The 72,089-nt window shown below is 42.2% G+C and overlaps 1 protein-coding gene across 1 annotated transcript; it reads right to left on the bottom strand.

Moving 5' to 3' along the window:
- Positions 1-24,400: 24,400 nt before the first annotated feature.
- tbx22 (T-box transcription factor 22) lies at positions 24,401-49,130 on the bottom strand. Its single transcript, XM_031791326.1, has 9 exons — positions 48,835-49,130; positions 48,203-48,419; positions 46,599-46,700; positions 44,117-44,291; positions 40,358-40,522; positions 32,202-32,266; positions 32,041-32,114; positions 24,949-24,951; positions 24,401-24,765 (listed from the first exon to the last, which is right to left on the bottom strand). The coding sequence occupies exons 1-9, from the start codon at positions 48,989-48,991 to the stop codon at positions 24,401-24,403; spliced, it is 1,323 nt and encodes a 440-aa protein (XP_031647186.1). The 5' UTR covers positions 48,992-49,130.
- Between the last annotated feature and the right edge of the window lie 22,959 nt (positions 49,131-72,089).

Below are 72,089 nucleotides of genomic sequence, written 5' to 3'. Positions count from 1 at the left end.
GGGCTATTTCCAACCACTCTCTATACAGTATAGGAGAACAGTGGATGGGCTATTTCCAACCACTCTCTATACAGTATAGGAGAACAGTGGATGGGCTATTTCCAACCACTCTCTATACAGTATAGGAGAACAGTGGATGGGCTATTTCCAACCACTCTCTATACAGTATAGGAGAACAGTGGATGGGCTATTTCCAACCACTCTCTATACAGTATAGGAGAACAGTGGATGGGCTATTTCCAACCACTCTCTATACAGTATAGGAGAACAGTGGATGGGCTATTTCCAACCACTCTCTATACAGTATAGGAGAACAGTGGATGGGCTATTTCCAACCACTCTCTATACAGTATAGGAGAACAGTGGATGGGCTATTTCCAACCACTCTCTATACAGTATAGGAGAACAGTGGATGGGCTATTTCCAACCACTCTCTATACAGTATAGGAGAACAGTGGATGGGCTATTTCCAACCACTCTCTATACAGTATAGGAGAACAGTGGATGGGCTATTTCCAACCACTCTCTATACAGTATAGGAGAACAGTGGATGGGCTATTTCCAACCACTCTCTATACAGTATAGGAGAACAGTGGATGGGCTATTTCCAACCACTCTCTATACAGTATAGGAGAACAGTGGATGGGCTATTTCCAACCACTCTCTATACAGTATAGGAGAACAGTGGATGGGCTATTTCCAACCACTCTCTATACAGTATAGGAGAACAGTGGATGGGCTATTTCCAACCACTCTCTATACAGTATAGGAGAACAGTGGATGGGCTATTTCCAACCACTCTCTATACAGTATAGGAGAACAGTGGATGGGCTATTTCCAACCACTCTCTATACAGTATAGGAGAACAGTGGATGGGCTATTTCCAACCACTCTCTATACAGTATAGGAGAACAGTGGATGGGCTATTTCCAACCACTCTCTATACAGTATAGGAGAACAGTGGATGGGCTATTTCCAACCACTCTCTATACAGTATAGGAGAACAGTGGATGGGCTATTTCCAACCACTCTCTATACAGTATAGGAGAACAGTGGATGGGCTATTTCCAACGGGCCACTCTCTATACAGTATAGGAGAACAGTGGATGGGCTATTTCCAACCACTCTCTATACAGTATAGGAGAACAGTGGATGGGCTATTTCCAACCACTCTCTATACAGTATAGGAGAACAGTGGATGGGCTATTTCCAACCACTCTCTATACAGTATAGGAGAACAGTGGATGGGCTATTTCCAACCACTCTCTATACAGTATAGGAGAACAGTGGATGGGCTATTTCCAACCACTCTCTATACAGTATAGGAGAACAGTGGATGGGCTATTTCCAACCACTCTCTATACAGTATAGGAGAACAGTGGATGGGCTATTTCCAACCACTCTCTATACAGTATAGGAGAACAGTGGATGGGCTATTTCCAACCACTCTCTATACAGTATAGGAGAACAGTGGATGGGCTATTTCCAACCACTCTCTATACAGTATAGGAGAACAGTGGATGGGCTATTTCCAACCACTCTCTATACAGTATAGGAGAACAGTGGATGGGCTATTTCCAACCACTCTCTATACAGTATAGGAGAACAGTGGATGGGCTATTTCCAACCACTCTCTATACAGTATAGGAGAACAGTGGATGGGCTATTTCCAACCACTCTCTATACAGTATAGGAGAACAGTGGATGGGCTATTTCCAACCACTCTCTATACAGTATAGGAGAACAGTGGATGGGCTATTTCCAACCACTCTCTATACAGTATAGGAGAACAGTGGATGGGCTATTTCCAACCACTCTCTATACAGTATAGGAGAACAGTGGATGGGCTATTTCCAACCACTCTCTATACAGTATAGGAGAACAGTGGATGGGCTATTTCCAACCACTCTCTATACAGTATAGGAGAACAGTGGATGGGCTATTTCCAACCACTCTCTATACAGTATAGGAGAACAGTGGATGGGCTATTTCCAACCACTCTCTATACAGTATAGGAGAACAGTGGATGGGCTATTTCCAACCACTCTCTATACAGTATAGGAGAACAGTGGATGGGCTATTTCCAACCACTCTCTATACAGTATAGGAGAACAGTGGATGGGCTATTTCCAACCACTCTCTATACAGTATAGGAGAACAGTGGATGGGCTATTTCCAACCACTCTCTATACAGTATAGGAGAACAGTGGATGGGCTATTTCCAACCACTCTCTATACAGTATAGGAGAACAGTGGATGGGCTATTTCCAACCACTCTCTATACAGTATAGGAGAACAGTGGATGGGCTATTTCCAACCACTCTCTATACAGTATAGGAGAACAGTGGATGGGCTATTTCCAACCACTCTCTATACAGTATAGGAGAACAGTGGATGGGCTATTTCCAACCACTCTCTATACAGTATAGGAGAACAGTGGATGGGCTATTTCCAACCACTCTCTATACAGTATAGGAGAACAGTGGATGGGCTATTTCCAACCACTCTCTATACAGTATAGGAGAACAGTGGATGGGCTATTTCCAACCACTCTCTATACAGTATAGGAGAACAGTGGATGGGCTATTTCCAACCACTCTCTATACAGTATAGGAGAACAGTGGATGGGCTATTTCCAACCACTCTCTATACAGTATAGGAGAACAGTGGATGGGCTATTTCCAACCACTCTCTATACAGTATAGGAGAACAGTGGATGGGCTATTTCCAACCACTCTCTATACAGTATAGGAGAACAGTGGATGGGCTATTTCCAACCACTCTCTATACAGTATAGGAGAACAGTGGATGGGCTATTTCCAACCACTCTCTATACAGTATAGGAGAACAGTGGATGGGCTATTTCCAACCACTCTCTATACAGTATAGGAGAACAGTGGATGGGCTATTTCCAACCACTCTCTATACAGTATAGGAGAACAGTGGATGGGCTATTTCCAACCACTCTCTATACAGTATAGGAGAACAGTGGATGGGCTATTTCCAACCACTCTCTATACAGTATAGGAGAACAGTGGATGGGCTATTTCCAACCACTCTCTATACAGTATAGGAGAACAGTGGATGGGCTATTTCCAACCACTCTCTATACAGTATAGGAGAACAGTGGATGGGCTATTTCCAACCACTCTCTATACAGTATAGGAGAACAGTGGATGGGCTATTTCCAACCACTCTCTATACAGTATAGGAGAACAGTGGATGGGCTATTTCCAACCACTCTCTATACAGTATAGGAGAACAGTGGATGGGCTATTTCCAACCACTCTCTATACAGTATAGGAGAACAGTGGATGGGCTATTTCCAACCACTCTCTATACAGTATAGGAGAACAGTGGATGGGCTATTTCCAACCACTCTCTATACAGTATAGGAGAACAGTGGATGGGCTATTTCCAACCACTCTCTATACAGTATAGGAGAACAGTGGATGGGCTATTTCCAACCACTCTCTATACAGTATAGGAGAACAGTGGATGGGCTATTTCCAACCACTCTCTATACAGTATAGGAGAACAGTGGATGGGCTATTTCCAACCACTCTCTATACAGTATAGGAGAACAGTGGATGGGCTATTTCCAACCACTCTCTATACAGTATAGGAGAACAGTGGATGGGCTATTTCCAACCACTCTCTATACAGTATAGGAGAACAGTGGATGGGCTATTTCCAACCACTCTCTATACAGTATAGGAGAACAGTGGATGGGCTATTTCCAACCACTCTCTATACAGTATAGGAGAACAGTGGATGGGCTATTTCCAACCACTCTCTATACAGTATAGGAGAACAGTGGATGGGCTATTTCCAACCACTCTCTATACAGTATAGGAGAACAGTGGATGGGCTATTTCCAACCACTCTCTATACAGTATAGGAGAACAGTGGATGGGCTATTTCCAACCACTCTCTATACAGTATAGGAGAACAGTGGATGGGCTATTTCCAACCACTCTCTATACAGTATAGGAGAACAGTGGATGGGCTATTTCCAACCACTCTCTATACAGTATAGGAGAACAGTGGATGGGCTATTTCCAACCACTCTCTATACAGTATAGGAGAACAGTGGATGGGCTATTTCCAACCACTCTCTATACAGTATAGGAGAACAGTGGATGGGCTATTTCCAACCACTCTCTATACAGTATAGGAGAACAGTGGATGGGCTATTTCCAACCACTCTCTATACAGTATAGGAGAACAGTGGATGGGCTATTTCCAACCACTCTCTATACAGTATAGGAGAACAGTGGATGGGCTATTTCCAACCACTCTCTATACAGTATAGGAGAACAGTGGATGGGCTATTTCCAACCACTCTCTATACAGTATAGGAGAACAGTGGATGGGCTATTTCCAACCACTCTCTATACAGTATAGGAGAACAGTGGATGGGCTATTTCCAACCACTCTCTATACAGTATAGGAGAACAGTGGATGGGCTATTTCCAACCACTCTCTATACAGTATAGGAGAACAGTGGATGGGCTATTTCCAACCACTCTCTATACAGTATAGGAGAACAGTGGATGGGCTATTTCCAACCACTCTCTATACAGTATAGGAGAACAGTGGATGGGCTATTTCCAACCACTCTCTATACAGTATAGGAGAACAGTGGATGGGCTATTTCCAACCACTCTCTATACAGTATAGGAGAACAGTGGATGGGCTATTTCCAACCACTCTCTATACAGTATAGGAGAACAGTGGATGGGCTATTTCCAACCACTCTCTATACAGTATAGGAGAACAGTGGATGGGCTATTTCCAACCACTCTCTATACAGTATAGGAGAACAGTGGATGGGCTATTTCCAACCACTCTCTATACAGTATAGGAGAACAGTGGATGGGCTATTTCCAACCACTCTCTATACAGTATAGGAGAACAGTGGATGGGCTATTTCCAACCACTCTCTATACAGTATAGGAGAACAGTGGATGGGCTATTTCCAACCACTCTCTATACAGTATAGGAGAACAGTGGATGGGCTATTTCCAACCACTCTCTATACAGTATAGGAGAACAGTGGATGGGCTATTTCCAACCACTCTCTATACAGTATAGGAGAACAGTGGATGGGCTATTTCCAACCACTCTCTATACAGTATAGGAGAACAGTGGATGGGCTATTTCCAACCACTCTCTATACAGTATAGGAGAACAGTGGATGGGCTATTTCCAACCACTCTCTATACAGTATAGGAGAACAGTGGATGGGCTATTTCCAACCACTCTCTATACAGTATAGGAGAACAGTGGATGGGCTATTTCCAACCACTCTCTATACAGTATAGGAGAACAGTGGATGGGCTATTTCCAACCACTCTCTATACAGTATAGGAGAACAGTGGATGGGCTATTTCCAACCACTCTCTATACAGTATAGGAGAACAGTGGATGGGCTATTTCCAACCACTCTCTATACAGTATAGGAGAACAGTGGATGGGCTATTTCCAACCACTCTCTATACAGTATAGGAGAACAGTGGATGGGCTATTTCCAACCACTCTCTATACAGTATAGGAGAACAGTGGATGGGCTATTTCCAACCACTCTCTATACAGTATAGGAGAACAGTGGATGGGCTATTTCCAACCACTCTCTATACAGTATAGGAGAACAGTGGATGGGCTATTTCCAACCACTCTCTATACAGTATAGGAGAACAGTGGATGGGCTATTTCCAACCACTCTCTATACAGTATAGGAGAACAGTGGATGGGCTATTTCCAACCACTCTCTATACAGTATAGGAGAACAGTGGATGGGCTATTTCCAACCACTCTCTATACAGTATAGGAGAACAGTGGATGGGCTATTTCCAACCACTCTCTATACAGTATAGGAGAACAGTGGATGGGCTATTTCCAACCACTCTCTATACAGTATAGGAGAACAGTGGATGGGCTATTTCCAACCACTCTCTATACAGTATAGGAGAACAGTGGATGGGCTATTTCCAACCACTCTCTATACAGTATAGGAGAACAGTGGATGGGCTATTTCCAACCACTCTCTATACAGTATAGGAGAACAGTGGATGGGCTATTTCCAACCACTCTCTATACAGTATAGGAGAACAGTGGATGGGCTATTTCCAACCACTCTCTATACAGTATAGGAGAACAGTGGATGGGCTATTTCCAACCACTCTCTATACAGTATAGGAGAACAGTGGATGGGCTATTTCCAACCACTCTCTATACAGTATAGGAGAACAGTGGATGGGCTATTTCCAACCACTCTCTATACAGTATAGGAGAACAGTGGATGGGCTATTTCCAACCACTCTCTATACAGTATAGGAGAACAGTGGATGGGCTATTTCCAACCACTCTCTATACAGTATAGGAGAACAGTGGATGGGCTATTTCCAACCACTCTCTATACAGTATAGGAGAACAGTGGATGGGCTATTTCCAACCACTCTCTATACAGTATAGGAGAACAGTGGATGGGCTATTTCCAACCACTCTCTATACAGTATAGGAGAACAGTGGATGGGCTATTTCCAACCACTCTCTATACAGTATAGGAGAACAGTGGATGGGCTATTTCCAACCACTCTCTATACAGTATAGGAGAACAGTGGATGGGCTATTTCCAACCACTCTCTATACAGTATAGGAGAACAGTGGATGGGCTATTTCCAACCACTCTCTATACAGTATAGGAGAACAGTGGATGGGCTATTTCCAACCACTCTCTATACAGTATAGGAGAACAGTGGATGGGCTATTTCCAACCACTCTCTATACAGTATAGGAGAACAGTGGATGGGCTATTTCCAACCACTCTCTATACAGTATAGGAGAACAGTGGATGGGCTATTTCCAACCACTCTCTATACAGTATAGGAGAACAGTGGATGGGCTATTTCCAACCACTCTCTATACAGTATAGGAGAACAGTGGATGGGCTATTTCCAACCACTCTCTATACAGTATAGGAGAACAGTGGATGGGCTATTTCCAACCACTCTCTATACAGTATAGGAGAACAGTGGATGGGCTATTTCCAACCACTCTCTATACAGTATAGGAGAACAGTGGATGGGCTATTTCCAACCACTCTCTATACAGTATAGGAGAACAGTGGATGGGCTATTTCCAACCACTCTCTATACAGTATAGGAGAACAGTGGATGGGCTATTTCCAACCACTCTCTATACAGTATAGGAGAACAGTGGATGGGCTATTTCCAACCACTCTCTATACAGTATAGGAGAACAGTGGATGGGCTATTTCCAACCACTCTCTATACAGTATAGGAGAACAGTGGATGGGCTATTTCCAACCACTCTCTATACAGTATAGGAGAACAGTGGATGGGCTATTTCCAACCACTCTCTATACAGTATAGGAGAACAGTGGATGGGCTATTTCCAACCACTCTCTATACAGTATAGGAGAACAGTGGATGGGCTATTTCCAACCACTCTCTATACAGTATAGGAGAACAGTGGATGGGCTATTTCCAACCACTCTCTATACAGTATAGGAGAACAGTGGATGGGCTATTTCCAACCACTCTCTATACAGTATAGGAGAACAGTGGATGGGCTATTTCCAACCACTCTCTATACAGTATAGGAGAACAGTGGATGGGCTATTTCCAACCACTCTCTATACAGTATAGGAGAACAGTGGATGGGCTATTTCCAACCACTCTCTATACAGTATAGGAGAACAGTGGATGGGCTATTTCCAACCACTCTCTATACAGTATAGGAGAACAGTGGATGGGCTATTTCCAACCACTCTCTATACAGTATAGGAGAACAGTGGATGGGCTATTTCCAACCACTCTCTATACAGTATAGGAGAACAGTGGATGGGCTATTTCCAACCACTCTCTATACAGTATAGGAGAACAGTGGATGGGCTATTTCCAACCACTCTCTATACAGTATAGGAGAACAGTGGATGGGCTATTTCCAACCACTCTCTATACAGTATAGGAGAACAGTGGATGGGCTATTTCCAACCACTCTCTATACAGAATAGGAGAACAGTGGATGGGCTATTTCCAACCACTCTCTATACAGTATAGGAGAACAGTGGATGGGCTATTTCCAACCACTCTCTATACAGTATAGGAGAACAGTGGATGGGCTATTTCCAACCACTCTCTATACAGTATAGGAGAACAGTGGAAAGCTTCAATACCGCAACTCGTGCCTGGAGCACCTCGGGATTGGCATGGACGAGGTGCTCCGGCTCATACACCGCTGGCTACACCACCACCTTCCCAGCTCCCCGCGGTCGTTCCAGCCACCCCACCACCATCTACATCACCCGATCTGATCAGCATCGTCCACCTGCCCCTCCCATCTCACTGTAGGGGGTTTCTCCTTCAGTGTGACCTCCACCTTGCCCGTCATGCCGGGACGGTCTCTAAGAGGGACAAGGTGGCCTTGGTGATCTTGCTGCTGACAGGCCGGGCTCTGGAGTGGGTGCACGCCATCTGGGAGAGGGATGGTCCAAAAATGCAGTCCTATGAAAGCTTCACCCAACTCTTCCGTTTCATTTTTGACCACCCTACAGAGGGCCGGGAGGGAGGTGAGCGTCTCCCCTGTCTACACCAGGGCTTCTGGACAGAGTCTGAGTACGGTCTGGATTTCCGGACGGTGGCTACGTCCACTGGCTGGAACGACCAGGCCATGTTGACGGATTTCCGCAGCAGGCTACAGGTGGACGTCCAGACCGAGCTGGCCTATTGCGATGAGGACTGCATGCTGGATCAGCTCATCGCCCTGGCCATCCACCTGTATAATCTCCTGCGTGCCCGTCGACACCCATCCTGGGGGTTTCAGGGTCGTTCCCAGGAACATCCTGCGAGACTGAGCCCATGGAGGTGGGCACGACACACCATCCCCCAGAAGAACATCAACACCGTCATCAACAGGGTCTCTGCTTCTACTGCAGGGAGTCGGACCACTCCTGGAACAGCTGTCCGAGAAGGAGAACCAGGCGAGGAAGCGACAGGCCGAGGAGCGCTCCTGCACCTTCCCAGGTAGGCATGGCCGTGCCTTTCTCCTCTCTGTCCACCCAGCCCGTCCTCCTTCCTCTCACCTTCCTAGACTATCCTGGCCCCTCCACTGAGTCCTGCCCTAGTGGAGTCTGGTTCTGCAGGCAATTTCCTAGACCAGTCAGTGGCCTTATCATTACGCATTCCTCTAGTCCCTTTACAACCCCCTATCCCAGTCCATGCCCTAGACAACCGTCCCCTAGGAACAGGACTGGTGTGCCAGACCACGATTCCCATTTCCCTCACAGTTGTTCACAACCACCATGAACACATCACTTTCCTCATTTTAAACTCTCCTGCACACCCGCAGGTTTAGGTTTCCCCTGGTTACAGTTGCATAACCCCAGAATATTGTGGACAGAGAGGAGGTTGTTGGGTTGGTTGCAGGAGAGTCAGGGGAGCTGTCTCTCTGTGTCTATCTGTGCCTCCTCTGTGGAAGATCCGGACCAGGCCACCGACGTCTCTATCTATAATACCGGGACCTACAGGTGGCTTTATCAAAGACTCGTGCCACGTACCTGTCCCCTCATTGGCCATGGGACTGCACTATCGACCTAATGCCTGGTTCTACCCTCCTGCAGGGGCACATCTACTCACTCTCACATGCAGAGACCGAAGTCATGGAGGTCTATATCCAGGAGGCACTGGCCCAAGGATTCCTCAAGGATCCCAAGGATTCCTATATCGCAACAAAGCATCCTTCACTCATGCTTCCAAACATACCCTCGTAAAACTGACCATCCTAACGATCCTCGACTTCAGTGATGTCATCTATAAAATAGCCTCCAACACGCTACTCAACAAACTGGATGCAGTCCATCACAGTGCCATCCTTTTTGTCACCAAAGCCCCATACACTACCCACCATTGCAACCTGTACGCTCTCGTTGGTTGGCCCTCGCTTCATACTCGTCGCCAAACCCACTGGCTACAGGCTATCTACAAGTCTCTGCTAGGTAAAGCCCCGCCTTATCTCAGCTCACTGGTCATCGTAGCAGCACCCACTCGTAGCACGCACTCCAGCAGGTATATCTCACTGGTCACCCCCAAAGCCAATTCCTCCTTTTGGTCGTCTTTCCTTACAGTTCTCTGCTGCCCATGACTGGAACAAATTGCAAAAATCTCTGAAGCTGGAGACTCGCATCTCCCTCACTAGCTTTAAGCACCAGCTGTCAGAGCAGCTTACAGATCACTGCACCTGTACATAGCCCATCTGTAAATAGCCCATCTATCTACCTACCTCATCCCCATACTGGTATTTATTTATTTTGCTCCTTTGCACCCCGGTATCTCTACCTGCACATTCATCTTCTGCCGATCTACCATTCCAGTGTTTAATTGCTATATTGTAATTACTTCGCCACCATGGCCTATTTATTTCCTTAACTTACCTCATTTGTAGTCACTGTATATAGACTTTTTGTTTTCTTTTGTTCTACTGTATTATTGACTGTATGTTTTGTTTATTCCATGTGTAACTCTGTGTTGTTGTATGTGTCGAATTGCTACGCTTTATCTTGGCCAGGTCGCAGTTGTAAATGAGAACTTGTTCTCAACTAGCCTACCTGGTTAAATAAAGGTGAAATAAAAATTTAATAAATAAAAAATCTGTCAACCAATCTGGCTTCTTTTCGTGAAAAAGGACGGAGGTCTCCGCCCTTGTAAGAAATTACCAACAATGTTAACAAGGTTAAATACCGTTTTGGATGTGTAAGAAATCACCAACTTAAAGTGGGTGTGTGTGTGTGTGTAACAGGGGAAGTGAACTCGTAATGAAAAGCAGATCTGTTAATCTGTGTTATTTACTGCCAGGGGGAAGAGAGAGAGAGAGAGAGAGAGAGAGACAGACAGAGAGAGAGAGAGAGGAGCCATGACAGGTAGACACTCAGAGAGGAGCCATGACAGGTAGACACTCAGAGAGGAGCCATGACAGGTAGACACTCAGAGAGGAGCCATGACAGGTAGACACTCAGAGAGGAGCCATGACAGGTAGACACTCAGAGAGGAGCCATGACAGGTAGACACTCAGAGAGGAGCCATGACAGGTAGACACTCAGAGAGGAGCCATGACAGGTAGACACTCAGAGAGGAGCCATGATTGATCGCACTAATGCTCTGGGCAAGTTCTACTGTGAGACATCACTAGACAGGTGCACAGCCCTGCAAGGTTGACCACGGTATGAAAGCAATTAGTCTAATAGGAGAATCATGAAATGAGCCTTCAAGGAGGTTAGAATCGATTCGTAGAGTTGACTGTGTCAGATTACTGGACAAAGACGGGCCTGTTGGATACTCAAACACCTGACCTATGAGACACACGCACGCACTGGGGCCTCCCATCAATTAACTCCTTCCTGCTATTTCCCTACCCCAGGCAGCAGCAGTAGAACGTTAGTTCACTGGCATGACAGCCCCTCTGTGACAGCTAAATCACTGTTTGGTTTTGGATGTTGGTTTGGAGGGAAACTGGCCATTTCCACAGCTTGGCTAAACCCCCATTCACCCTCCTGCGTGCTTCCTCCCTGTGCCTCCTGATGTGCCTCCTCCTTGCACCTCCTCACTGTGCCTCCTCCCTGCGCCTCCTGCTTGACTCCTCACTGCCTCCTCCCTGTGCCTCTTGCTTGACTCCTCACTGTGCCTCCTCTCTGTGCCTCCTCCCTGTGCCTCCTCCCTGTGCCTCCTGCTTGACTCTTCCCTGCACCTCCTCCCTGCGCCTCCTGCAACTCCTCCATGCGCATCCTCCCTTCACTTCCTCCCTGCACCTCCTGCGCGCCTCCTCCCTACGCCTCCTCCCTTCACCTCCTTACTGTACCCCCTCACTGTGCCTCCTCATTGTGCCTCCTCCCTACGTCTCCTGCGTGCCACCCCACTGGCCCTCCTGAATGCCTCCTCCCCGTGGTTCCTACCTGTGCCTCCTCCCAGCGTCTCCTGCTTGCCTCCTGTGTGCCTCCTCCCTGCACCTCCTGCGCGCCTCCTCCCTGTGCCTCCCCCCTGCGTCTCCTCCCTGTGCCTCCTGCGTGCCTCCTCCATGCGCCTCCTCCCTGCACCTCCTTCCTGCGCCTCCTCCCTTCACCTCCTCCTGCGTGCCTCCTGTGTGCCTCCTCCCTGCACCTCCTCCCTGCGCCTCCTCCCCGTGCCTCCTGCATGCCTCCTCCCTGCACCTCCTCCCTGCACCTCCTTCCTGCGCCCCCTCCCTTCACCTCCTCCTGCGTGCCTCCTGCGTAACTCCTCCCTTTGGCTCCTCACTGAGCCTCCTCCCTGCTCCTCCTGCTTGGCTCCTCACTGTGCCTCCTCACTGTGCCACCTCCCTGCACCTCCTTCCTGCGTGCCTCCTCCCTGCGCCTCCTTCCTGTGCCTCCTGCGTGCCACCTCCCTGTGCCACCTCCCTGTGCCTCCTCCCTGCGCCTCCTCCCTGTGCCTGCTTCCTGTGCCTCTTCCCTGAGCCTCTTCCTTAAACCACATCCCTGTGCCTCCTGTGCACCTCCTCCCTTCGTCTCCTCCCTGTGCCTCCTGCGGACCTCCTCCCTGTGCCTCCTCATTGTGATTCCTGCGCACCTCCTCCCTGCGCCTCCTCCCTGCGCCTCCTCCCTGCACTTCCTCCCTTCGCCTCCTCCGTGTTCCTTCTGCGTGCCTCCTGCGTACTTTCTCCCTGTGCCTCCACTCTGCGCCTCCTCCCTCTGCCTCCTCCCTCTGCCTCATCCCAGACTGGCTAGAGGACTGGCAGCTTCACCACTGAGATAAGACCTTATTGAGGAAGAAATAAAAAGTGGTGGCTTGCAATATTTGTGATTTGTTTGATCACTTAAAGTGTGGAGATATCCAGCATTTGTCATATGTTGACCAAGATGGCATAGCAGTGCAGATGCTGTTTGTTGTTCTCCCGTGTAAATGTAGTATTTTTGTCTTTTTTGTATATATTTTAATATATTTTCAATCTCTTTTTCCATTTTTTAAATGAAATATAACTTCAAGCAACCCGCCTCACCCAATGTGATACGGATCTGCTATTTCTAGACCTTATAGCCAGAACCTCCATCAGAAGCTAGCCATCAGAAGCTATCCAGCTAATTAGCTATTAGCTATTTAGTCATTGTTAGCCACTGCAAGCAGCCTTTACCTTCAGCACAGACACCAGACGCTTTTAGCCTAGATAATACTTGCCAGCCTGCCAGTCGGCATATCAGACTGTTTTTCTCCACTACAACACCGGATTCCTGTCGTAAGCCCTGGACCATTACTCCAGATCATCGCAGCTAGCTAGCTGCTACCGAGTGGCCCAGGCCCGAAGCTAGCCTTGAGCCAGGCCCATCTCCCGGCCTGCTCAGTGGACCCTATGATCACTCGGCTACACAGCTGATGCTCATTTGGTTTATTTTGTTTATCTCTTGGCCCCAGCCTCGAACTCAGGCCCTGTGTGTAGTTAACTGACCCTCTCTGCCCATTCATCTCCATTTTACCTGTTGTTGTTGTTGTCTTAGTTGATTATCTGTTGTTGTCTTACCCGTTGTTGTCTTAGCTGATTATCTGTTGTTGTCTTAGCTCGCTCTCCCAATCAACACCTGTGATTGTGTTATTCTTCGCTTTATGTCTCTCTAAAATGTCAATATGCCTTGTATACTGTTGTTTAGGGTAGTAATCATTGTTTTATTTTACTGCGGAGCCCCTAGTCCCACTCAACATGCATCAGATACCTCTTTTGTCCTCCCACACATGCGGTGACCTCACCCAGCGTAACTAGTGCATCCAGAGATGCAACCTCTTTTATCGTCACTCAATGCCCAGTTTTACCTCCACTGTACTCACATCCTACCATATCCCTTTCTGTACATTATGCCCTGAATCTTTTCTACCACACCCAGAAATCTGCTCCTTCTATTCTCTGCCCCCAACGCACTAGACAACCAGTTTTGATAGCCTTTAGCCATAACCTAATCCTACTCCTCCTCTGTTCCTATTGGTTTTAGTGAGTATATGGTATCCTGCTGTACCCGTAAGGCATCCAAAATGCTACTTGAGCAAGGTAATAACTACATGAAGGTACGGTTCATGACACAATACTCAATGGAACGTTTTGTAGAAGGACTTGGAAATTTGGATTGGTCTCATGTACTGTGATGTCATGTACCTCAACTAACCTGTACCCCCACACACTAACTCGGTACTAGTGCCCCCTGTATATAGACTCATTATTGTTATGTTACTGTGTTACTTTTTATGATTTTTTACTTTAGTCTATTGGGTAAATATTTTATTAACTCTTCTTGAACTGCACTGTTAAGAGCTTGGAAGTAAGTATTTCACGGTTGTTGTATTCGGCGCATGTGACAAATTAAAGTTTGATGTTGATCAAGCTTGGTATCTTTTTAATGATCTGTTTCTTTCTGCTCTCAACTCTCTGACTCCAATGAAACAAATTAGAATCAAACAGCGGTCAGGGAAATGGATCACTTGGAAGATCTTAGACCTCATAAGGAAAAGGGAATAGCCACCTGGCCAGATTCAGAAGGACACATCTACTTCAAGATTATGATGGTTAAAGTAACTGTAGAAACCAGGCAAGATACAAATTGGATAAGGCCAAATCCTAACATTACATAGACACTGTGAATGACACCTTACATCAGCCTTGTAAAATGTGGAACATTTTCAAAGACATTGGCTCAAAAGCTCCCCAAATGGTAAAATCCTGTAGTATTGGCCTGGATATTGATGATGTTTCATGTTATGACCAGGCTAAGTTTGCTAATTACTTTAGCCCATTTTTAACCACTATAGCCTCATCTCTGGTTAAGAAGTAACCCACCTGCTCTGGACACTATGGCCAGTCTTTATTATCAACTTTTACCACAGCAAAGGATCACTAATGATTTGTTTGAGATGTGCATGGTAACAGAGGACAACATTTCCAATCTGCTGTGCTTAATGAGCACCAAAAAAGCAACTGGGCTGGATAACCTTCCTGCAAGATTCATAAAGGATAATGGTGGTGTCACTGCTAAAATTATAACTCATATTGTAAACTTTTCTATTACTAGTGGTACGTTTCCCAAGCATCTCAAAACAGCCCGGATGGTTCCACTCCACAAGAAGAGCAGTAAAACAAATGTAGGAAACTACAGGCCCATGTCAATCCTCAGAACCTCATCCAAAGTTGTTGAGAGATTAGTTTTTAATCAACTTGAAGGATACCTTCTGGAGAACAATCTTCTTTATGAACTCCAGTCTGACTTTAGAACAGCTCATTCCACTGATACTTGCCTTATCCACCTTTTTGACCACATTAAGCAGGAAAGTGAGAAGTGACACTATACAGCTATGGTCATGAAAGCTTATGAATTGATGAAACTGAAATGCATGGGTCTAAATGATGTAGCAGTGAATTGGTTTAGGTCTTATCTGACCAACAGAACACAAGTATATAATGTCAGAGGCCAAAGAAATATCCTGTGGAGTACCACAGGGATCAATTTTAGGGCCTCTCTCATTTCTAATATATGTTAATGATATGCCAGATACAGTAAAGTCCTGCTTTATGCTGATGACTCAGCCATACTGGTATCAGGGAAGGACACAGTTTACATAGAGGAGACCCTGAGCAAGGGATTGCATTTAGTTAGAGATGGGTTGACTGACAACAAATTGTCACTGCATTTGGAATAAACTGAATTGATTGTGTGTGTAACTGAGTCCAACAGCTCAACTAAACAGTGCTGTAAATTAATAATTGATTCCATAATTCAACAGAAAGTATTTTTAAAGCATTTTATGAAGTGGCATAATAATCACACTTATATAATTTGGTGTTTGTTAGGTCTGAGATATACATACACATACACACACACACACACACACACACACACACACACACACACACACACACACACACACACACACACACACACACACACACACACACACACACACACACACACAAACAGTAGATAACGGTGGTCTGATACAGCTCTAGTAGATGATGGTCTGATACAGCTCTAGTATATGATGATTGACTGATACAGCTCCAGTAGATGATGGTCTGATACAGTTGTAGTAGATGATGGTCTGATACAGCTCTAGTAGATGATGGTCTGATACAGTTGTAGTAGATGATGGTCTGATACAGCTCTAGTAGATGATGGTCTGATACAGCTCCAGTAGATGATGGTCTGATACAGTTATAGTAGATGATGGTCTGATACAGCTCTAGTAGATGATGGTCTGATACAGTTGTAGTAGATGATGGTCTGATACAGCTCTAGTATATGATGATGGTCTGATACAGCTCTAGTATATGATGAAGGTCTGATACAGCTCTAGTAGATGATGGTCTGATACAGCTCTAGTAGATGATGGTCTGATACAGCTCTAGTAGATGATGATGGTCTGATACAGTTGTAGTAGATGATGGTCTGATACAGCTCTAGTAGATGGTGGTCAGATACAGCTATAGTAGATGATGGTCTGATACAGCTCTAGTAGATGAAGGTGGTCTGATACAGCTCTAGTAGATGGTGGTCAGATACAGCTCTAGTAGATGACGGTCTGATACTGCTCTAGTAGATTATGGTGGTCTGATACAGCTCTAGTAGATGATGCTGGTCTGATACAGCTCTAGTAGATGATGGTGGTCTGATGCAGCTCTAGCAGATGATGGTCTGATACAGCTATAGTAGATAATGATGGTCTGATACACCTCTAGTAGATGATGGTCTGATACAGCTCTAGTATATGATGATGGTCTGATACAGCTCTAGTAGATGATGATGGTCTGATACAGCTCTAGCAGGTGATGGTCTGATACAGCTCTAGTAGATGAAGGTGGTCTGATACAGCTCTAGTAGATGATGGTCGTCTGATACAGCTCTAGTAGATGAAGGTGGTCTGATACAGCTCTAGTAGATGATGGTCGTCTGATACAGCTCTAGTAGATGATGGTCTGATACAGCTTTAGTAGATGATGATGGTCTGATACACCTCTAGTAGATGATGGTCTGATACAGCTCTAGTATATGATGATGGTCTGATACAGCTCTAGTAGATGATGGTCTGATACAGCTCTAGTAGATGATGATGGTCTGATACAGCTCTAGTAGATGATGGTCTGATACAGCTCTAGTAGATGATGGTCTGATACCGCTCTAGTAGATGATGGTGGCCTGATACAGCTCTAGTAGATTATGGTGGTCTGATACAGCTTTAGTAGATGATGATGGTATGATACACCTCTAGTAGATGATGCTGGTCTGATACAGCTCTAGTAGATGATGCTGGTCTGATACAGCTCTAGTAGATGATGCTGATCTGATACAGCTCTAGTAGATGATGGTGGTCTGATACAGCTCTAGTAGATGATGGTGGTCTGATACAGCTCTAGTAGATGGTGGTCTGATACAGCTCTAGTAGATGATGGTGGTCTGACACAGCTTTAGTAGATGATGGTGGTCTGATACAGCTCTAGTAGATGATGGTCTGATACAGCTCTAGTAGATGATGGTGGCCTGATACAGCTCTAGTAGATTATGGTGGTCTGATACAGCTTTAGTAGATGATGATGGTATGATACACCTCTAGTAGATGACGGTCTGATACAGCTCTAGTAGATGATGGTATGATACACCTCCAGTAGATGATGGTCTGATGCAGCTCTAGTAGATGATGGTATGATACACCTCCAGTAGATGATGGTCTGATACAGCTCTAGTAGATGATGGTATGATACACCTCCAGTAGATGATGGTCTGATACAGCTCTAGTAGATGATGGTGGTCTGATACTGCTCTAGTAGATTTTGGTGGTCTGATACAGCTCTAGTAGATGATGGTCTGATACAGCTCTAGTAGATGATGCTGGTCTGATACAGATCTAGTAGATGATGGTGGTCTGATACAGCTCTAGTAGATGATGGTCTGATACAGCTCTAGTAGATGGTGGTCAGATACAGCTCTAGTAGATGATGGTGGTCTGAGACAGCTCTAGTAGATGATGGTCTGATATAGCTCTAGTAGATGATGAGGGTCTGATACAGCTCTAGTAGATGATGGTCTGATACAGCTCTAGTATATGATGATGGTCTGATACAGCTCTAGTAGATGATGATGGTCTGATACAGCTCTAGCAGATGATGGTCTGATACAGCTCTAGTAGATGATGGTCTAATACAGCTCTAGTAGATGATGGTCGTCTGATACAGCTCTAGTAGATGATAGTCTGATACAGCTTTAGTAGATGATGATGGTCTGATACACCTCTAGTAGATGATGGTCTGATACAGCTCTAGTAGATGATGGTGGTCTGACACAGCTTTAGTAGATGATGGTGGTCTGATACAGCTCTAGTAGATGATGGTCTGATACAGCTCTAGTAGATGATGGTGGCCTGATACAGCTCTAGTAGATTATGGTGGTCTGATACAGCTTTAGTAGATGATGATGGTATGATACACCTCTAGTAGATGATGCTGGTCTGATACAGCTCTAGTAGATGATGGTGGTCTGATACAGCTCTAGTAGATGATGATGGTCTGATACAGCTCTAGCAGATGATGGTCTGATACAGCTCTAGTAGATGAAGGTGGTCTGATACAGCTCTAGTAGATGATGGTCGTCTGATACAGCTCTAGTAGATGAAGGTGGTCTGATACAGCTCTAGTAGATGATGGTCGTCTGATACAGCTCTAGTAGATGATGGTCTGATACAGCTTTAGTAGATGATGATGGTCTGATACACCTCTAGTAGATGATGGTCTGATACAGCTCTAGTATATGATGATGGTCTGATACAGCTCTAGTAGATGATGGTCTGATACAGCTCTAGTAGATGATGATGGTCTGATACAGCTCTAGTAGATGATGGTCTGATACAGCTCTAGTAGATGATGATGGTCTGATACAGCTCTAGTAGATGAAGGTGGTCTGATACAGCTCTAGTAGATGATGGTCTGATACCGCTCTAGTAGATGATGGTGGCCTGATACAGCTCTAGTAGATTATGGTGGTCTGATACAGCTTTAGTAGATGATGATGGTATGATACACCTCTAGTAGATGATGCTGGTCTGATACAGCTCTAGTAGATGATGCTGGTCTGATACAGCTCTAGTAGATGATGCTGGTCTGATACAGCTTTAGTAGATGATGATGGGATGATACACCTCTAGTAGATGATGGTCTGATACAGCTCTAGTAGATGATGGTATGATACACCTCCAGTAGATGATGGTCTGATGCAGCTCTAGTAGATGATGGTATGATACACCTCCAGTAGATGATGGTCTGATACAGCTCTAGTAGATGATGGTATGATACACCTCCAGTAGATGATGGTCTGATACAGCTCTAGTAGATGATGGTGGTCTGATACTGCTCTAGTAGATTATGGTGGTCTGATACAGCTCTAGTAGATGATGGTCTGATACAGCTCTAGTAGATGATGGTCTGATACACCTCCAGTAGATGATGGTCTGATACAGCTCTAGTAGATGATGGTGGTCTGATACTGCTCTAGTAGATTATGGTGGTCTGATACAGCTCTAGAAGATGATGGTCTGATACAGCTCTAGTAGATGATGCTGGTCTGATACAGATCTAGTAGATGATGGTGGTCTGATACAGCTCTAGTAGATGATGGTCTGATACAGCTCTAGTAGATGGTGGTCAGATACAGCTCTAGTAGATGATGGTGGTCTGAGACAGCTCTAGTAGATGATGGTCTGATACAGCTCTAGTAGATGATGGTCTGATACAGCTATAGTAGATAATGATGGTCTGATACACCTCTAGTAGATGATGGTCTGATACAGCTCTAGTATATGATGATGGTCTGATACAGCTCTAGTAGATGATGATGGTCTGATACAGCTCTAGCAGGTGATGGTCTGATACAGCTCTAGTAGATGAAGGTGGTCTGATACAGCTCTAGTAGATGATGGTCGTCTGATACAGCTCTAGTAGATGAAGGTGGTCTGATACAGCTCTAGTAGATGATGGTCGTCTGATACAGCTCTAGTAGATGATGGTCTGATACAGCTTTAGTAGATGATGATGGTCTGATACACCTCTAGTAGATGATGGTCTGATACAGCTCTAGTATATGATGATGGTCTGATACAGCTCTAGTAGATGATGGTCTGATACAGCTCTAGTAGATGATGATGGTCTGATACAGCTCTAGTAGATGATGGTCTGATACAGCTCTAGTAGATGATGGTCTGATACCGCTCTAGTAGATGATGGTGGCCTGATACAGCTCTAGTAGATTATGGTGGTCTGATACAGCTTTAGTAGATGATGATGGTATGATACACCTCTAGTAGATGATGCTGGTCTGATACAGCTCTAGTAGATGATGCTGGTCTGATACAGCTCTAGTAGATGATGCTGATCTGATACAGCTCTAGTAGATGATGGTGGTCTGATACAGCTCTAGTAGATGATGGTGGTCTGATACAGCTCTAGTAGATGATGGTGGTCTGATACAGCTCTAGTAGATGGTGGTCTGATACAGCTCTAGTAGATGATGGTGGTCTGACACAGCTTTAGTAGATGATGGTGGTCTGATACAGCTCTAGTAGATGATGGTCTGATACAGCTCTAGTAGATGATGGTGGCCTGATACAGCTCTAGTAGATTATGGTGGTCTGATACAGCTTTAGTAGATGATGATGGTATGATACACCTCTAGTAGATGACGGTCTGATACAGCTCTAGTAGATGATGGTATGATACACCTCCAGTAGATGATGGTCTGATGCAGCTCTAGTAGATGATGGTATGATACACCTCCAGTAGATGATGGTCTGATACAGCTCTAGTAGATGATGGTATGATACACCTCCAGTAGATGATGGTCTGATACAGCTCTAGTAGATGATGGTGGTCTGATACTGCTCTAGTAGATTTTGGTGGTCTGATACAGCTCTAGTAGATGATGGTCTGATACAGCTCTAGTAGATGATGCTGGTCTGATACAGATCTAGTAGATGATGGTGGTCTGATACAGCTCTAGTAGATGATGGTCTGATACAGCTCTAGTAGATGGTGGTCAGATACAGCTCTAGTAGATGATGGTGGTCTGAGACAGCTCTAGTAGATGATGGTCTGATATAGCTCTAGTAGATGATGAGGGTCTGATACAGCTCTAGTAGATGATGGTCTGATACAGCTCTAGTATATGATGATGGTCTGATACAGCTCTAGTAGATGATGATGGTCTGATACAGCTCTAGCAGATGATGGTCTGATACAGCTCTAGTAGATGATAGTCTGATACAGCTTTAGTAGATGATGATGGTCTGATACACCTCTAGTAGATGATGGTCTGATACAGCTCTAGTAGATGATGGTGGTCTGACACAGCTTTAGTAGATGATGGTGGTCTGATACAGCTCTAGTAGATGATGGTCTGATACAGCTCTAGTAGATGATGGTGGCCTGATACAGCTCTAGTAGATTATGGTGGTCTGATACAGCTTTAGTAGATGATGATGGTATGATACACCTCTAGTAGATGATGCTGGTCTGATACAGCTCTAGTAGATGATGGTGGTCTGATACAGCTCTAGTAGATGATGATGGTCTGATACAGCTCTAGCAGATGATGGTCTGATACAGCTCTAGTAGATGAAGGTGGTCTGATACAGCTCTAGTAGATGATGGTCGTCTGATACAGCTCTAGTAGATGAAGGTGGTCTGATACAGCTCTAGTAGATGATGGTCGTCTGATACAGCTCTAGTAGATGATGGTCTGATACAGCTTTAGTAGATGATGATGGTCTGATACACCTCTAGTAGATGATGGTCTGATACAGCTCTAGTATATGATGATGGTCTGATACAGCTCTAGTAGATGATGGTCTGATACAGCTCTAGTAGATGATGATGGTCTGATACAGCTCTAGTAGATGATGGTCTGATACAGCTCTAGTAGATGATGATGGTCTGATACAGCTCTAGTAGATGAAGGTGGTCTGATACAGCTCTAGTAGATGATGGTCTGATACCGCTCTAGTAGATGATGGTGGCCTGATACAGCTCTAGTAGATTATGGTGGTCTGATACAGCTTTAGTAGATGATGATGGTATGATACACCTCTAGTAGATGATGCTGGTCTGATACAGCTCTAGTAGATGATGCTGGTCTGATACAGCTCTAGTAGATGATGCTGGTCTGATACAGCTTTAGTAGATGATGATGGGATGATACACCTCTAGTAGATGATGGTCTGATACAGCTCTAGTAGATGATGGTATGATACACCTCCAGTAGATGATGGTCTGATGCAGCTCTAGTAGATGATGGTATGATACACCTCCAGTAGATGATGGTCTGATACAGCTCTAGTAGATGATGGTATGATACACCTCCAGTAGATGATGGTCTGATACAGCTCTAGTAGATGATGGTGGTCTGATACTGCTCTAGTAGATTATGGTGGTCTGATACAGCTCTAGTAGATGATGGTCTGATACAGCTCTAGTAGATGATGGTCTGATACACCTCCAGTAGATGATGGTCTGATACAGCTCTAGTAGATGATGGTGGTCTGATACTGCTCTAGTAGATTATGGTGGTCTGATACAGCTCTAGTAGATGATGGTCTGATACAGCTCTAGTAGATGATGCTGGTCTGATACAGATCTAGTAGATGATGGTGGTCTGATACAGCTCTAGTAGATGATGGTCTGATACAGCTCTAGTAGATGGTGGTCAGATACAGCTCTAGTAGATGATGGTGGTCTGAGACAGCTCTAGTAGATGATGGTCTGATACAGCTCTAGTAGATGATGATGGTCTGATACAGCTCTAGTAGATGATGATGGGATGATACACCTCTAGTAGATGATGGTCTGATACAGCTCTAGTAGATGATGGTATGATACACCTCCAGTAGATGATGGTCTGATGCAGCTCTAGTAGATGATGGTATGATACACCTCCAGTAGATGATGGTCTGATACAGCTCTAGTAGATGATGGTATGATACACCTCCAGTAGATGATGGTCTGATACAGCTCTAGTAGATGATGGTGGTCTGATACTGCTCTAGTAGATTATGGTGGTCTGATACAGCTCTAGTAGATGATGGTCTGATACAGCTCTAGTAGATGATGGTCTGATACACCTCCAGTAGATGATGGTCTGATACAGCTCTAGTAGATGATGGTGGTCTGATACTGCTCTAGTAGATTATGGTGGTCTGATACAGCTCTAGTAGATGATGGTCTGATACAGCTCTAGTAGATGATGCTGGTCTGATACAGATCTAGTAGATGATGGTGGTCTGATACAGCTCTAGTAGATGATGGTCTGATACAGCTCTAGTAGATGGTGGTCAGATACAGCTCTAGTAGATGATGGTGGTCTGAGACAGCTCTAGTAGATGATGGTCTGATACAGCTCTAGTAGATGATGATGGTCTGATACAGCTCTAGTAGATGATGATGGTCTGATACAGCTCTAGTAGATGATGATGGTCTGATACCGCTCTAGTAGATGATGGTCTGATACAGCTCTAGTAGATGATGGTCTGATACAGCTCTAGTAGATGATGATGGTCTGATACAGCTCTAGTAGATGATGGTCTGATACAGCTCTAGTAGATGATGGTCTGATACAGCTCTAGTATATGATGATGGTATGATACAGCTCTAGTATATGATGGTGGTATGATACAGCTCTAGTATATGATGATGGTCTGATACAGCTCTAGTAGATGATGGTGGTATGATACAGCTCTAGTATATGATGATGGTATGATACAGCTCTAGTAGATGATGATGGTCTGATACAGCTCTAGCAGATGATGGTCTGATACAGCTCTAGTAGATGATGGTATGATACACCTCCAGTAGATGATGGTCTGATACAGCTCTAGTAGATGATGGTGGTCTGATACTGCTCTAGTAGATGATGGTGGTCTGATACAGCTCTAGTAGATGATGGTCTGATACAGCTCTAGTAGATGATGGTGGTCTGATACAGCTCTAGTAGATGATGGTGGTCTGATACAGCTCTAGTAGATGATGGTCTGATACATCTCTAGTAGATGATGATGGTCTGATACCGCTCTAGTAGATGATGGTCTGATACAGCTCTAGTAGATGATGATGGTCTGATACAGCTCTAGTAGATGATGATGGTCTGATACCGCTCTAGTAGATGATGGTCTGATACAGCTCTAGTAGATGATGATGGTCTGATACAGCTCTAGTAGATGATGGTCTGATACAGCTCTAGTAGATGATGGTCTGATACATCTCCCTGGCGCTATGGTTTCCAGGATAAGGGCTACTTGTTATTGCTAGGTTAGGGTAAGGGTAAGGAAGGGTCAGGGTTTAGATGTCAGAGGCAGTGGTTGATGGTGGTGTTCCAGGGTGTCTGGCGTAGCAGACAGTCTGTGGTGCTGTCAGCCAGTTTGGCGTGGCATGAGAAAGCAGCGAGGTGAGCGTTTCTGGGTAGATTGGAGCGGTACAGACAGTACGGGAGAGCTGGGTCTGGGTGGGAGCGGTGAGGGTAGTGAGGGCCAGGTCCCCGCGGGGAGCTGTGAGAGGGAGGGGCCTGTAGGGGGTGTGGCTGCAGGCTGGGAGGATGTCCAGGAATGCCCCCCTGAAGACACAGAGCACTGAAGCCTGGAGCCTTCTTCCCTGGCAGGGCCGAGAGGAGGGGCGGCAGGGGGGAGTAGCGTCGGGGGGAAGGGTAGGGTCTGGCTGGCAGGGGGGAAATGGGGGAGAAGGGGGACGTCTTGCAGCAGAGGGGAAGACAAAAGGAGTGTAGGCTGGTGTCGGGGCAGGCGAAGGAGGAGAGGGTGAAGGGGTGAGAGGTCAGAGGACAGGAGAGAGGGACAAGGCTCTTCAGAGGAGAAGTGCAGTTGCTTGGAGACCCACAGCTACCTCCTGATGAGACAAGACAACAAGTCAACAGAAGGGGTTTAAAAACAAGATGAATAACCGTACCTATTGTTAGATTAATAACCAAAACACACCTAGATTAACAACCATAATAAGAGTTATACTAACAACCATAACTATAGATAGATTACCAACCATAATAAGAGTTTTACTAACAACCATAACTATAGATAGATTAACAACCATAACTATAGATAGATTAACAACCATAACTATAGTTAGATTAACAACCATAATAAGAGTTATCCTAACCACCATAACTAGAGGTAGATTAACAACTATACCTAGAGGTAGATTAACGACCATAACTAGAGGTAGATTAACAACTATTCCTAGAGTTAGATTAACAACTATACCTAGAGTTAGATTAACAACCATAACTAGAGGTAGATTAACAACTATACCTAGAGTTAGATTAACGACCATAACTAGAGGTAGATTAAAAACCATAACTAGAGTTAGATTAACAACCATAACTAGAGGTAGATTAACAACCATAACTAGAGTTAGATTAACAACCATAACTAGAGTTAGATTAACAACTATACCTAGAGTTAGATTAACGACCATAACTAGAGGTAGATTAACAACCATACCTAGAGTTAGATTAACAACCATACCTAGAGTTAGGTTAACGACCATAACTAGAGGTAGATTAACAACTATACCTAGAGTTAAATTAACGACCATAACTAGAGTTAGATTAACAACCATAACTAGAGGTAGATTAACAACTATACCTAGAGTTAGATAGGATGGGGCCACAGTGTCTCCTGACCCCTCCTGTCTCAGCCTCCAGTAATTATGCTGCAGTAGTTTGTGTCGGGGGGCTAGGGTCAGTTTGTTATATCTGGAGTACTTCTCCTGTCCTATTCGGTGTCCTGTGTGAATCTAAGTGTGCGTTCTCTAATTCTCTCCTTCTCTCTTTCTTTCTCTCTCTCGGAGGACCTGAGCCCTAGGACCATGCCCCAGGACTACCTGAAATGATGACTCCTTGCTGTCCCCAGTCCACCTGGCCGTGCTGCTGCTCCAGTTTCAACTGTTCTGCCTTATTATTATTTGACCATGCTGGTCATTTATGAACATTTGAACATCTTGGCCATGTTCTGTTATAATCTCCACCCGGCACAGCCAGAAGAGGACTGGCCACCCCACATAGCCTGGTTCCTCTCTAGGTTTCTTCCTAGGTTTTGGCCTTTCTAGGGAGTTTTTCCTAGCCACCGTGCTTCTACACCTGCATTGCTTGCTGTTTGGGGTTTTAGGCTGGGTTTCTGTACAGCACTTTGAGATATCAGCTGATGTACGAAGGGCTATATAAATACATTTGATTTGATTTGATTTGATTAACAACTATACCTAGAGTTAGATTAACGACCATAACTAGAGGTAGATTAACAACCATAACTAGAGGTAGATTAAGAACTATAACTAGAGGTAGATTAACGACCATACCTAGAGTTAGATTAACGACCATAACTAGAGGTAGATTAACAACTATACCTAGAGTTAGATTAACAACCATACCTAGAGTTAGATTAACAACCATAACTAGAGGTAGATTAACAACTATACCTAGAGGTAGATTAACAACTATACCTAGAGGTAGATTAACAACCATATAACTAGAGGTAGATTAACAACTATACCTAGAGTTAGATTAACAACTATACCTAGAGTTAGATTAACGACCATAACTAGAGTTAGATTAACGACCATAACTAGAGTTAGATTAACAACTATACCTAGAGTTAGATTAACGACCATAACTAGAGGTAGATTAACGACCATAACTAGAGTTAGATTAACAACCATAACTAGAGTTAGATAGGATGGGGCCACAGTGTCTCCTGACCCCTCCTGTCTCAGCCTCCAGTAATTATGCTGCAGTAGTTTGTGTCGGGGGGCTAGGGTCAGTTTGTTATATCTGGAGTACTTCTCCTGTCCTATTCGGTGTCCTGTGTGAATCTAAGTGTGCGTTCTCTAATTCTCTCCTTCTCTCTTTCTTTCTCTCTCTCGGAGGACCTGAGCCCTAGGACCATGCCCCAGGACTACCTGAAATGATGACTCCTTGCTGTCCCCAGTCCACCTGGCCGTGCTGCTGCTCCAGTTTCAACTGTTCTGCCTTATTATTATTTGACCATGCTGGTCATTTATGAACATTTGAACATCTTGGCCATGTTCTGTTATAATCTCCACCCGGCACAGCCAGAAGAGGACTGGCCACCCCACATAGCCTGGTTCCTCTCTAGGTTTCTTCCTAGGTTTTGGCCTTTCTAGGGAGTTTTTCCTAGCCACCGTGCTTCTACACCTGCATTGCTTGCTGTTTGGGGTTTTAGGCTGGGTTTCTGTACAGCACTTTGAGATATCAGCTGATGTACGAAGGGCTATATAAATACATTTGATTTGATTTGATTTGATTAACAACTATACCTAGAGTTAGATTAACGACCATAACTAGAGGTAGATTAACAACCATAACTAGAGGTAGATTAAGAACTATAACTAGAGGTAGATTAACGACCATACCTAGAGTTAGATTAACGACCATAACTAGAGGTAGATTAACAACTATACCTAGAGTTAGATTAACAACCATACCTAGAGTTAGATTAACAACCATAACTAGAGGTAGATTAACAACTATACCTAGAGGTAGATTAACAACTATACCTAGAGGTAGATTAACAACCATATAACTAGAGGTAGATTAACAACTATACCTAGAGTTAGATTAACAACTATACCTAGAGTTAGATTAACGACCATAACTAGAGTTAGATTAACGACCATAACTAGAGTTAGATTAACAACTATACCTAGAGTTAGATTAACGACCATAACTAGAGGTAGATTAACGACCATAACTAGAGTTAGATTAACAACCATAACTAGAGTTAGATAGGATGGGGCCACAGTGTCTCCTGACCCCTCCTGTCTCAGCCTCCAGTAATTATGCTGCAGTAGTTTGTGTCGGGGGGCTAGGGTCAGTTTGTTATATCTGGAGTACTTCTCCTGTCCTATTCGGTGTCCTGTGTGAATCTAAGTGTGCGTTCTCTAATTCTCTCCTTCTCTCTTTCTTTCTCTCTCTCGGAGGACCTGAGCCCTAGGACCATGCCCCAGGACTACCTGAAATGATGACTCCTTGCTGTCCCCAGTCCACCTGGCCGTGCTGCTGCTCCAGTTTCAACTGTTCTGCCTTATTATTATTTGACCATGCTGGTCATTTATGAACATTTGAACATCTTGGCCATGTTCTGTTATAATCTCCACCCGGCACAGCCAGAAGAGGACTGGCCACCCCACATAGCCTGGTTCCTCTCTAGGTTTCTTCCTAGGTTTTGGCCTTTCTAGGGAGTTTTTCCTAGCCACCGTGCTTCTACACCACTTGCTGTTTGGGGTTTTAGGCTGGGTTTCTGTACAGCACTTTGAGATATCAGCTGATGTACGAAGGGCTATATAAATACATTTGATTTGATTTAATTTGATTAACAACTATACCTAGAGTTAGATTAATGACCATAACTAGAGGTAGATTAACAACCATAACTAGAGGTAGATTAAGAACTATAACTAGAGGTAGATTAACGACCATACCTAGAGTTAGATTAACGACCATAACTAGAGGTAGATTAACAACTATACCTAGAGGTAGATTAACAACTATACCTAGAGGTAGATTAACAACCATATAACTAGAGGTAGATTAACAACTATACCTAGAGTTAGATTAACAACTATACCTAGAGTTAGATTAACGACCATAACTAGAGTTAGATTAACGACCATAACTAGAGTTAGATTAACAACTATACCTAGAGTTAGATTAACGACCATAACTAGAGGTAGATTAACGACCATAACTAGAGTTAGATTAACAACCATAACTAGAGTTAGATTAACAACTATACCTAGAGTTAGATTAACGACCATAACTAGAGTTAGATTAACAACCATAACTAGAGTTAGATTAATGACCATAACTAGAGTTAGATTAACGACCATAACTAGAGTTAGATTAACGACCATAACTAGAGGTAGATTAACAACTATACCTAGAGTTAGATTAACAACCATAACTAGAGGTAGATTAACAACTATAACTAGAGGTAGATTAACGACCATACCTAGAGTTAGATTAACGACCATAACTAGAGTTAGATTAACAACTATACCTAGAGTTAGATTAACGACCATAACTAGAGGTAGATTAACAACTATACCTAGAGTTAGATTAACAACCATACCTAGAGTTAGATTAACAACCATAACTAGAGGTAGATTAACAACTATACCTAGAGGTAGATTAACAACTATACCTAGAGGTAGATTAACAACTATACCTAGAGGTAGATTAACAACCATAACTAGAGGTAGATTAACAACTATACCTAGAGTTAGATTAACAACTATACCTAGAGTTAGATTAACGACCATAACTAGAGTTAGATTAACAACTATACCTAGAGTTAGATTAACGACCATAACTAGAGGTAGATTAACGACCATAACTAGAGTTAGATTAACAACCATAACTAGAGTTAGATAGGATGGGGCCACAGTGTCTCCTGACCCCTCCTGTCTCAGCCTCCAGTAATTATGCTGCAGTAGTTTGTGTCGGGGGGCTAGGGTCAGTTTGTTATATCTGGAGTACTTCTCCTGTCCTATTCGGTGTCCTGTGTGAATCTAAGTGTGCGTTCTCTAATTCTCTCCTTCTCTCTTTCTTTCTCTCTCTCGGAGGACCTGAGCCCTAGGACCATGCCCCAGGACTACCTGAAATGATGACTCCTTGCTGTCCCCAGTCCACCTGGCCGTGCTGCTGCTCCAGTTTCAACTGTTCTGCCTTATTATTATTTGACCATGCTGGTCATTTATGAACATTTGAACATCTTGGCCATGTTCTGTTATATTCTCCACCCGGCACAGCCAGAAGAGGACTGGCCACCCCACATAGCCTGGTTCCTCTCTAGGTTTCTTCCTAGGTTTTGGCCTTTCTAGGGAGTTTTTCCTAGCCACCGTGCTTCTACACCACTTGCTGTTTGGGGTTTTAGGCTGGGTTTCTGTACAGCACTTTGAGATATCAGCTGATGTACGAAGGGCTATATAAATACATTTGATTTGATTTAATTTGATTAACAACTATACCTAGAGTTAGATTAATGACCATAACTAGAGGTAGATTAACAACCATAACTAGAGGTAGATTAAGAACTATAACTAGAGGTAGATTAACGACCATACCTAGAGTTAGATTAACGACCATAACTAGAGGTAGATTAACAACTATACCTAGAGTTAGATTAACAACCATACCTAGAGTTAGATTAACAACCATAACTAGAGGTAGATTAACAACTATACCTAGAGGTAGATTAACAACTATACCTAGAGGTAGATTAACAACCATATAACTAGAGGTAGATTAACAACTATACCTAGAGTTAGATTAACAACTATACCTAGAGTTAGATTAACGACCATAACTAGAGTTAGATTAACGACCATAACTAGAGTTAGATTAACAACTATACCTAGAGTTAGATTAACGACCATAACTAGAGGTAGATTAACGACCATAACTAGAGTTAGATTAACAACCATAACTAGAGTTAGATTAACAACTATACCTAGAGTTAGATTAACGACCATAACTAGAGTTAGATTAACAACCATAACTAGAGTTAGATTAATGACCATAACTAGAGTTAGATTAACGACCATAACTAGAGTTAGATTAACGACCATAACTAGAGGTAGATTAACAACTATACCTAGAGTTAGATTAACAACCATAACTAGAGGTAGATTAACAACTATAACTAGAGGTAGATTAACGACCATACCTAGAGTTAGATTAACGACCATAACTAGAGTTAGATTAACAACTATACCTAGAGTTAGATTAACGACCATAACTAGAGGTAGATTAACAACTATACCTAGAGTTAGATTAACAACCATACCTAGAGTTAGATTAACAACCATAACTAGAGGTAGATTAACAACTATACCTAGAGGTAGATTAACAACTATACCTAGAGGTAGATTAACAACTATACCTAGAGGTAGATTAACAACCATAACTAGAGGTAGATTAACAACTATACCTAGAGTTAGATTAACAACTATACCTAGAGTTAGATTAACGACCATAACTAGAGTTAGATTAACAACTATACCTAGAGTTAGATTAACGACCATAACTAGAGGTAGATTAACGACCATAACTAGAGTTAGATTAACAACCATAACTAGAGTTAGATTAACAACTATACCTAGAGTTAGATTAACGACCATAACTAGAGGTAGATTAACAACTATACCTAGAGTTAGATTAACAACCATAACTAGAGGTAGATTAACAACTATAACTAGAGGTAGATTAACGACCATACCTAGAGTTAGATTAACGACCATAACTAGAGTTAGATTAACAACTATACCTAGAGTTAGATTAACGACCATAACTAGAGGTAGATTAACAACTATACCTAGAGTTAGATTAACAACCATACCTAGAGTTAGATTAACAACCATAACTAAAGGTAGATTAACAACTATACCTAGAGGTAGATTAACAACTATACCTAGAGGTAGATTAACAACTATACCTAGAGGTAGATTAACAACCATAACTAGAGGTAGATTAACAACTATACCTAGAGTTAGATTAACAACTATACCTAGAGTTAGATTAACGACCATAACTAGAGTTAGATTAACAACTATACCTAGAGTTAGATTAACGACCATAACTAGAGGTAGATTAACGACCATAACTAGAGTTAGATTAACAACCATAACTAGAGTTAGATTAACAACTATACCTAGAGTTAGATTAACGACCATAACTAGAGGTAGATTAACAACTATACCTAGAGTTAGATTAACAACCATAACTAGAGGTAGATTAACAACTATAACTAGAGGTAGATTAATGACCATAACTAGAGTTAGATTAACAACAATATAATGTAAATGTCTGTGATTGAGACTTCGAAGACGAATTGTTCTTAGTTTTACTTTTATAAGTGAGTGTCGGAATAGGTCTGTGTTTGTCTGTCAGTAGCCATTCACCTTGTAGCTGTAGAGTAAATGGTTTGAACTCCAGACTCCAGGGATAGGACTCCATGAGGCCGTCCAACACGCCCCTACACAGAGGGAGCATTCAGAAGTGTTAAGTGAACTACATGGAGAATATGGTGTGATGTAGACACTTTATAGCTGTCTTTGTTTACCTATTCCGTCCTGGGTCTCTGAAGCCCTTAGCGAATGGGTTCCTGTCAATCTTCAATTTGGTGATCTGACAGCACAAACAACAAATCAGGACAGACAGAGGGTTAGGCATATAACCTACATGGTTTAGTAGGAGCTATGGTTTCCAAAGTCACAGCTTTGTGAACTCTGCCTACAAGGCCAGCATCCCAGCATCTCTTCACTGTTTAAGTTGAGACTGGTGTCTTGCGGGTACTATTTAATGAAGCTGCCAGTTGAGGACTTGTGAGGCGCCTGCTTCTCAAACTAGACACTCTAATGTACTTCTCCTCTTGCTCAGTTGTACACCGGGGCCTCCCACTCCTATTTCTATTTTGGTTAGGGCCAGTTTGCACTGTTCTGTGAAGGGAGTCGTACACAGTGTTGTACGAGATCTTAAGTTTCTTAGCAATTTCTCGCATGGAATAGCCTTCATTTCTCAAAACAAGAATAGACTGACGAGTTTCAGAAGAAAGTGTTTTGTTTCTGGCCATTTTGAGCCTGTACTCAAACTCACAATCGCTGAAGCTCCAAATACTCAACTAGTCTAAAGGTCAGATCAGTTTTATTGATTCTTTAATCAGAACAACAGTTTTCAGCTGTGCTAACATAATTGCAAAAGTGTTTTTCTAATGATCAATTTGCCATTTAAAGTGCTAGACTTGGATTAGGTAACACAATGTGCCATTGGAACACAGGAGTGATGGTTGCTGATAATGGGCCTCTGTACATCTATGTAGATATTCCATTAAAAATCAGCTGTTTCCAGCTACAATAGTCATTTACAACATTAACCATGTCTACACTGTATTTCTGATCAATTTGATGTTATTTTAATGGACAAAAATGTTTTGCTTTTGTTCAAAAACAAGTACATTTCTAAGTGACACCCAAACTTTTGAACGGTAGTGTAAGTCAACCCCAAATCAATGTAGTCCTCATCATTTTTGCGCTTCTTCAATGGTCCAACGTCCCTGTCTGTTGTTCGGTGCTTTCCCGGGTAAGGGGCCAGTAGCTTGGTGCTTTCCCGGGTAAGGGGACAGTAGCTTGGTGCTTTCCTGGGTAAGGGGGCAGTAGCTCTTCAGCTGCATCAGATTCACAACTGTCAGTGTTCATGCTATCTGGGCTAACAACATGTAGAATTACTGAGGCATTGGATGTGCTCGTGGAAGCAGAACAGCTTGTGTTGTTGTTACTTTTTGTAACCATTTATACATTTTCAAGCAAAGGGAATGAGTAGCAGCTACGTTTGGCTACATATGGACCGTTAGTGGAATCCCCGCGAGAGAGTAACGGTTAATGTGATTGGATGTTAATTATTTGACTAGGCACACAGAGTGTTGAGAAATCTGTGAATGTATTGTAATGTTTTAAAATGGTATAAACTGCCTTAATTTTGCTCAACCCCAGGAAGAGTAGCTGATGCTTTGGCAGCAGCTAACGGGGATCCATAATAAATACAAATACAAATTATTTGGCATACCCCCGACGGCATCGTACCTGGACCCCAGTTTGGGAAAAGCCGGTTTAGTAGGAGCTATGGTTTCCCAAGTCACAGCTTGTCATAGTAGCAGGGGTCAGGGCCAGGAACAATATGACCTACAGTACCAGTCAAACGTTTGGACATACTTACTCATTCAAGGGTTTTTCTTTATTTTTACTATTTTCTACATTCTGTAATAATTGTGAAGACATCAGAACTATAAAGTAATACATTTGGAACCATGTAGTAACCAAAAAAGGATTAAACAAATCCAAATGTATTTTATATTTGAGATTATTCAAAGTAGCCACCCTTTGCCTCGATGACAGCTTTGCACACTCTTGGCATTCTCTCAACCAGGTTCATGAGGTTGTCACCTGGAATGCATTTCAATTAACAGGTGAATTTTGTAAAAGTAGATTTGTGGAATTTCTTTCCTTCTTAATTAATGCGTTTGAGCCAATCAGTTGTGTTGTGACAAGGCAGGGGTGATATACAGAAGATATCCCTATTTGGTTTAACAGTCAGTTACCGCTGCTCTAATATCCCAAAGTTCTTCCCGGCTTAATGTAATAATAAAAAAACGCTCTGAGCTAATAATGTGAGAATAAAATACTGCAAAGTTGCTCAGGAGACAGAAACAGAGTGGCCATGGCTATCGGCGTCATCTTCAGCTTGATGATAGATGATAGTAGTAATGTAGTTGTAATAGTGCAATTATATTGTTAATGTATCTACAGTGATGTGATGATAGTAGTCATGTCACTATAGTGATGTGATGATAGTAGTAATGTAGCACCAGTGAGATTCACTCAGATTCACATGGAATTGTTGTGCAATTTATTAAATGTTTAAATATAAAACTATTTGTGAAAAGATTAAATGTATTTTAGCTTCTAAATGAGAGAATGGTTTTCATAAAGTAAAACTCTGCTCACTCAGTGGCCCCGCCCAAGTGAACAGACATTGGCTGCGAACTATGAAACACGCCCTTTTCTCCCACCACTACAAAAGCCCGTTGACGTAAAATTCAACTTGTGTTCCCAAGGACGTGAGGACTGCTGTCCAGACGATAAAAGGGCTAATATCAACTACAGAACTAAGCCAACCTCAGCGTGAGCTCAAAGTATGGCAACTTGGTATGAACTTTGAACTCTTATTCACTAAAGAAGTGATACCTCCTAGCCGTTGAGTTAGCAGCAGCAGCTGTAAATGACTGAAAAAGTATCTCTTCTACCACACGATGACAGTAATACAAAGTATCCACTCTACCATCAGACATTCTTCAGAGGACAGGAGATCCCTGCTGGGCAACCCAGCCTTTCATACATGAAGGGCACTTTTTGGCATTTGCTGTATGATCGATGAGAAACTCCATTTAGAATGTTTTTAAAATTCGCAGATGGCCTCTGGCCGTGCACCAGGGCCAGATCTTCCGGGATGTCATCGAATTAAGTCTCTCGGACATTCGGTTTCCGTTTTATAACATTTTCAAATTTTGGTCATTTTTCTGCTGTCCCTGTAAATTTCACCAGATGGCGAATGGCTTATTATTGCAAATGTACAAAACATCACCAATCATGACATGGCCATTTCTCCTAAATGGAAAATACTTCGAAAACGAAACTCGGGGAACATAGGTTTGGTCTAATGGGCTGTTAGCCCAGAAACAAGATTGCGTCGAGGCCTCAACGCTTTTTGAGTTAAAGCTATTTTTCTGGGATTAAAGGTCAAAAACGAAAATAGAGAGATAATTTGTCCACTTCACGTCAAAGTACATGAACCTACAGAGTTCGGAAAAAAAGAACCAGCCATTTATCTATCGTAATTTACGAGAAATCGTACAATGTAGAATTGGTGATGCTCAAAGAAATGTGTTTTTTTTCCCCAAAAAAGTTACAGATCCAGTTGCAGTGTGTTCAGAAGAATCTGTTAAGGTGTGTTTCGGAGCTCTGCGAGATTTCTGTGATTTTCTGTAATAACACACACTCATTCAACCTTCCGTAAATAATTCAATTCTTTACGTATAGACTTAAAACTCAATATTCTGTAGGGGTTGTTTCAAAGGGTTAAAAAGGTCACATCTTTCCAAAACTTCATATGTGTGATTAGGCAACCCTCATGAACTGTAAATCAGTCATTTCCAAGATTTCCAAGAAAAACTCGCACACACACACACAGCAAGTACGGAATGACACAGTGTGTAGTTACCTTCATTCGAACTATCAAATAACCATCAGACCTAGAGCTCTGAAACTTTAGAAACCTGTTCTAGTGCTCGATAGTTCGTGGTGAGTTATGTGGCTCTAGAAGGTTCTCTGACTGAGAAACAGCCTCGTATATTTGCAATAACTTCAATTCATTTTGACCATCACGAAAATGACGACATTTTGAAAAGTCCCAGAGTTGCAAGACTAGGTGCATTGAAACCGCCTCAGCCCATAGAGACAGACCCTAACATTTCTGTCCGATAGCTCATCCAAGGACCCCGTAGCAACACCCGGAAAACGTGGATTTTCAGCACCAATGAACCTGTTGGTACTAGGGGGCAGTATTTTCATTTATGGAAAAATAACGTTCCCAAATTAAATGGGATATTTTGTCAGGACAAGATGCTAGAATATGCATATAATTGACAGCTTAGGCTAGAAAACACTCTAAAGTTTCCAAAACTGTAAGGCGAAAGCCTGAGAAAAATCCAATCCGGAAGTGACTCATCTTTTGAAAGCCGTGCATTCCGATGCGTCCCTATTGTGCTGTGAATGCCCTATCAACCAGATTACAATTTCTACGTATTCCCCAAGGTGTCTACAGCATTGTGACTTAGTTTTACGGATTTATGTTGAAGAATACCCTTAGGCGGCTTCATTGCGCAAGTGGTCACCTGATGCTCCCAGAGAAATTCTCGCGTAAAATACAGAGGTAGCCATTATTCCAATCGCTTCTACTGAGAAACCAATTGTCCCGGTTGATATATTATCGAATAGATATTTGAAAACACCTTGAGGATTGATTATAAACAACGTTTGCCATGTTTCTGTCGATATTATGGAGCTAATTTGGAATATTTTTCGGCGTTGTCGTGACCGCAATTTCCGGTCGATTTCTCAGACAAACATGAAGAACAAACGGAGCTATTTCGCCTAAAAAAAATTATTTTGGGAAAAATGAACTTTGGTTATCTACCTGGGAGTCTCGTGAGTGAAAACATCCGAAGTTCATCAAAGGTAAACAATTTAATTTGATTGCTTTTCTCATTTTCGTGACAAGGTTGCCTGCTGCTAGCAAGGCATAATGCTATGCTAGGCTATCGATAAACTTACACAAATGCTTGTCTAGCTTTGGCTGTAAAGCATATTTTGAAAATCTGAGATGACAGGGGGATTAACAAAAGGCTAAGCTGTGTTCCAATATATTTCACTTGTGATTTTCATGAATAGGAATATTTTCTAGGAATATTTACGTCCGTTGTGTTATGCTAATTAGTGTCAGATGATGACAACGGTCCCGTTCACGGGATGGGGTGTCACTAGAGGTTAAGGTAGCTGCTCAGGCACCGAATGACCTATTGAGCAGAAACTCGGGATTCGGGATCGCCTCACATAGGCCTACGTAACTACTTTAAGTTCTTATTATGGTTTAACCTCTCTTGGGTAGGGGGCAGTATTTTCACGTCCGGATGAAAAGCGTGCCCAAAGTAAACTGCCTGTTACTCAGGCCCAGAAGCTAGGATATGCATATAATTGGTAGATTTGGATAGGAAACCCTCTACAGTTTCTACAACTGTTACAATAATGTCTGTGAGTATAACAGAACTGATATGGCAGGCAAAACCCAGAGGACAAGCCATCCCCCCCAAAAAAAGATTCAGCTTACCACTATTTACAATGGCTGTCACTTTTATTATAATGCGAAGTCCTCCCAGATTGCAGTTTTATTATAATGCGAAGTCCTCCCAGATTGCAGTTCCCGGGCTTCCACTAGATGTCAACCGTCTTTAGAAAGAGCTGGTTTTTGGAAAAATGAGCCAGAAATTGTAGTTTTTCTAGGTGGCTCCCATTTTGGCTGTCGGTATTCCAAGCACGTGAATGAGAATGTGTTCTTTGGTATTTTTTTCCAGTAAAGACAATTACGATTCTCCGTCTCCGTCTTTCACCGGATGTTGCCCAGGTGGGACGCTACCGTTCCACCTGCCAATAAGAAGTTTAAAAAATATACATATTTTTTTCCACTATTTTACCAGGTAAGTTGACTGAGAACACGTTCTCATTTACAGCAACGACCTGGGGAATAGTTTCAGGGGAGAGGAGGGGGATGAATGAGCCAATTGTAAACTGGGGATTATTAGGTGACCATGATGATTTGAGGGCCAGATTGGGAATTTAGCCAGGACACCGGGGTGCCATGGGATCTTTAATGACCTCAGACAATTAGGACACCCGTTTTAACGTCCCATCTGAAAGACGGCACCCTACACAGGGCAGTGTCCCCAATTCTTTAGACCAGAGGAAAGAGTGCCTCCTACCGGCCCTCCAAAACCACTTCCAGCAGAAGCAAGTTAAACAGAAGGCGCTATGAATTTTGGGCCTGCTCTGAAATATGTGATAGTTGGCTTCTAAACGAGATGGAAAAAGTGGGTTTGGTGTCGGTCTGTATCAGTTTGGTGTCAGAATGATATTTAATTGAATGATGGACGCTGACTTGCTGGCTGACATTTGTCCATTTGCAATATGTTTAAACAGTGAAAAAACATCACCAAATGGACATGATAAAATCAACACAACGAGCAACGGAGAGGAACCACTATCAATGCCCGGCCATCCCGAGTTCATCGGGCCAGTAAATTTAGCATTTCTGCAGTATTTTTGAGCATGTCAAATTCGTGATGGTAAATGCCCAATGAAACATATTGCAAATGGACAGCCGTGCGCCTGGTGATTGGAACAGGTTACCAGGAAAACATTTTTGAAATGGTTTTGAATGCCTTTAGGAGGGTGCAAGGGGTTCACGGCTGGGTAGGGAGCATCCAATCCCCTGGTCATTTAGGACATTTTTCACTTCTCTCTCATCATACATGAAAAATAGACATTCTGGTGTGTGTGTTTCTGTCCTGAACAGATGGTGTGTGTGTGTTTCTGTTCTGAACAGATGGTGTGTGTTTCTGTCCTGAACAGATGGTGTGTGTGTTTCTGTCCTGAACAGATGGTGTGTGTGTGTTTCTGTTCTGAACAGATGGTGTGTGTGTTTCTGTCCTGAACAGATGGTGTGTGTGTGTTTCTGTTCTGAACAGATGGTGTGTGTGTTTCTGTCCTGAACAGATGGTGTGTGTGTTTCTGTCCTGAACAGATGGTGTGTGTGTGTTTCTGTTCTGAACAGATGGTGTGTGTGTTTCTGTCCTGAACAGATGGTGTGTGTGTTTCTGTTCTGAACAGATGGTGTGTGTGTTTCTGTTCTGAACAGATGGTGTGTGTGTTTCTGTCCTGAACAGATGGTGTGTGTGTTTCTGTCCTGAACAGATGGTGTGTGTGTGTTTCTGTTCTGAACAGATGGTGTGTGTGTGTTTCTGTCCTGAACAGATGGTGTGTGTGTGTTTCTGTCCTGAACAGATGGTGTGTGTGTTTCTGTTCTGAACAGATGGTGTGTGTTTCTGTCCTGAACAGATGGTGTGTGTTTCTGTCCTGAACAGATGGTGTGTGTGTTTCTGTCCTGAACAGATGGTGTGTGTGTTTCTGTCCTGAACAGATGGTGTGTGTGTGTTTCTGTCCTGAACAGATGGTGTGTGTGTGTTTCTGTTCTGAACAGATGGTGTGTGTGTGTTTCTGTCCTGAACAGATGGTGTGTGTGTGTTTCTGTTCTGAACAGATGGTGTGTGTGTGTTTCTGTCCTGAACAGATGGTGTGTGTGTGTTTCTGTTCTGAACAGATGGTGTGTGTGTGTTTCTGTCCTGAACAGATGGTGTGTGTGTTTCTGTTCTGAACAGATGGTGTGTGTGTGTTTCTGTCCTGAACAGATGGTGTGTGTGTGTTTCTGTTCTGAACAGATGGTGTGTGTGTGTTTCTGTCCTGAACAGATGGTGTGTGTGTGTTTCTGTCCTGAACAGATGGTGTGTGTGCGTGTGGCTTTCTATATTATTATGCATCCAGCAGAAGTGAAGTGGACCCTGATGAAGAGAGCTGCTGCCAATCCACGAGAGTCTTCTGTTACTGCAGGGACCACAGGCAACACCACGGTCACATGGACACACACACACACACACATGAAGCCAGTCCTCCATATTACTTCTACTGAGTATCTAGTTTAGACCACATTGAAGCCAATCCTCATTAATAATTCTACTGAGTTTCTGGTTTAGACCACAGTGAAGCCAGTCCTCCATATTAATTCTACGGAGTATCTAGTTTACACCACAGTGAAGCCAGTCCTCCTGATCCATTATACTGATTTTCTAGTTCAGACCACAGTGAAGCCATAGTCCCTGTTCCATTATACTGTGTTAGCATTAATACAAAAATCATATTTTCAATAACTGAGTTAACTACCTTTTGGTTCTGATAGACTGTTCTGATTGGCAGTTCTGATTGGCTGACGCAGTAAGTGCTTGTTAGTTCTGATTGGTAAGGCAGTACCTATTGGTTCTGACTGGCTGAGAGAAAGTACCTGTTGGTTCTGATAGGCTGTCACGGTGGTGAACTCTGTCTCTGGGAAGGAGAAGCTGGCCATACCCTCAGTGGGCAGCGAGGGGATTTTTGATAGGTCCAGCTGGGGGTTGTGGCGGATCACATGGACGCGAGGCTTGTACTTATGCATTGACTGTAGAATGATCTGAACCAAGAGAGTCATTTAGAGAACGAGGTCAATGTGATGTCCATCAGTACAATATAGATATTAAATGCATTTTGGACATGTATGTTGTGTTTTGGAGGTTAGGGTTAGGTGATGTGACTCATCGGACACCATCACCATGCAGTAGCCATTTTAACTTTCATCATGACTCTAGCCTTTTTTCTAACAAAACATTTCTCATCTCAGATAGTTTGAAGCCTCTTTCAGTAAACTGTTTATTCTTGAACCATAAAATACAGTGATGGAATATAATTAAGCAATAAGGAGGTGTAGTATATGGCCAATATACCACGGCTAAGGGCTGTTCTTATGTACAACGCAATGCGGAGTACAGCCTGCACACAGCCCTTAGCCCTGGTATATTGTCCATGTACCACCAACCCAAGAGGAGCCTTATTGTAATTATAAATTGGTTGCTGTCATTATTAAACATGTTTACTGTTCTAATAATGTTGGTAACCAGTTTATAATATTGGTAACCAGTTTATAATGTTGGTAACCAGTTTATAATGTTGGTAACCAGTTTATAATGTTGGTAACCTGTTTATAATGTTGGTAACCTGTTTATAATGTTGGTAACAGTTTATAATGTTGGTAACAGTTTATAATGTTGGTAACCAGTTTATAATGTTGGTAACCAGTTGATAATGTTGGGAACCAGTTTATAATATAATGACTTGTTTACTGTTCTAATAATGTTGGTAACCAGTTTATAATATTGTTAACCAGTTTATAATGTTGGTAACCTGTTTATAATGTTGGTAACCTGTTTATAATGTTGTTAACCAGTTTATAATATTGGTAACCAGTTTATAATGTTGGTAACCTGTTTATAATGTTGGTAACCAGTTGATAATGTTGGGAACCAGTTTATAATATAATGACTTGTTTACTGTTCTAATAATGTTGGTAACCAGTTTATAATATTGTTAACCAGTTTATAATGTTGGTAACCTGTTTATAATGTTGGTAACAGTTTATAATGTTGGTAACAGTTTATAATGTTGGTAACCAGTTTATAATGTTGGTAACCAGTTGATAATGTTGGGAACCAGTTTATAATATAATGACTTGTTTACTGTTCTAATAATGTTGGTAACCAGTTTATAATGTTGTTAACCAGTTTATAATGTTGGTAACCAGTTTATAATGTTGGTAACCAGTTTATAATGTTGGTAACCAGTTTATAATGTTGGTAACCAGTTTATAATATAATGACTTGTTTACTGTTCTAATAATGTTGGTAACCAGTTTATAATGTTGTTAACCAGTTTATAATGTTGGTAACCAGTTTATAATGTTGGTAACCAGTTTATAATAGAATGACTTGTTTACTGGTCTAGTAATGTTGGAAACCAGTTTATAATGTTGGTAACCAGTTTATAATGTTGGTAACCAGTTTATAATATAATGACTTGTTTACTGTTCTGATAATGTTGGTAACCAGTTTATAATGTTGGTAACCAGTTTATAATGTTGGTAACCAGTTTATAATGTTGCTAACCAGTTTATAATGTTGCTAACCAGTTTATAATGTTGGTAACCAGTTTATAATATAATGACTTGTTTACTGTTCTGATAATGTTGGTAACCAGTTTATAATGTTGTTAACCAGTTTATAATGTTGGTAACCAGTTTATAATGTTGCTAACCAGTTTATAATGTTGGTAACCAGTTTATAATGTTGGTAACCAGTTTATAATGTTGGTAACCAGTTTATAATGTTGCTAACCAGTTTATAATGTTGGTAACCAGTTTATAATGTTGGTAACCAGTTTATAATATAATTACTTGTTTACTGTTCTGATAATGTTGGTAACCAGTTTATAATAGAATGACTTGTTTACTGTTCTAATAATGTTGGTAACCAGTTTATAATGTTGGTAACCAGTTTATAATGTTGGTAACCAGTTTATAATGTTGGTAACCAGTTTATAATGTTGGTAACCAGTTTATAATATAATGACTTGTTTACTGTTCTGATAATGTTGGTAACCAGTTTATAATGTTGTTAACCAGTTTATAATAGAATGACTTGTTTACTGGTCTAGTAATGTTGGTAACCAGTTTATAATGTTGGTAACCAGTTTATAATGTTGGTAACCAGTTTATAATGTTGGTAACCAGTTTATAATGTTGGTAACCAGTTTATAATGTTGCTAACCAGTTTATAATGTTGGGAACCAGTTTATAATAGAATGACTTGTTTACTGGTCTAGTAATGTTGGTAACCAGTTTATAATATAATGACTTGTTTACTGTTCTGATAATGTTGGTAACCCGTTTATAATGTTGGTAACCAGTTTATAATGTTGGTAACCAGTTTATAATGTTGGTAACCAGTTAATAATGTTGGTATCCAGTTTATAATGTTGGTAACCAGTTTATAATGTTGCTAACCAGTTTATAATGTTGGTAACCAGTTTATAATGTTGCTAACCAGTTTATAATGTTGGTAACCAGTTTCTAATAGAATGACTTGTTTACTGTTCTGATAATGCGGATAACCAGTTTATAATGTTGGTAACCAGTTTATAATAGAATGACTTGTTTACTGTTCTGATAATGTTGGTAACCAGTTTATAATGTTGGTAACCAGTTTATAATGTTGGTAACCAGTTTATAATGTTGGTAACCAGTTTATAATAGAATGACTTGTTTACTGTTCTAATAATGTTGGTAACCAGTTTATAATGTTGGTAACCAGTTTATAATGTTGGTAACCAGTTTATAATGTTGGTAACCAGTTTATAATATAATGACTTGTTTACTGTTCTAATAATGTTGGTAACCAGTTTATAATGTTGGTAACCAGTTTATAATGTTGGTAACCAGTTTATAATGTTGGTATCCAGTTTATAATGTTGGTAACCAGTTTATAATGTTGGTAACCAGTTTATAATGTTGGTAACCAGTTTATAATAGAATTACTTGTTTACTGTTCTAATAATGTTGGTAACCAGTTTATAATATAATGACTTGTTTACTGTTCTAATAATGTTGGTAACCAGTTTATAATGTTGGTAACCAGTTTATAATGTTGGTAACCAGTTTATAATGTTGGTAACCAGTTAATAATGTTGGTAACCAGTTTATAATGTTGGTATCCAGTTTATAATGTTGGTAACCTATTTATAATGGAATGACTTGTTTACTGTTCTAATAATGTTGGAAACCAGTTTATAATGTTGGTAACCAGTTTATAATGTTGGTAACCAGTTTATAATGTTGTTAACCAGTTTATAATGTTGTTAACCAGTTTATAATGTTGTTAACCAGTTTATAATGTTGGTAACCAGTTAATAATGTTGGAAACCAGTTTATAATGTTTGTAACCAATTTATAATAGAATGACTTGTTTGATATACCATGGCTTCCATCCAATCAGCATCCAGTACCTACACTACCCGGATTATAAAAGTAGTTTTAAACCTGGCAGTTTGGATCCTGGATGATGATTGGCTAAAACAGCATTCCAGCCATGTTGAATAAAGTCCTATAGATTAGCAGTCAGATAGTAATAGAACACTGTAGATTAAATGATTGTAGATCACAAAGAGAGATGTGACGTACGTGTCCCTTGTCCTCCATCTCGTTATTGGTCAGTTTGACCCGATCGAAGCTGATCACCTGACGCATCCACGTCTCGCCCACGCACGGGGAGTCCGGGTGCATGTACAAGCGCGGCGCGATGCAGGAGTGGTCCGTATTTCCTGCCACCATCCACTGAGAGCTGTGGTACACATACCTAAATATGACAGAACATCACAACAGAACATCACATACCTAAGTACAACAGAACATCACAACATCACATTCCTAAATACAACAGAACATCACAACAGAACATCAGAATATCACATTCCTAAATACAACAGAACATCACATTCCTAAATACAACAGAACATCAGAATATCACATTCCTAAATACAACAGAACATCAGAATATCACATTCCTAAATACAACAGAACATCACAACAGAACATCAGAATATCACATTCCTAAATACAACAGAACATCACATTCCTAAATACAACAGAACATCAGAATATCACATTCCTAAATACAACAGAACATCACAACATCACATTCCTAAATACAACAGAACATCAGAATATCACATACCTAAATACAACAGAACATCACAACAGAACATCAGAATATCACATACCTAAATACAACAGAACATCACAACATCACATTCCTAAATACAACAGAACATCACAACATCACATTCCTAAATACAACAGAACATCAGAATATCACATACCTAAATACAACAGAACATCAGAATATCACATACCTAAATACAACAGAACATCAGAATATCACATACCTAAATACAACAGAACATCACAACATCACATTCCTAAATACAACAGAACATCAGAATATCACATACCTAAATACAACAGAACATCAGAATATCACATACCTAAATACAACAGAACATCACAACATCACATTCCTAAATACAACAGAACATCAGAATATCACATACCTAAATACAACAGAACATCACAACAGAACATCAGAATATCACATACCTAAATACAACAGAACATCACAACAGAACATCAGAATATCACATACCTAAATACAACAGAACATCACAACATCACATTCCTAAATACAACAGAACATCACAACAGAACATCAGAATATCACAACAGAAGATCAGAATATCAGAACATTACATCAAAACAGAATATCACAACAGAACATTAGAACAGAATATCAGAACACAATATCAAAACAGAACATCAGAATAGAATATCAGAATAGAATATCAGAACAGAATATGAGAACATCAGAACACAATATCAGAACAGAATATCAAAACAGAATATCAAAACAGAATATGAGAACAGAACATTGGAACAGAACATCAGAACATCATATCAGAACAGAATATCAGAACAGAACATCAGAACACAATATCAGAATAGAATATCAGAATAGAATAACCTTCAACTCTATTGTCCACCTAGAGTTGACAAGTTGGCTTCACTAACAACAGATGAAAAGACTAATAATGAATTGTGACCACATAGTTCTCCTCTTACAAAGCTATGCCATAGGAGGCTAATGTTAACTAGTTGGCTAATCGTTGCCCATGAAAGGAAATTAGGCAATCTAGCAAGCATTTTAGTCAGGTAGGTTAGGACAACAAAAACTAAAAGGGTGTACTGTATGACAGAGTGATAGACCGTTTTGTCAACATGAAAGACAGGAGGATGGCATTGGCATTTCTCTACAAGTAGGGTGAGTCAACATGTTTTTTCAACTTAAACACACACACACAGCAAGCAGCACCATGGACAAGCACATAGTATTGAGCTTACATTGATTTCTAAATGGTTTTTGAAATATTTTAGTTGGCGCTGTATTACACGATGCAGAGGTGATTAGATGATGTTAATGTGGTTCTGCAATAGAGGCAGCTCCTGTTTTATTTTCCACTTGTGGTAACTCTTCTGTGTTCTCAATCAATAGTTGTTTAGTAGTTGAAGAATGTTAGAAATATTAACTTGTTTGACCATGCTATGGTCATGTAACTGTTACATGACCATTCTAATTCTAATTCTTAATTATCTTTATTTTTGTATTTAAAAAAAAATGTTATTCTTTATTGCATTGATGGGTTATGAGTTTGCAAGATTTGCATTTCACTGTACTTGTGCACGTGACATTAAAACTTGAAATGTAGTGTCTCAGGTTATAGAGCGAACTAGCAGGTTATAGAGCAAACAACGCATTTATCACAACACATTGGTTGTAATATGGCTTTTTCCCCTAGCTTGACTTCCCCGGTGATTTTACCCAAGCACCGCTACTGTCACCCTGTGCTCGTTAAATGTGTGTATATTGGGTAAAATGTTTGATTTATAGTATAAAAATATAGTATAATTGCAGCTTAATTCAAAGAAATAAAACAAAGGAAATACCTATTGATGCAATAATGCGCTGGTTTTAAAGTACGTTTCTAAAATAGGAGACCATTTCCTTTCGTGCAATTTACAATTGTAGGCTACATATACGTTTAGGGTCTACCTGTATCGTTTGGAGTCGACGGGCAAAACGTCCATGGCGATGTAGTACTGCTGGCACGGGTCCAAGTTACGCACCTTTACGCGCAAGGACGGGAACATCCTCCTGTAGAAAACACACACAAAGAGTTTAAAGTAGGACAAATGAGCTAAATGGTCATCATATAATAAGCGTATTTAATTCAATCCATAATGTTATTAAATATCAGCTAGTGTGGAGAACTAATAAAACTAACAGAGATCAGTGTTTTGATGCGTCAGATAAATTCGTTGGAAATGTAACACCAGTGAAAGAGAGAATGCGGGCCTCAGTCAAGGTGAATCTCTGAGGCCACGAGGGCATTACTCATCTCATAAAAAGGACTATCAAATGTTTAAAAAGAACTTTGCAGCAACAGAGATAATAGAATTTACAACAAGTCATGAAATGTTTAGGCTATGTAGAATAACATGCGCTTTTATGAAACTGTTATGAAAATGTGAAAGAATATGCAAAGAAATTAAAATGACAAAATTACCCCAAAATGTCATTACAAAATAACAGAGCTCTAATTCCTGAGGAATAAAGCGTGTACATAGTTAATTATATGATAAGAGTCAAAGAATATAAAGTTATAGAAATACTATGACAAAATACAACCCTAAAATACTATGAAAAAATACAACCCTAAAATACTATGAAAAAATACAACCCTAAAATACTTGAAAAAATTCCAGTGGCCTTTATAAAATGATAAAAAAGCATCCCCATGTAGTTTTTACGGGGTAGCACTGACCCTGTAAAGTAAATACTCGACAAGCCCTTTAGCATTTTTCCCCCACCTGCACAAACTGCTGTTGTTGTTTTAACTGTGTAAAAACGTTGTTTCTATTGGTGAAATTAAATAAACATTCAATAGTTCAAAGGCTGCAGTAAACTGTACATTTAATTTGGCGTTCATCTTATACAACGAAAATACAATTTGCTAACTGTAGATACAGCCTACATAAAGATTTCGTACACATCAATCGAATAATAGACTATAAATCTGTATAATAGGCTATAGGCCTGTATAATAAAATATAGGCCTGTCTAATAACGGCGGCAGGGTAGCCTAGTGGTTAGAGCGTTGGACTGGTAACCGGAAGGTTGCAAGTTCAAACCCCCAAGCTGACAAGGTACAAATCTGTCGTTCTGCTCCTGAACAGGCAGTTAACCCACTGTTCCTAGGCCGTCATTGCAAATTTGTCTTAACTGACTTGCCTAGTAAAATTTAAAAAATAAATGAATGATAGCCTATAGGTCTGTATAATAGGCTGTAGGCCTATATAATATTTACCTGCATAATAGGCTATAGAAAATATGTTTTTGCAAGTGCAACATCAGTGACTTGTTGTAACACACACCTATACGCCTATACGATTGTACGGCCCTCTTTCCTGACCAATGTGTATTACTCATACTGTAAATCAGATGAATTAACAGTTTGATTAGTGTTTAGTCCATAGTGTAGTGTATTGGCTACTGTGTGTTAGTGTGTAAAGGTCTGAGTTTTACCTAGTTTAGCTAGCTTGTGTAAAGGTCTGTAATTTGACAGTTTGGTAGGCGTGTGAAGGGGTCAGTTTTACCTGCCGGCTTTGGTAATAATCATCTCTGTCCCGATCTCATGGAACCTGCTCCACAGATCCGAACCCTGGAGCTCCACCAGGACCTCTCTCTCCTCTCTACCCGGGTTAGAGTCACTATCTCCCGTCCTTGTCCTTTCTTCTCTCCCCGGCTCAGATTCGCACTCTCCCAGCCTTCTTGGCGTGTTACCAGCCTTCCTCCTCTGGTCGTTTGGGTAATCTTTTTGTGTAAAGGAACAGTTTAAGACATTCTATGTTGTTGATAAATTAGAACTGTTGCATCCTGAACATGCGGAATGCTGCTGGCTTGATTCCATTTAAGTGTAAAGCTTTCAGCTGTTTCCTTTAATTAAAACACATCAATTTGACAAACCATTGAAGTGAAAAACGCTAGGAATGTGTAGTCCTACAAACTCAACACAAAGCCACAAAACATGTTGTTGTTTTCTATTTTACTACTTGGACAGTGCTTCTCAGAAGAAGCAAAGACATCACTCCAATACACTGTACTGTTTTTATTTTTACATTATTATATACATTTTCTGTCTTGTAAAAAAAAGACTTTTTATTCAAGTTCGTCGCAGAATAGTGCGTGTGTAAAATAGAGAGATGCGCGCGGGTTAAAGTTGACCGACCGTGCTCGTATGTCTCCTGTCGAACAGAGCTTGTCTCCGTCTCTGTGTCTCCCGGTGAGCTCGAGTCCTTCCCGTTCTCCTTCTTCATCCTCTTTATCGTTTTACCGACCAACGCTTCCACCGAGAAAGCGTGGGCTCGTGAGCTCAGACCCTGCATCCTGGCGCGAGGCGGTTAGTCTCCTTTCTCTGGGGTCCTGAAAACTGCACTCTTGTCGTGCGCTGTTCCGTTTTCCGCTTCACCCAGGGCCTCTGCGAGCCCCCGGTCCGTCTATCTGTCTTCTGTTCATGTGGCTATGAGACGCAGCTAATTGACCCGGCGAGTTCCCATGGCTCCGTGGCGCGCGCACTATGCATCTAAATCCTTGTTAACGGCCCCGCGATTTCCGCTTGCCTCTCTCCTCCCTTTCCTCCTTTTCACGCTCCCCTGTTCCTCTCCTCGCTTTCCTTCTCTCTCTCTCTCTCTCTCTCTCTCCCTCTCTCTCTCTCTCTCTCTCTCTCTCTCTCTCTCTCTCTCAAATCAATTCAAAGGGTTTTATTGGCATGGGAAACATGTGTTTACATTGCCAAAGCAAATAGAATAGAACATAAACAAAACGGGAAATAAACAACGTAAATAAACACTAAACATTACACTCACGTCGACAGACGGCAATTCTCAGTTCTCATTATGTATTTCTTAGGTAATTACATGTTTATAATAGCGTCATCATTCTATTTTATTAATGCATCTGAATCTCCTGCATTCTCCTTTTGTCTGGGTTTTTGGACAGCTTTTAGACTCTTGACTGAAACGAACATTTAGACAGCCATATTAGGTGCACTGTTAAAACACCATTGAGTAAGATATTGCTCATCCCCGTCACAAACCGTAGCTTTTTTTTGTACATTTCAGATTGTAACAAAACAATCTGGAGTTATGAAAATAATTATTTTAATGGTGAAAAAACAGTGAATAATGAATTTGTATTGCTCCATTTGTTTGGTGTGTTGGTTTAATTACATCTTCTCCACGTCCAGTTTTTACATTTGTATTTTGTCAATTATTTAAAATAGTGAAATACATTCAACATCTATTTGTTGAATAACTCGTTCCTAAAAGGCACCTAACTATACGATTGATTTAAGCTAAACGAAAGATGATTTTAATACAGTACTATTTTGTTTTAACCTGAACAACAGTATTTACAGTTTTCCCGTTATAGAAAGCCATGCTCTGTTTTAACTATGATCATACATAATAAAACAGCCTATTAGAGAATATTTACACGTGTGATATTTAATCTAAAATAACAGGTTTATAAAAAAAAGATTCTGAAATTCAATGTTAGTTTGTCAATCAAATACATGCCATTTTAGCTTGTCAATAAAATAATCGAGACGTAAGTTTGTCAATAAAATAAATGAGATATTAGTTTGTCAATAAAATAAATGAGATAGTTCGCCTATATTTTTTTAAGCGAACCCATTGTAGTCTTTCATATTCCATATTTATTTTATATTTTTCAGCCTGCGTGGCAACATAATGTTGAGAGTGGTAATATAATGTTATTTAAAGGACAGGGGGAAATCCTGGGACAAATATTTGACTCGAGACAAACTCGGAACATCTGGAGAGCCTATTTAATATATATCCCTGAAACTCTCTCTCCTTCTCGGTTGAAGCTGACATTTCCGTTATTAATTTGGAGGCTTTCTGTAAGTAAAACGGTTTTGTGTCTCGCGCTGCACCGGTGTGGGAGAGTGTCTGCGGTGCTATGTGAGAGCTGTCTGGTTCTCATAACAGGGATCAGATGGAGTTTGGCGTGCGGGAAAACGGGGCCATAATGACAGCTGGAGATTATTACATTACCTTCTGACATGAAATAGACCCATTCAACACAAACACAGAATGTTTTTTAATCACAGAAAATAATTGGTCAGAAGGCAAAACAAATTTAGCTGTGTTTATGACGGTCTGGTAAATGCTTCATTTGGTGCCTGATGGAGGCCCAAGGACTCTGGTCTGGTGAATGGTTGTTTGGTGCCTGACTGAGGCACCGGGACTCTGATGTGGTGAATGGTTGGTTTGGTGCCTGACGGAGGCCCAGGAACTCTGATGTGGTGAATGGTTGGTTTGGTGCCTGATGGAGGCCCCGGGACTCTGATGTGGTGAATGGTTGGTTTGGTGCCTGACGGAGGCCCCGGGGCTCTGATGTGGTGAATGGTTGGTTTGGTGACTGATGGAGGCCCCGGGGCTCTGATGTGGTGAATGGTTGGTTTCGTGCCTGATGGAGGCCCTGGGACTTTGGTGTGGTGAATGGTTGGTTTGGTGCCTGATGGAGGCCCCGGGACTTTGGTGTGACAACAGGAGGGAACCAGAGAACTAGCGATGATGACCCAGACTCAGATGGGGCTCTGTCGGTACAGCTAGGCTCCAGCTTGTTTTGGAGACTTGCTCTTTTATTCATTTTATTTAACTTAATTTGAATCCATAAATTACTGTGACAAAGTGCATCACAAACGTGGTGGCATTATGTCTGCTCCTCTGTAGGCCTGGAAGCTAGGAGTTTATTGTGGGCTTCAACCAGGGTCTACACCCTGTCACGGATAATGTCCATTATTGATAAAAATCCATTTAGTACACAATAAACTCCTAGTTTAATTCCTTAGCTTCCAGCCAACAACTGGTGAAATGTCCCGTAATGTGTGCAGTTGTGTGTATGTGTGTGTGTATGTCAGTCCTCGGGGCAGAAAGCTGTGTCGCTGTTCAGATCGTAACTCTCCTGATCACATTATGTGGCTGTCAACAGACTGACGACCATACAGGATAGGGCCCGGAGTGTGTGTGTTCACAGGAAGCGGCGCTAGTTGTTTTATGGTTCTAAATCTAACACAAGTCATGGTTTGTCTGATTCGGGATGTTTGGCACACGTGTTTCCTTTTATTAAGCTCGACGTGCACGCTCTTAGCTCGATGTGCACACTCTTGGCGGAAACTAGAAACTCCAATCCAATTTAGACATGCTTCAAGTTTCCATCGACCCAGGAGCTTGGCTGATCAGCTGTAATTGGTCTTTCCCATCATGTCCGGCCTGCAGGGGCACATGGCAGGTTGACTAGTTCTGACGGGATCTACTAGGCAACTCCATAATTCAGCCCAACTCTATTTCAATAACCTGTTGACACTAGAGTAATGCCTACTGGCCTACAACCTCTCAAGAAGGTCCTTGCCCTCTGAGAAGATGTGTGTGTGTGTGTGTGTGTGTGTGTGTGTGTGTGTGTGTGTGTGTGTGTGTGTGTGTGTGTGTGTGTGTGTGTGTGTGTGTGTGTGTGTGTGTGTGTGTGTGTGTGTGTGAGAGAGATAATGTGTGTATGTAAGAGAGTGAGTGAGAGTAAGAGTGATAGAGAAAGAAAGAGAGAACAGAGAGAGAGAAAGAGAGTGAGAGAGATAAAGAAAGAAAGAGAGAGATAAAGAAAGAGAGCGAGAGAGAGAGAGAGAGTAGTAGAGAATATTAGAGCAGAGTAGAGCAGAGCAGAGTAGAACAGAACATAGTACATTAGAGCAGAGTAGAGCAGAGTAGAGTAGAGCAGAGTAGAGTAGAACAGAACACAGTACATTAGAGTAGAGCAGAACAGAGTAGAGCAGAGCAGAGCATGGTAGAGCATGGTAGAGTAGAGTAGAACAGAGCAGAGTAGAGAAGAGCAGAGCATGGTAGAATAGAGTATGGCAGAGCAGAGCAGAGCAGAGCATGGTAGAGTAGAGTAGAGCAGAGTTGAGCAGAGTAGAGTAGAGCAGAGTAGAGCAGAACACAGTATATTAGAGCAGAGTAGAGCAGAGCAGAGTAGAACAGAGCAGAGCAGAGTAGAGTAGAACAGAACACAGTACAGTAGAGCAGAGCAGAGCAGAGCAGAGCAGAGCAGAGCAGAGCAGAGTAGAGCAGAGTAGAGGTAGAGTAGATAGAGTAAGATAGAGTAGAGTAGAGCAGAGTAGAGCAGAACACAGTATATTAGAGCAGAGTAGAACAGAGCAGAGTAGAGCTGAGTAGAGCAGAGTAGAGCAGAGCAGATTCAAGTAGAATAGAGCAGAGTAGAGCAGAGTAGAGTAGAGTAGAACACAGAAATTAGAGCAGAGCAGAGCAGGGTAGAGTAGAGTAGAACAGAACACAGTATATTAGATCCAAGTAGAACAGAGTAGAGTAGAACAGAACACAGCATATTAGAGCAGAGTAGAACAGATCAGAGCAGAGTAGAGCAGAGCAGATTAGAGCAGAGTAGAGCAGAGTAGAGTAGAACCGAGTAGAGTAGAACAGAGTAGAGCAGAGTACAGTAAAACAGAGTAGAGCAGAGTAGAACACAATACATTAGAGGAGAGTAGAGCAGAGTAGAGTACAGCAGAATAGAGCAGAGCAGATTAGAACAGAACACAGAATATTAGAGCAGAGTAGAGCAGAGCAGAGTAGAGTAGAACAGAACACATAATATTATAGCAGAGCAGAGTAGAACAGAGTAGAGTAGAACAGAACACAGAATATTAGAGCAGAGTAGAACAGAGCAGAGTAGAACAGAGTAGAGCAGAGTAGAGCAGATTAGAGTAGAATAGAGCAGAGTAGAGTAGAGTAGAACACAACAATTAGAGCAGAGCAGAGCAGGGTAGAGTAGAGTAGAACAGAACACAGTATATTAGATCCGAGTAGAACAGAACAGAGTAGAGTAGAGTAGAACAGAACACAGTATATTAGAGCAGAGTAGAACAGAGCAGAGCAGAGTAGAGCAGAGCAGATTAGAGCAGAGTAGAGCAGAGTAGAATAGAACAGATTAGAGCAGAGTACAGTAAAACAGAGTAGAGCAGAGTAGAACACAATACATTAGAGCAGAGTAGAGCAGAGTAGAGTACAGCAGAGCAGAGTAGAGCAGAGTAGAACAGAACAGAACACAGTATATTAGAGCAGAGTAGAACAGAACAGAGCAGAGTAGAGTAGAGCAGAACAGAGTGGAGCAGTGCAGAGTAGAGTAGAACAGAACACAGTATATTAGAGCAGAGTAGAACAGAACAGAGTAGAGTTGAACAGAACACAGAGTATTAGAGTAGAGTAGAGCAGAGTAGAGCAGAGTGGAGTAGAACAGAACACAGAATATTAGAGCAGAGTAAAGCAGAGCAGAGTAGAACAGAGAAGAGTAGATTAGAGCAGAACACAGAATATTAGAGCAGAGTAGAGCAGAACAGAGTAGAGTAGAACAGAACACAGACTATTATAGCAGAGCAGAGTAGAACAGAGCAGAGTAGAGTAGAACAGAACACAGAATATTAAAGCAGAGTAGAACAGAACAGAGTAGAGTAGAACAGAACACAGAATATTAGAGCAGAGTAGAACAGAGCAGAGTAGAGTAGAACAGAGAATATTAGAGCAGAGCAGAGCAGAGTAGAACAGAGCAGAGTAGAACAGAGCAGAGTAGAGTAGAACAGAGAATATTAGAGCAGAGCAGAGTAGAGTAGAACAGAACACAGTATATTAGAGCAGAATAGAGCAGAGTAGAGTAAAACAGAGCAGAGTAGAGTAGAACAGAACACAGAATATTAGAGCAGAGTAGAATAGAACAGAGTAGAGCAGAGCAGAGTAGAGTAGAACAGAACACAGTATATTAGAGCAGAATAGAACAGAGTCATTGCAAACCCTTTCAATTTAGTTGAGGTTAGGGGATTGCGGTGGCCAGGTCATCTGATGCAGCACTCCTTCACTCTCCTTCTTGGTAAAATAGCATCTCACAAAGACACAGTGTTTGGAACCAAAAATCTCTCATTTGGACTCCAGACCAAAGGACAAATTTCCACCGGTCTAATGTCCATTGAGAGTCAGTTTCATCATAGCGCTTGATAGTTTTTTGCGACTGCACTTCTTAAAATGTTCTGTATTGACTGACGTTCATGCCTTAAAGTGATGATTGTTTCTCTTTGCTTATTTGAGCTGTTCTTGCCATAATATGGACTTGGTAATTTAACGTATTACCATTTTACCATATAGGGCTATCTTCTGTATACCACCCCTACCTGTCACAACACAACTGATTGGCTCAAACACGTTAAGTTCTTTGGGAACAGGGGGCAGTATTGAGTAGCTTGGATGAATAAGGTTCCCAGAGTAAACTGCCTGCTACTCAGGCCCAGAAGCTAGAATATGCATATAATTAGTAGGTTTGGATAGAACACACTCTAAAGTCTCCAAAACTGTTAAAATAATGTCTGTGAGTATAACAGAACTCATATGGCAGGCAAAAACCTGAGAAAAATCCAACCAGGAAGTGGGAAATCTGAGGTTTGTAGTTTTTTTTAAGTGATTGCCAATCTAATATACAGTGTAAATGGGGTCAGATTGTACTTCCTAAGGCTTCCACTAGATGTCAATAGTCTTTAAAACGTTGTTACAGACTTCTACTATGAAGGAGGAGCGAATAAGAGCTGTTTGAAACGGGGGTCTGGCTGAAAGCCTTTAGCTAAGTCTTGCGCGCGGCCATGAGGGCAAGCTCCGTTCCCTTTCATTTCTAAAGACAAAGGAATTGTCCGGTTGAAACATTATTGAAGATTTATGATAAAAACATCCTAAAGATTGATTCTTTACATAATTTGACATGTTTCTATGAACTGTAATGGAACTTTTTTGACTTTCCGTCTGGACTTAGTGCCAGCACCTTGTGCATTTGGATTACTTGATTAAACGCGTGAACAAAAGGAGGTATTTGGACATAAAGATAAACTTAAGTGATTCATTTTAACGCTATTTCTGACTTTTGTGACACCTCTCCTTGGTTCGAAAATGGCTGTATGGTTTTCTGTGGCTAGGTGCTAACCTAACATAATCGCAAAGTGTGCTTTCGCCGTAAAGCCTTTTTGAAATGAGACACTGTGGTTGGATGTTTGAGGAATTTTATAATGAGATTTCTGTTGTTTGAATTTGGCGCCCTGCAATTTCACTGGCTGTTGGCGAAGTGGGACGCTACCGTCCCACATATCCCAGAGAGGTTTTACGGAAATGAATCCCTTTAACTTAACAGGCACACCTGTTAATTGAAATGCCTTCCAGGTGACTACCTCATGAAGCAGGTTGTAAGAATGACCAAGAGTGTGCAAAGTTGTCATCAAAGCAAATGGTGGCTATTTTTGAAGAATCTCAAATATAAAATATATTTTGATTTGTTCAACACTTTTTTGGTTACTATATGATTCCATATGTGTTATTTCATAGTTTTGATGTCTTCACTATTATTCTACAAATATAGAAATGAGTAAAAATAAAGAAAAACCCTGGAATGAGTTTGTTTAACTGGTAGTGTAAGTATTCACTTACAATTTACTTTGTTGAAGCACCAGTGATTATAGCTTTGAGGAATTTTGGGTATGACTCTACAAGCATGTCACGCCTGTATTTGGGAAGCTTCTCCCGTTCTTCTCTGCAGATTCTGTAAAGCTCTGTCAGGTTGGATGTGGAGTGTCTCTGCACAGCTATTTTCAGGTTTCTCCAAAGATGTTTGATCAGGTTCAAGTCCGGTCTCTGGCTGGTCCACTCAAGGACATTCAGAGACTTGTCCAGAAGCCGCTCCTGCGCTGTCTTGGCTGTGTGCTTAGGGTTGTTGTCCTGTTGGAAGGTGAACCTTCACACCAGTCTGAGGTCCTGAGCGCTCTGGAGCATGTTTTCATCAAGGATCTTGCTGTACTTTGATCCGTTCATCTTTCCCTCAATCCCAGTTCCTGCCAATGAAAACATCCCCACAGCATGATGCTGTCACCACCATGCTTCACTTTAGGGATGCTATCATGTTTCCCCTAGACTTGACGCTTGGCATTCAGGCCAAATAATTTAATCTTGATTTCATCAGACTAGAGAATCTTGTTTCTAATAGTCTGAGAGTCCTTTAGGTGCCTTTTGGCCTTTTGGCAAACTCCAAGCAGGCTGTCATGTGCCTTTTACTAAGGAGTGGCTTCCGTCTGGCCACTATATCATAAAGGCTTGATTGGTGGAGTGCTGCAGAGATGGTTGTCCTTCTTGAAGGTTCTCCCATCTCCACAGAAGAACTCTGAAGCTCTGTCAGAGTGACCATTGGGTTCTTGGTCACCTCTCTGACCAAGACTCTCCTCCCCCAAATGCTCAGTTTGGCCGGGCGGGCAGCTCTAGGAAGAGTCTTGGTGGTTACAAACTTCTTCAATTTAAGAATAATGGAGGTCACGGTATTCTTGGGAACCTTAAATGCTGCAGACATTTTTTGGTATCCTTTCCCAGATCTATGACTCAACACAATCCTGTCTCGGAGCTCTATGGACAATTCCTTCAACCTCATTATTATTTATTTTACTCTGACCTCATGGCCTGGTTTTTGCTCTGACATGTACTGCCAACTGTGGGACCTTATATAGACAGGTGTGTGCCTTTCCAAATCATCACCATGGACTCCAATCAAGTTGTAGAAACATCTCAAGGATGATCAATGGAAGCTCTGGAGTGGCGCAGCTTTCCAAGGCACTGCATCGCAGTGCTTGAGGCATCACTACAGCCCTGGGTTCAATCCCAGGCTGTGTCACAGCCGGCCTTGACCTGGAGTCTAATGAGGTGGCGCACAATTGGCCCAGCATTGTCTGGGTTAGGGGACGGTTTGACCAGAAATGATTTCCTTGTCCCATCTCGCTCTAGCGACTCGTTGTAATGAGCTCGGCACCTGCAAGCTAAATTCCATCGCCAGTTGGAAGGTGTTTCCTCCAACACGGCTGGCTTCCGGGTTAAGCAAGCAGTGTGTTAAGATCAAATCAAATCCAATTGTATTGGTCACACACACGGTTAGCAGATGTTAATGTGAGTGTAGCAAAATGCTTGTGCTTCTAGTTCCGACCTTGCAGTAATATCTAACATGTAATCTAACAATTTCACATCAACTTCCTTATACACACAAGTGTAAAGAAATTAATAAGAATATGTACATATAAATATACAGTGGTGCAAAAAAGTATTTAGTATTTAGCCACCAATTGTGCAAGTTCTTCCACTTAATTTTTTTTTTTTAATTAATTTTTTTAACCTTTATTTAACTAGGCAAGTCAGTTAAGAACATATTCTTACTTTCAATGACGGCCTGGGAACAATGGGTTAACTGCCTGTTCAGGGGCAGAACGACAGATTTGTACCTTGTCAGCTCGGGGGTTTGAACTCGCAACCTTCCGGTTACTAGTCCAACGCTCTAACCACTAGGCTACGCTGCCGCCCTTAAAAATATGAGAGAGGCCTGTAATTTTCATCATAGGTACACTTCAACTGTGACAGACAAAAATAGGGAACAAAATCCAGAAAATCACATTGTAGGATTTTTAATGAATTTTGCAAATTATGGTGGAAAATAAGTTAATTAGAGATAGGGGGCAGTATTTCCACTTTGGATGAATTGCGTGCCCATAGTGAATTGCATCAAAATCTGTCCTAAATTGCTAATATATGCATATTATTATTAATTTTGGATAGAAAACACTCTGAAGTTTCTAAAATCGTTTGAATTATGTCTGTGAGTATAACAGAACTCACAGGGCAGGCAATCTTCCAAACAAGTTTTGAAATCCTGAAAGTTGGGGCAACTTTGACGTCATCGCCCCCTCCCTTCCCAACAAGTTATGGATCTGGAAACACTTCCTACGTCTTCCACAAGATGTCCCCATTCAGTAGAAAGTGTAATGGAGCATTTGCTGTGAACTTTGACCTAATGGGAAGGAAAGTAGTCGGTGTCGCAGCCCCAGATGAAAACGAATGATCCGTTGGAATGCTATTGGATATATATGATATATATGATATATATGATTATAACATCCTGAAGATTGATTCTGCACTTAGTCTGACCAGTTTCTTCGACCTGTAATATGTCTTTTGGAAGTTTTGATGCAAAGTTATCCTGGACCAGAAGTCATTTTTTGGCCATGTGAGCTGAAAGTGATAGCAAATGCTGCTACTTGGACACTAGAATTGAACATTATGAAACAAAACGATTTATTGTTGAACTAGGACTCCTTGCACTACATTCTGATGGAAGATCATCAAAGGTAAGGGAATATTTATGTTGTAATTTTGTATTTCTGTTGACTCCAACATAGCGGAGAAATATTGTTACGTCTGAGCGCCGTCTCAGATTATTGCAATGTTGCAATGTTTTTCCGTAACGTAAAAAAAAATGTGACACAGCGGTTGCATTAACAACCAGTGTATCTTTTTAATTATATGTAGAACATGTATCTTTAGTCAAAGTTTATGATGAGTATTTCTGTTATCTGGCGTAGCTTTCTATAATTCCTCCGGATATTTTGGAGGATTTTCTGAACATGGCGTCAATGTAAACCGAGATTTATGGATATAAAATGCATATTATCGAACAAAACATAAATGTACTGTGTAACATGTCATATGACTGTCATCTGATGAAGATTTTTAAGAGGTTAGTGATAGATTTTTTTTTAATCCTGCTTTTGTGATTTTTATCTTTTGCTGGAAAAAATGGCTACGTTTTTTCTTTGGTTTGGTGGTGGTCTAACATAAATATATGTTGTGTTTTCGCCTTTAAAACATTTTAGAAATCTGACACGCTGGGTAGATGAACAAGGTGTTTATCTTTCATTTGAGGTATTGGACTTGTTAATGTGTGAAACCTGTGCTGGTGGAAAAATATTTTGATGTGGGTGGGGTGCCTTCCTCAAACAATCGCTTGGCATGCTTTCGCTGTAAAGCCGATTGAAAATCGGACAGTGCAGTTAGATTAACAACAATTTAAGCTTTTAACCGATATAAGACACTTGTATGTTCCTAAATGTTTAATATCCATCATTTAAAAAAAAAATGTTTTAATTACGCGCCCTCCAGATTCACCGGAAGTTGTCCCTCTAGCGGAATGCCTTGCCTTGAGACGTTTCTGATATAACAATGTGTGAATATTACACTTGTCTTTCATCTTCTATTGTCATTCACAGCCGATACAGATACTCTACCTATCAACATGTTGTCTGGTGGTACATCGATACAGATACTCTACCTATCAACATGTTGTCTGGTGGTACATCGATACAGATACTCTACCTATCAACATGTTGTCTGGTGGTACATTGATACAGATACTCTACCTATCAACATGTTGTCTGATGGTAGATGTTAGTCATCATCCCTTCATATGGTGTCCCATATAAGAATACACAGCCCCCATAAAGTATACACAGCCTCCGATAAAGAATACACAGGGTCCCCCCATAAAGAATACACAGGGTCCCTCCCATAAAGAACACACAGGGTCCCCCCATAAAGAATACACAGGGTCCCCCCATAAAGAATACACAGGGTCCCCCCATAAAGAACACACAGGGTCCCCCCATAAAGAACACACAGGGTCCCCCCATAAAGAATACACAGGGTCCCCCCATAAAGAATACACAGGGTCCCCCCCATAAAGAATACACAGGGTCCCCCCATAAAGAACACACAGGGTCCCCCCATAAAGAACACACAGGGTCCCCCCATAAAGAACACACAGGGTCCCCCCATAAAGAATACACAGGGTCCCCCCATAAAGAATACACAGGGTCCCCCCATAAAGAACACACAGGGTCCCTCCCATAAAGAACACACAGGGTCCCCCCATAAAGAATACACAGGGACCCCCCCATAAAGAATACACAGGGTCCCTCCCATAAAGAATACACAGCCTCCGATAAAGAATACACAGGGTCCCCCCATAAAGAATACACAGGGTCCCTCCCATAAAGAATACACAGGGTCCCTCCCATAAAGAATACACAGGTTCCCTCCCATAAAGAACACACAGGGTCCCCCCATAAAGAATACACAGGGTCCCCCCATAAAGTATACCCAGCCCCCGATAAAGAATACACAGGGTCCCCCCATAAAGAATACACAGGGTCCCTCCCATAAAGAACACACAGGGTCCCCCCATAAAGAACACACAGGGTCCCCCCATAAATAATACACAGGGTTCCCCCATAAATAATACACAGGGTCCCCCATAAATAATACACAGGGTCCCCCCATAAAGTATACACAGGGTCCCCCCATAAAGAATACACAGGGTCCCCCCATAAAGAATACACAGGGTCCCCCCATAAAGTATACACAGCCCCCCCCATAAAGAATACACAGGGACCCCCGATAAAGAATACACAGGGACCCCCCCATAAAGAATACACAGGGTCCCCCATAAAGTATACACAGCCCCCGATAAAGAATACACAGCCCCCCCCATAAAGAATACACAGGGTCCCCCCATAAAGAATACACAGGGTCCCCCCATAAAGAATACACAGGGTCCCCCATAAAGAATACACAGGGTCCCCCCCATAGAGAATACACAGGGTCCCCCCATAAAGAATACACAGCCTCCCCATATAGAATGCGCTATTGGTATAGAAGTCAGGTGCACGAGAGCAGAGAGTTGTGATCTATTGGTATAGAAGTCAGGTGCACGAGAGCAGAGAGTTGTGATCTATTGGTATAGAAGTCAGGTGCACGAGAGCAGAGAGTTGTGATCTATTGGTATAGAAGTCAGGTGCACGAGAGCAGAGAGTTGTGATCTATTGGTATAGAAGTCAGGTGCAGGAGAGCAGAGAGTTGTGATCTATTGGTATAGAAGTCAGGTGCAGGAGAGCAGAGAGTTGTGATCTATTGGTATAGAAGTCAGGTGCACGAGAGCAGAGAGTTGTGATCTATTGGTATAGAAGTCAGGTGCACAAGAGCAGAGAGTTGTGATCTATTGGTATAGAAGTCAGGTGCAGGAGAGCAGAGAGTTGTGATCTATTGGTATAGAAGTCAGGTGCAGGAGAGTAGGGAGTGATCAGGCGCACACTTTAATGAGGCAGGAGAAACCAACAGACTGACACAACTGCATCAAAAACCTCCAGCCAATGGCAAAAGTGAAAAGCGCGACAACAGTCACAATGATGCAGATGTTTAACAATTAAACATACTTCTGGTTAAACACGGTACCCGGGGAAAAACCAGCCTGGCGCGTGACACTAAACACATAACAAAACAATTCCACACAAAGACATGGGGGGGCAGAGGGAATATTTTTATTTTTATTTTACCTTTATTTAACTAGTCGTTAAGAACAAATTCTTATTTTCAATGACGGCCTAGGAACAGTGGGTTAACTGCCTGTTCAGGGGCAAGAGGACAGAGATGGCCGCCTCGCTTCGCATTCCTAGGAAACTAGGCAGTTTTTTGTTTTTTTTGTGTTATTTCTTACATTGGTACCCCAGGTCATCTTAGGTTTCATTACATACAGTCGGGAAGAACTACTGAATATAAGAGCAACGTCAACTCACCATCAGTATGACCAGGAATATGACTTTCCCGAAGCGGATCCTGTGTTCTGCCTTTCACCCAGGACAACAGATTGGATCCCAGCCTGCGACACAAAACAAAGACGTCGTAAAAGAGGGAAACGTAGTGGTCTTCTGGTCAGGCTCCGGAGACGGGCACATCGCGCACCACTCCCTAGCATACTACTCGCCAATGTCCAGTCTCTTGACAACAAGTTTGATGAAATCTGAGCAAGGGTAGCATTCCAGAGAGACATCAGAGACTGTAACGTTCTTTGCTTCACGGAAACATGGCTCACTCAAGAGACTCTATCGGAGTCGGTAGAGCCAGCTGGTTTCTTCACACATCGACAGAAACCGACAGAAACAAACATCTCTCTGGTAAGAAGAGAGGCGGGGGGCGTGTGCCTTATGATTAACGAGACGTGGTGTGATCACAACAACATACAGGAACTCAAGTTCTTCTGTTCACCTGACAATCAAATGTCATCCGCATTATCTACCAAGGGAATTCTCTTCGATTATAATCACAGACGTATATATTCCCCCCCAAGCAGACATATAGATGGCCCTGAACAAACTTTATTTGACTCTATGCAAACTGGAAACCACATATCCTGAGGCTGCATTCATTGTAGCTGGGGATTTTAACAAGGCTAATCTGAAAACAAGACTCGCTAAATTGTATCAGCATATCGATTGCGCAACCAGGGCTGGTAAAACCTTGGATCATTGCTATTCTAACTTCCGCGACGCATATAAGGCCCTCCGCCCTCCTTTCGGAAAAGCTGACCACGACTCCATTTTGTTGCTCCCTGCCTACAGACAGAAACTAAAACAAGAAGCTCCCGCTCTCAGGTCTGTTCAACGCTGGTCCGACCAATCTGATTCCACGCTTCAAGACTGCTTCGATCACGCAGACTGGGATATGTTCTGCATTGCGTCCAACAACAACATTGACGAATACGCTGATTCGGTGAGCGAGTTCATTAGAAGTGCATTGACGATGTCGTTCCCATAGCAATGATTAAAACATTCCCACAGACGATGTAATCTCAACCACACTGCACACTGCCCTAACCCATCTGGACAAGAGGAATACCTATGTGAGAATGCTGTTCATCAACTACAGCTCAGCATTTAACACCATAGTACCCTCCAAACTCGTCATCAAGCTCGAGACGTTGGGTCTCGACCCCACCCTGTGCAACTGGGTACTGGACTTCCTGACGGGCCGCCTCCAGGTGGTGAGGGTAGGTAACAACATCTCCACCCCGCTGATCCTCAACACTGGGGCCCCACAAGGGTGCGTTCTGAGCCCTTTCCTGTACTCCCTGTTCACCCACGACCGTGTGGCCATGCACGCCTCCAACTCAATCATCAAGTTTGCGGACGACACTACAGTGGTAGGCTTGATTACCAACAACAACGAGACGGCCTACAGGGAGGAAGTGAGGGCCCTCGGAGTGTGGTGTCAGGAAAATAACCTCACACTCAATGTCAACAAAACAAAGGAGATGATTGTGGACTTCAGGAGACAGCAGAGGGAGCACCCCCCTATCCACATCGACAGTAGTGGAGAGGGTAGTACGTTTAAGTTCCTCGGCATACACATCACAGACAAACTGAATTGGTCCACCCACACAGACAGCATTGTGAAGAAGGCGCAGCAGCGCCTCTTCAACCTCAGGAGGCTGAAGAAATTCGGCTTGTCACCAAAAGCACTCACAAACTTCTACAGATGCACAATCGAGAGCATCATGTCGGGCTGTATCACCGCCTGGTACGGCAACTGCTCCACCCACAACCGTAAGGCTCTCCAGAGGGTAGTGAGGTCTGCACAACGCATCAGACCTATACCGCCCGATGTCACAGGAAGGCCATAAAGATCATCAAGGACAACAACCACCCGAGCCACTGCCCTATCATTCAGATGGTGAGGTCAGTACAGGTGCATCAAAGCAGGGACCGGGAGACTGAAAAACAGCTTCTTTCTCAAGGCCATCAGACTGTTAAACAGCCACCACTAACATTGAGTGGCTGCTGCCAACGCACTGACTCAACTCCAGCCACTTTAATAATGGGAATTGATGGGAATTTATGTAAAATATATCACTAGCCACTTTAAACAATGCCACTTAATATAATGTTTATATACCCTACATTACTCATCTCATATGTATACGTATATACTGTACTCTATATCATCTACTGCATCTTTATGTAATACATGTATCACTAGCCACTTTAAACTATGCCACTTTGTTTACATACCCTACATTACTCATCTCATATGTATATACTGTACTCGATACCATCTACTGCATCTTGCCTATGCCGTTCTGTACCATCACTCATTCATATATCTTTAGGTACATATTCTTTATCCCTTTACACTTGTGTGTATAAGGGAGTAATTTTGGAATTGTTAGGTTAGATTACTTGTTGGTTATTACTGCATTGTAATTGTTGGAACTAGAAGCACAAGCATTTCGCTACACTCGCATTAACATCTGCTAACCATGTGTATGTGACAAATAAATTTGATTTGATTTGTCAGCTCAGTGGTTTGAACTTGCAATCTTCCGGTTACTTGTCCAACGCTCTAACCACTAGGCTACCCTGCCACCCCAGATATGTAGTGTGATTAGGGAATGTAAACCAGGTGTGCGGAGAAACAAGACAAAACAAATGGAACAATGAAAAGTGGAGAGGCGATGGCTAGAAGACCGGTGACGTCGACCGCCGTACGCCGCCCGAACAAGGAGAAGAGCCGGCTTCGGCGGAAGTCGTGACCCACTGTACCCGATAACATCAAAGAGGAATTATATTTTTAGAAAATTGTCAAATTAATACAAAATGAAAAGCTGAAATGTCTTGAGTCAATATCTATTCAACCCCTTTGTTATGGCAAGCCCCAAATAAGTTCAGGATTAACATCTGCTTAGTCACATAATAACTTGCACATCATGTTCATTTGCTAAATTGTAATTACTTCGCTACTATTGGCCTATTTATTGCCTTACCTCCTTACTACATTTGCACACACTGTATATAGACTTTATTTTCTATTGCGTTATTGACTGTATGTTTGTTTATCCCATGTGTAACTCTGTTGTTTTTTGTCAGACTGCTTTGCTTTATCTTGGCCAGGTCACAGTTGTAAATGAGAACTTGTTCTCAACTGGCCAACCTGGTTAAATAAAGGTGAAATAAAATGTAAAAAATAATAAATAAGTTGCATGGACTCACTATGTGTGCAATAATAGGGTTTAATTTTACATGATTTTTAAATGACTACCTCATCTCTGTACCCCACACATCCAATTAAGTCCTTCAGTCGAGCAGTGAATTTCAAATGCAGATTCAACCACAAAGACCCAGAGGTTTTTGCCTCGAAAAGAAGGGCACCTATTGTTAACAATAAAAAAGCAGACATTGAATTTCCCTTTGAGCAGGTAGAGGTAAAGTTAATAATTACACTCTGGATGATGTATCAATACACCCAGTCACTACAGGGACTCCGTTGCCAGAGAGGAACGAAATCAATGGTGTCTTTAAAACAGTTACAGAGTTAAATGGCTGTGATGGGAGAAAACTGAGGATGGATCAACAACATTGAAGTTACTCCACAATACTAACCTAAATGACAGAGTGAAAAGAAGGAAGCCTGTACAGAATACAAATATTCCAAAACATGCATCCGGTTTGCAACAACTTTTTTGTCCTGAACATGTTTGGGGCACATCCAATAAAACACATTACTGAGTACCACTTTCCATATGTTCAAGCATAGTGGTGGCTGCTTCATGTCATGGGTATGGCTGTCATCATCAAATATTAGGGACTATTTTAAGATTTAAAGAAAACAATAGAGCTAAGCACAGGTTAAATCCAGAGGAAAACCTGGTTCAGTCTGCTTTCCACCAGACACTGGAAGGTGAATTCACCTTGCAGCAGGACAATAAACTACACTGGAGTTGTTTACCAAGATGACATTGAATGTTCCTGAGTGGCCTAGTCACAGTTTCGACTTACGTCGGCTTGAAAATCTAAGACTAGAAAAGGTTGTCTAGCAATGATCAACATCCAACTTGACAGAGCTTGAAGAAATTAAGAGAATAATGTGCAAATATTGTACAATCCAGGAGTGGAAAGCTCTTAGAGATTTACCCAGAAAGACTTGCTGCCAATCGCTGCCAAAGGTTATTCTAACATGTATTGACTCAGGGGTGTGAATACTTAAGTAAATGAGATATTGTGTGTAGATTGGTGATTAAAAACATTATTGAATCCATTTTGAATTCAGGCTGTAACACAACAAAATGTGGAATATATCAAGGGGTATGGATACTTTGTGAAGGCACAGTATCATCACTCAATTAAAATATAGTAAGAAAAATAACTTTTCTAGTTTGGAAGTGATTATGCTAATAGAGTGACAACAACAAGGTTTCTGTTAGCCGACAATTGCCGACTTTTGGCCGATAAAAAAAATGAAAAGCCAATAAATAAATCTGTTGATGTAAGTACATTTGACCGCCATGTTTATCGGTGTGTAGGTTCATTTGCATACTATAGTGGAGTTAAATTGCTGTGTGTATATTTTCGTTAGTCATCACGTAGCCCATGTTACTTCGCCAACACAACTACTATACGCGTACAGCCTACCCTGGTGATTTACAATGGGTGGTCCTGGGAATCAAACACACTACCCTGGCGATTTACTATGGGTGGTCCAGTATTTATGCTGCAGTAGTTTATGTGTCGGGGGGCTGGGGTCAGTTTGTTATATCTGGAGTACTTCTCCTGTCCTATTCGGTGTCCTGTGTGAATCTAAGTGTGCGTTCTCTAATTCTCTCCTTCTCTCTTTCTTTCTCTCTCTCGGAGGACCTGAGCCCTAGGACCATGCCCCAGGACTACCTGACATGATGACTCCTTGCTGTCCCCAGTCCACCTGGCCATGCTGCTGTTCCAGTTTCAACTGACCTGAGCCCTAGGACCATGCCCCAGGACTACCTGACATGATGACTCCTTGCTGTCCCCAGTCCACCTGGCCATGCTGCTGCTCCAGTTTCAACTTCCACCTGACTGTGCTGCTGCTCCAGTTTCAACTGTTCTGCCTTATTATTATTCGACCATGCTGGTCATTTATGAACATTTGAACATCTTGGCCATGTTCTGTTATAATCTCCACCCGGCACAGCCAGAAGAGGACTGGCCACCCCACATAGCCTGGTTCCTCTCTAGGTTTTTTCCTAGGTATTGGCCTTTCTAGGGAGTTTTTCCTAGCCACCGTGCTTCTACACCTGCATTGCTTGCTGTTTGGGGTTTTAGCCTGGGTTTCTGTACAGCACTTTGAGATATCAGCTGATGTACGAAGGGCTATATAAATAAATTTGATTTGATTTGATTTGGTCCTGGGAATCAAACACACTACCCTGGCGATTTACTATGGGTGGTCCTGGGAATCAATCACACTACCCTGGCGATTTACTATGGGTGGTTTTGGGAATCAAACACACTACCCTGGCGATTTACTATGGGTGGTCCTGGGAATCAAATCAAATTTATTTATATAGCCCTTTGTACATCAGCTGATATCTCAAAGTGCTGTACAGAAACCCAGCCTAAAACCCCAAACAGCAAGCAATGCAGGTGTAGAAGCACGGTGGCTAGGAAAAACTCCCTAGAAAGGCCAAAACCTAGGAAGAAACCTAGAGAGGAACCATGCTATATGGGGTGGCCAGTCCTCTTCTGGCTGTGCCGGGTGGAGATTATAACAGAACATGGCTGTCACGCCCTGGTCTTAGTATTTTGTGTTTTCTTTCTTTATTTGGTCAGGCCAGGGTGTGACATGGGTTTATTTTGTGTTGTGTTTATGTATGGGGGTTTATGTATTGTGGCTTAGTGGGGTTTTCTAGTATAGTCTATGGTTGCCTGAGGCGGTTCTCAATCAGAGGCAGGTGATTCTCGTTGTCTCTGATTGGGAACCGTATTTAGGCAGCCATATTCTTTGAGTGTTTCGTGGGTGATTGTTCATGTCTCTGTGTGTGTTTGCACAAGATAGACTGTTTAGGTTTTCGCGTTGCGTTTGTTGTTTTTGTATTGTATGTTTTTTCGTCTTCATTAAATATTTATCGAGAATACCATGTCGCATTTTGGTCCGACTCTCCTTCGACGGGAGAAAACCGTAACAATGGCCAAGATGTTCAAATGTTCATAAATGACCAGCATGGTCAAATAATAATAATCACAGGCAGAACAGTTGAAACTGGAGCAGCAGCACGGCCAGGTGGACTGGGGACAGCAAGGAGTCATCATGCCAGGTAGTCCTGAGGCATGGTCCGAGGGCTCAGGTCCTCCGAGAGAGAGAGAAAGAAAGAGAGAATTTGAGAGAGCATACTTAAATTCACACAGGACACCGGATAGGACAGGAGAAGTACTCCAGATATAACAAACTGACCCTAGCCCCCCGACACATAAACTACTGCAGCATAAATACTGGAGGCTGAGACAGGAGGGGTCAGGAGACACTGTGGACCCATCCGAGGACACCCCCGGACAGGGCCAAACAGGAATCAAACACATTACCCTGGCATTTTACTATGGGTGGTCTTAGGAATCAAACACACTACCCTGTCGTTAGTCCCATTCACCATTCAATTGCAAGCAACAGGCTATCATGTCAGCGAGTCACCATAACTTTACAATGTCAGCTGGAGGTAGGATGCATTTTGAAAACATAGTCCTACTTAATAGTTTGAAACCTAAATGTTTCACTTCATATCATAAGGCCAATGTAGCCTGACCATGGAAACGTAGAGGCTTTTGTGAGGACTTCACAGGCGGCACCTCAATTGTCAGGTTTGGGAAAGCTTATTCTACCTTTTACACCGATCTGCTGATCTGCTGATTTTCATATGCACATTTTTGTGGAACAGTTTCAGTTCAATAATAACGTTTTCATTTCTCAAAATCATTGTCACATGATTAGTAAAAAAAAATCTGAATTGAAATCTGAAATTGTACTTAATGTGAGAGCCTCTACCATGTGGACACAGTGATACACTGATCTACTGGCGGCTAAGGAAATGAGCATTGAACTCACAGCCTCCCTTTCTATATGTCTTGTCTTGAGCTACTCTTTTGATCAACCCCTTTACATATGTTTACTACTGGTGACATATGTAATGGGGAATTGATACAAATAAACATTAAAGGGAAAACAACTCACTCAATTAAACAAGGAATGTGCAAGAATTAGCGGGAGACAGCTGAGTCATTCTGGAGAGAGACTGGCCTATATCTTCATTACACACCCCTCCCCTTCTTGTCTCAACATTTTAAATTATATTCAAGACACATTATCTTCATATTTGAGATGCTTTTCACTGACAGTCACCAACTCAATAATCAGCGAGACATATTGCCTCCCGCTCAGCCCTATTGCGGCCTTCCCAAACAGGCCGATAGGTTTGGGATTTGAACCTATCCACCTGTCAAGTGTGCTTCCTCTCTGGCCTCTAGGTCACCAGCCTGCTCGTTATGGCACCTGTCACCATCGTTACGTGCACCATAACGAGCGTCACCAGACTCACCTGGACTCCACCAACTCCCTGATTAACTTCCCTATATCTGTCACTCTCTTTGGTTCCTTCCCCAGGCGTTATTGTTTCTGTTCTTGGGTCATGTCTGTGCATTGTTTGTGTTACTTGTTGGTTTCATTTATTTATTGAAACATTCCCTGAACTTGCTTCCTGACTCTCAGCGTACATCATTACACCACCGGTATATAGAAATATATACATATATAAATGAATTCCTCCTTGATTCCTCTGTGGCTAAGTCATGCTTTCTGGTTAAGTATTTTGAATGATTTTGTATGGATAGAAGTAATAATATAATTTTGGCAGATTTACTTCCCTAGCCTATTTGACACGCCGCCTATGACTTCCACATGTCATTTCTCTACTGTTCCATTGGTTTTCATATCCACAATCCTAGTCATATTAGTTGTTGCATCTCTAGATTCTCCCTCTTTTTACATTTCTAACAGAGATTTCAGTCAGAACAGCTCTCATCAGGCGCGCTGTTAAGAATGGAGTATTCCCGCTAATTGCGTTTTGGCAAATGTTTGAAAATGATGTTTTATTGGCTGCTTCATTCCAGGAATTCTGTGAAGAAGAATGGCCATACTCTAAATGTGATTTCTGTCAGTCTGAATACCGTGGGTGGACGCCCTGTGATTTGTCATTCTGAGCACCGTGGGTGGACGCCCTGTGATTTCTGTCATTCTGAGCACCGTGGGTGGACGCCCTGTGATTTCTGTCATTCTGAGCACCGTGGGTGGACGCCCTGTGATTTCTGTCATTCTGAGCACCGTGGGTGGACGCCCTGTGATTTCTGTCATTCTGAGCACTGTGGGTGGACGCCCTGTGATTTCTGTCATTCTGAGCACTGTGGGTGGACGCCCTGTGATTTCTGTCATTCTGAGCACCGTGGGTGGACACCCTGTGATTTCTGTCATTCTGAGCACCGTGGGTGGACGCCCTGTGATTTCTGTCATTCTGAGCACCGTGGGTGGACGCCCTATGATTTTTGTAATTATGTCCTCCCTAATGGATTATGCACTCAATGTATATGGGTCCAATACATTTCTCAAATGGCCGGTCAATTAAAATCTTCTCGGTCACATCTTCTTCCTAACGGAATCGGAATCCCTGGACTGTAAGTACAGAATAGATTCAGCCATGTGACCCTGGGGCTGTTCCTATTGTCAGTTCAAATCAATTGGGAAATCGGAAATCTCCAACTTCAGTGCATTTAAGACAACTGGGAATTCTGAAACAAACAAGCTCTGACTGGGACTGGAACTCTAGAGCTTTGACTGGGACTGGAACTCTAGAGCTCTGACTGGGACTGGAACTCTAGAGCTCTGACTGGGACTGGAACTCTAGAGCTTTGACTGGGACTGGAACTCTAGAGCTCTGACTGGGACTGGAACTCTAGAGCTTTGACTGGGACTGGAACTCTAGAGCTCTGACTGGGACTGGAACTCTAGAGCTCTGACTGGGACTGGAACTCTAGTGCTTTGACTGGTACTGGAACTCTAGAGCTCTGACTGGGACTGTAACTCTAGAGCTCTGACTGGGACTGGAACTCTAGAGCTTTGACTGGGACTGGAACTCTAGTGCTTTGACTGGGACTGGAACTCTAGAGCTCTGACTGGGACTGGAACTCTAGAGCTCTGACTGGGACTGGAACTCTAGAGCTCTGACTGGAACTCTAGAGCTCTGACTGGGACTGGAACTCTAGAGCTCTGACTGGTACTGGAACTCTAGAGCTCTGACTGGGACTGCAACTGGAACTCTAGAGCTCTGACTGGGACTGCAACTGGAACTCTAGAGCTCTGACTGGGACTGGAACTCTAGAGCTCTGACTGGGACTGGAACTCTAGAGCTCTGACTGGGACTGGAACTCTAGAGCTCTGACTGGGACTGGAACTCTAGAGCTTTGACTGGGACTGGAAATCTAGAGTTCTGACTGGGAAAAATGGTTTTGAACGGTCATCAAACTCTAGAGCTCCGACTATCTGACCGGAAGATCACGTCATGATTTGACCTTGTTTTTCCAGAGTTCCCAGTTGTCTTGAAAGCACCATATGCAACCAGCTGTGTAATGTTACAATGTTGAATGCTTGTTGACACGTATTTGTAGCATGTAGGCTTAAAAGACTGGCACTCAGGCCAGACAGAATGCCGGCAGGGCCTGAGCTACCTAACCTGCATTATCATAAAACCAACCTATCCATGCCCATCTTGACGCACTCACTTCCAAATTTAGTTTTGGACGAGACTGACTTCATGAAGAGACTGACTTTATTTTATTTATTTTATTTTACCTTTATTTAACCAGGTAGGCAAGTTGAGAAC

The sequence above is a fragment of the Oncorhynchus kisutch genome, linkage group LG15 (assembly GCF_002021735.2).
Source record: "Oncorhynchus kisutch isolate 150728-3 linkage group LG15, Okis_V2, whole genome shotgun sequence".
Classification (NCBI taxonomy): Eukaryota; Metazoa; Chordata; class Actinopteri; order Salmoniformes; family Salmonidae; genus Oncorhynchus; species Oncorhynchus kisutch.
The sequence above is the reverse complement of the archived record's forward strand: the minus strand, read 5'-3'. Positions and strand labels throughout refer to the sequence as shown.

Excerpts from the sequence above, each read along its gene's own strand:
- tbx22 (XM_031791326.1), bottom strand. The coding sequence starts at position 48,991 with ATGCAGGGTCTGAGCTCACGAGCCCACGCTTTCTCGGTGGAAGCGTTG. Across the intron at positions 48,420-48,834 it reads ACAGGAGACATACGAGCACG|ATTACCCAAACGACCAGAGG; the intron begins GTCGGTCAACTT and ends TTACACAAAAAG. Across the intron at positions 32,115-32,201 it reads AGAGACCCAGGACGGAATAG|GGGCGTGTTGGACGGCCTCA; the intron begins GTAAACAAAGAC and ends CCCTCTGTGTAG.